Source organism: Motacilla alba, chromosome 2, assembly GCF_015832195.1.
Source record: "Motacilla alba alba isolate MOTALB_02 chromosome 2, Motacilla_alba_V1.0_pri, whole genome shotgun sequence".
In the NCBI taxonomy this organism is placed as follows: Eukaryota; Metazoa; Chordata; class Aves; order Passeriformes; family Motacillidae; genus Motacilla; species Motacilla alba.
Genome location: NC_052017.1, coordinates 123,567,905 through 123,639,993, shown reverse-complemented (window position 1 = coordinate 123,639,993; position 72,089 = coordinate 123,567,905). Strand labels below are relative to the sequence as shown.

General features: G+C 40.4%; 2 protein-coding genes and 1 long non-coding RNA gene across 4 annotated transcripts; 2 read left to right on the top strand and 1 right to left on the bottom strand.

Moving 5' to 3' along the window:
- Nucleotides 1-11,592: 11,592 nt before the first annotated feature.
- Nucleotides 11,593-38,332, bottom strand: LOC119698023. Its single transcript, XR_005256036.1, has 3 exons — nucleotides 38,207-38,332; nucleotides 38,028-38,106; nucleotides 11,593-11,744 (listed from the first exon to the last, which is right to left on the bottom strand). It is a non-coding gene; the product is annotated as an uncharacterized LOC119698023 (long non-coding RNA).
- Nucleotides 16,889-21,138, top strand: LOC119698021 (fatty acid-binding protein, adipocyte). 2 transcript variants are annotated; one of them, XM_038129471.1, is made up of 4 exons: nucleotides 16,889-17,026; nucleotides 19,145-19,317; nucleotides 19,537-19,638; nucleotides 20,905-21,138. In XM_038129471.1, the coding sequence occupies exons 1-4, from the start codon at nucleotides 17,005-17,007 to the stop codon at nucleotides 20,953-20,955; spliced, it is 348 nt and encodes a 115-aa protein (XP_037985399.1). In that variant the 5' UTR covers nucleotides 16,889-17,004; the 3' UTR covers nucleotides 20,956-21,138. The 2 variants fall into 2 exon arrangements, with proteins under 2 accessions (XP_037985399.1, XP_037985398.1); XM_038129470.1 differs by lacking the exon at nucleotides 16,889-17,026 and adding an exon at nucleotides 17,753-17,907.
- LOC119698022 (myelin P2 protein-like) lies at nucleotides 26,529-30,616 on the top strand. The gene is made up of 4 exons (XM_038129472.1): nucleotides 26,529-26,693; nucleotides 28,240-28,412; nucleotides 28,676-28,777; nucleotides 30,364-30,616. The coding sequence occupies exons 1-4, from the start codon at nucleotides 26,621-26,623 to the stop codon at nucleotides 30,412-30,414; spliced, it is 399 nt and encodes a 132-aa protein (XP_037985400.1). The 5' UTR covers nucleotides 26,529-26,620; the 3' UTR covers nucleotides 30,415-30,616.
- Nucleotides 38,333-72,089: the final 33,757 nt, after the last annotated feature.

Below are 72,089 nucleotides of genomic sequence, written 5' to 3'. Positions count from 1 at the left end.
ATTGTTCACTAGAAAATTCTGGGTTTTATGTGTCACATGGATAGGGTGTGACAAAGTACAAATGAGTCTTCTTTGGATCATGATACTGAAACAGTTGTTTCTTTTTATCCTTCACCATATTCAGAAAGGTCATTGATCATCTTTTGGGAATATGAGATCAACCTCTTGCAAAAAATTATTGTAATATATGAAAGAACTTACTAAGACATGTTTTTATGTATATTCTTTTACGTAGATTTTTATATGTACATAACACATATGTATACATATATAAGTATAGAATATATGCGAGTGTATATATGATAGTCTTTTAAAAAACTCATATTGACAACACTTAGAAATAAGAAAAAGAGGGATAGAAGAGAGAGGATGAAATAGTTTACTATCTTCTTGGCAAGAATAAGGTGGCAATAACTATGAAGACAGAAAATATCCATAGAATATCTTGTGGGCAAAGAAAGAATAATAGACTCAGCAAAGGGTGGAAATGCAACCACAGGGAGTAACCAGTTTTGGCAGGTTTACATGGGCTGTGTACTCTGCTTCACTTTCAAGAGCATGTCAGCTCTCTGCTATTACACCCACTTACTAATAACCCATATGTCAGTCTTCTGACACAAGCAGTTTTGGTAAAAATATTCTGTGTTTATCACAGAAATAGTGTTAACAGGAAAGCCAAGTTTTAATACCTTAAGGATCATTTTTATTTTCCATAAGAAAAAATAGGAAATGTTTTTGATGGGAAACATCAAAACCTCAATCAAAAGGATGAAATTTTGCATGTAGAAGGCAAGAAATCAATGTTTTAATGAAAATCCTTTTAAATACCATGAACACTTTAAAAAGAGCCAACATTTGAAGGACACAGAAGATAAGAGCAGAGACACTTGTTCTTCATTTGTTAGAAATAAGTAAATTACTTAGGGAGGGGGGTGGGGGAGTGTTGAGTTTAGTTGTTTTAATCTCTTTTGCAATGTTCCTGTTTGCAAGCTAATATAGAGACATTTACAACTAATCTCAGATATCTTTTCTACCCTGAGATGCATCTGTTCAATAATAATTTTCCAAATCTGTCTGGTTCTGGGAAGTGTTCCCTGAACACTGAGCTGCCCCAGTTTAAGAACGCAACTGCTTTTCATTCTTGAAAATTTTGTCTCTCCTAGAGGTGTAACAGCATATCTCTAGGGGATTGCAAGCAAGATTTTCCTGTGATGGTCTTTCATTCAGACTTGTCTTTGTAAGGCATGAAGTTTGAAGGATTATTTTGTCTCCGTTTTTATGAAGTGTAAAATCAGTGATATTTGCAGGAGAAAAATATTTGCAAAATTATTCTCTGTAAAACATCTTTATCCAGCTCTGACCAAGCCAGAGAGATGGGAGATAGGGTTCAAAACATGCTAGCAATGCTTAGGAGAAAATCTCATCAAACAACAGATATAATGGCACTTGCCATTGCAGGAATTATACATTATATATTTTATTTTTGCTCATCTCCCACTTTTGAGAAACTTGTGCCGGAAACAAATAAAAGGCAGATGTGATAGACCAGGCCCTGGAGTAGGTTCTTAACAGCTTTCCACAAAGCACACAGAGCTATAAATGTTGCAAATATTTTTCATGAGATTGATCCGTTGGAGTTGTTTCAGCTTGTTCAATCTAATTATCTCTGGGAAATACTGGATTTTTCCTTCAGGCTTGTGGTTCATCTTCAGTTGGCTTGGGAGAGATTTTGATTTGCAGGTACATGGTCAGGTAGATGCAGCTGTTTGCACAATGTGGTGCTGACTGGCAGGGTCATGTCTGCAGGTGTGAACAGCCTCCAGTGTAAAGCAGAGCTGTCACAGCCTCCTTCTCAGGGAACACTCACACATCTGTGTCTACAGCATACAGTGAGAGTGATGGCTGTGGCTGTTTTCTGCTTTGGACCACCCAGGCACGTCAGATGCTTGTTCAGGATGAAGTCTCCTGTTTCTTTTGACATCAGGCAACCTGGCACTAACTTAGCTGGTATCAAACCCCAGAATTAGCAGGATGCTGCATTTTGCTCTTTCCCAACAATTTATGCGTTCTACAGCTGCTTTCCTTTATTTCTGAGCTCAAAATCTCTGGGGTACTCTGGCTTCTCTGACTCAAGATCACAGAATAAGCTGAGTTAGAAGGGACCCACAAGGATCATTGAGTCCAGCTCCTGGCCCTGCACAGGAGACCTCAAGAGTCCCATGTGCCCAAGAGCGTTATACAAATGCATCTTGAACTCCGTCAGGCTTGGTGCTCTGACCACTTCCCTATTCCAATGCCCAATCACCCTCTGGGTGAAAAACTTTATCCTGATATGCAACCTAAACCTCTGACATATCTTCAGGCCCCTGGGTCCTGTCACTGGTCACCAGAGAGAAGAGATCTGTGTCTGTCCCTTCTCTTCCCCTCACGATGAAGTTACAGACTGCAGTGAGCTCTCTCCTCTCGGTCTCCTCCAGCTGAACAGCCCAAGTGACCTCAGCCCCTCTTCGTACACCATCCTTGTGACCCTCCTCTGAATACTCTCTAATAGTTTAATGTCTGTCTTAGATTGTGCTGCCCCAAACTGCCCACAGCACTTGAGGTGAGGCCACCCCAGTGCAGAGCAGAGTGGGACAATCCCCTCCCTTGCCTGGCTGGAGATGCTGTGCCTGATGCCCCCAGGACATGGTTGCCCCACCTGGACTTTGTGATCCTTTCTCATTTCAGTATGAAATGGGATGGGTTGCTTGTAAGCTGCAGGTGAATACTGTACAGCAACAAAATGTTCACAGATTCATTTTTTTTTATGTAAGCAGCATCTCAGATAACAAGATTCAACCATTGGAATATTGCATGACCTTCATTCTTCAGTTGTCTCTGGACTCTGGAAGAGTACTGCTAGCGAAATGAGTCAATCTCCCTCCCTCCTTAGTTTGTTTTCAGGCCTGATCCTCATTGGATGTTTAAGTCTTCTATTTCAGCTTGTCTGGTCATGAGCAACTTTGGCAGTAATTGGAGCTGATGGGCAGAATCAGCTCTAAGTGTTATTATGCTCGTGGTTTTCTTTATGAAGTCAGTACATGTGCCAAAAACATGTACTATTATTTGTGTTCAATTCCCCATTTAGTGATCAGTTTTTAGCACTATTTTATCTCACTATTTTATTTCACAACGTCAGGGTCAGGGTCACATTCAACACATGTATAGAGTACCCTACAAAGCACTTCTAAGACAGCTATAAAGACAGCAGTGGACTGCAGTGTTGGAAAATGTCTTTTCTACTAAGCAAATAAGACTCACTGACTTAAATAAATGATAAATCCTATCCTCGGCAGGACATTAAATATTTCAGATGCTAAGAGCACTTCAAGATCACATGCTGTGGAATATTTGCATTTCCCATTAGTGCCACTTCTCTATTTACAAGACATTCAATTCCACAGGATTTTGCTATTTTTTTTCTGGCAGAGATTACACAATTTGATTTTTTTCTTTATTTTTATTTTATTTTTTGAGTGGTTTTATCCTCAAGGAAACCAATCAGACTAACCTAACGCAGCATGACAATCAGTGCTGAATGGCATATGATCACCATCAAAACAAAAAATGCCTTTAAAGCAACACAGTCTTCTTCACACTGGGTAAGGAGTTTAAACAAGCCACACCACATGACTGTACAATTGAAGTAAAAATGAAACATTTCCACTGAATTGCCCATATTTCCAGAAAACTGAGAAAAGACATGAAGCTTATCAGCAAGAACATTTGTAAAACCCAAATGCTTTTGGAAAAAATACTGAAATGGAAATAGGTATTCCATACAGAGGAGCAGACATGACCAAGGATTTTAATAAAACCATAAGGGGTATGTTTTCTGCATTCTATTCACAGAAATTAAGGTATTCCACTGGCCAGACTTCTGTATTTCCTCCGTCATTCAACTTCACACAGTAGTTACTGCAAGTGGAATAGATAATTTGAATTTGATTTAAAGATATCTTCTGGAGCAGTTACTTAGGACAAAGGTGTCATCTGGATATTAGAATTTCAAAGACAAAGAGAAGACATTTAAGGTCAAGGAAAGGATTTATAGCTTTATACACAGAAGATTAAATGCTGGCCAATGTTAAAGTATGATTGGATAATTACACTTAGTGGTCATGAGGATTCTGATTCAATAGAAAAACACTAATTGCTAGGGACAGGGACAACCATAATTTGATAATCCTCAAGTTGCGTTAATGTAAATGGATGAAAACCTTGAGTGCATCCAACTCTTATCATGGTTGTCATCATGTAGGATGTACCTCATCTTAGGATTTGAAATGAGGTTACAGAGCTTCACACAGGAGCATTCTTGCCTATTTTTACAATATATTAACACAATTGACAAATTATTCTTCTAGCATAGGCAATGACCTAAAAATGAGAGCATTTGTACTCTGTAAGGCACCATCGGACCTCTGCTCCATATAAAGAAGAACCCAAGTTGACTTGCTTATTTTATAGATATCCATCTTCTAGACATCCACATTTATCCAGGACACTCTCATCCAGGATATCAGCCAAATCACAGTCATTGTAAAATATGAAATTATTAAGCAACATTTTAGCAACATTTAGGGTTAAATCCTCTATTTGACATAGGTTAGGGCCACAAGAACATAGTCCAAGTACAGATTATTCTCTGTATTCTCTGTGGCCACAGAACAGCTGGTGAATTGCCTGTACTGCACCTCAGCAAATGACAACCTTATGACTGAATTAATACTATCTGCCTTTAATTATAACAGCTGAAGCTGAAGACCCAAGCCAACAACTCCTTCAGGTTTGCAGGTACATGCTACTACTCTGATACTGGGACGTGCAGACTTACAGTGACATTTATTTCAGTGTTTTGAGAAACGGATTACTTAAAAAGTCCAAGTATTCTTGGAGTTTAATCTGATCATGAGACTTTTATACATGCTGGTTTATTGCAGCAATTTCACAGCACAGAGCTTCCAGTAAGAATGTCAGACACAAGGCAGTAGCTCATCTTTTCCAGATGCCAGAAGCTAAACATTGCTTTGAAATAAATCCCTGGATAATCCCCCAAAATCATTGCATGATAAAATGTAAGGATTAAGAACTTTCTTCCTTGTGCTGTTGAAATAGTTTTTCAAGGAAGGGAAAAAGGTGTGGGTGATTAGCTCAGTCCCTATAGGGAAGCACCTTCCACCATGTACTTGTTTCATTCTTTGGTGAGGCAAACAAATATGTGACATTTCTTTTGCTCGCATACCCCAGAACACTAACCTGATTTTCAGCTTTTTTTCTGAGAAAGGAAATTGCTGCTTCCTCACCTATACTAAAAGAATTCTATAGAGTCAGGAAAAGGAATAAAGTTATTTGATTTTAAAGGAAATATTGTATCAAATTAGTAAAAGGATTAATCCTATCATTCTTTTAAGAAAAAAAAAAACAACAAAACAAACAAACAAAAACCAAAACCACAACAAAAAACAAAACACATTCAGGAGCCTTGCCTTGCCTCCACCTTCATATATTCACCCAATTAGGTTCCTCATTTGATAGGCATGTGAAGGGGAAAAAAAATCACCAGTACTTGAAAGATAGATGTGAATATCTAGGCCTGAGGAGAGGCAGCAAAGACAAAGGATCCAAAATGCAAGGGCTTGAATTTGGAGACTAGAAAGCATAAGCAACTTTTAAAAACATAAGCAACTTTATAGCATGAAAAGTTACTAATATACACAGAGACGAATAAATAATGCAGTGATTCTCTTCTGCTTTGCCTTTTCACTAACTTGATTGAGAACCAATTAAGTCAGTTTTCATCAATCTTGTTAATGTAGCTCTCTGGAGTCAGTGACTTTCCATTCATCTTGATGGCATTAACAAGCCCTAATTGAGGAGAGAGAGAGGCACTCTCCTCTCTGAGCACTCTGGTTCCTGGCAGCACTCTGGCCCTCTTGTTCACACCGTAAAGCAGGTCACACATTGTTGGAATACTGGCATCTGTTGGATCACAGACAGACACATCTCAAGATCAACAACTGCTCTTATTTTTTTTCAAAAGAAAAAGGTTTGTCTGCCAGCTTTGTGTAATCAAGGAAAGAAAAGGAGAAGAGAGATTATGTTGTGTACTTTCTGCTCTCCAAAGAGGCTCATTAGTAATCTAGCGTGACAGCAGGAAGCTGAAACTAGGTTTTGAAGTGTGAGGGACATGCTTTCTGCACGAGTTGTGTGAAGTGTTAATTTTCTCCTGGTTGCCCAAACACAGACCACCCTCTTGCCTAAAAACAGATTGAAAATTTGGCCATCCAGTAACAGAGATTTGAGTCATTGTGACTTTGAATAGTACTAATCTAAACAATCCAGAGAGATTTATTTCAGAAATAATGTTTTCTACCAATGTGCAACACAACTTTTCTTGTTCAAATGTGTTCCTTTGAACAATACCATCAAATTTGAAGGTAAAAGAAAAGGTGAGGCAGGAGGTAGATCAGCTTGCCTCTGAAATGCACTATTTGAGATTGAAGTATTCTGGTTGCACTTGACACTTTCCCAGAATGAATAGGAAAGTTGCCATTTCAGTGTGAAGACTAAATTACATAGTTGGTAACAGCTCTTGGTGGTTGTTGCACAAGAGCACTCAATAAGGTGCTTCCACGGGTTATTTCAGTCATTCAGGCAATATTCAATTTTGAATTCAGCTGGCTGACATCACTGCAGACTCAAGTAACTAAAAGTCATTGCTTCTTCTTACATGTTAAGCAAACTTTTAACCTGGAATTACCCTGGTGTGTTTGTTTGCAGACCTGAACTCCTTTTATCTGCAATATGACAGTAAATGACCCTTTTAGAATTAAACTGTTCTTTTAGTACACAATTTTAATAATCTTGCATGTATCTTCATAATAGAAATATGGTACAAGTAGAATTATAGCATCACAGAATCTTTAAGGCTGGAAAAGGTATGTAAGATCATCAAGACCAAGTGTTAACTAGGCATCACCATGTTCCCCACTAAACCATATCCCCAAGTGCCACATCCTCTTTTTTTCTTGAACACACTAGTAGAAACTCATCAGGATGCTGTTAATTATTTAACTTAAAAAATTCTGCTAAAGTAAAGTATTGATATATTTAGCACACTGGTTTTTGTTATATACACCAGGAATTGAGGGAATCTTACCCATTTCAACTTAAGTAAATGTGAATCCAAAGGCCACCTCTTCTGACTTATTCAGGTTGATTATGAATGAAGGAATTTTACTCTAGATTCCACACTTGCCCAATTGTGAATGAAAGATACAGGTCCCCTCTGGATAAGACTTTTCTTACAGCCTCATCCCAATAACTTTGAAACAGGAGGGTCAGCTGTGTCCTGGGGGGCATCAGGCACAGCATGGCTAGCTGGTCAAGGGAGGGGATTGTCCCACTCTGCTCTGCACTAGAGTGGCCTCGCCTCAAGTGCTCTGGACAGTTTTGGGCACCAGAATATAAAAAACTCATTATGGTATTAGAGACCATCCAAAGGAGAGCAAAAAGATGGTGAAGGGTCTGGAGGGGAAGCCAAATGAGGAGTGGTCACTTGGTCTGTTCAGGCTGGAGGAGACTGCAGGGAGACCTCATTGCAGTCTACAAGTTCCTTGTGAGGGAGAGAGGAAGGGCAGACCCTGATCTCTTCTCTCTGGTGACGAGTGACAGGACCTGAGGGAATGTCCTGAAGTTGTGTCAGGGGAGGTTTAGATTGGCTATTAGAAAAAGGTTCTTCACCATGAGTTGTATGGCACTGGAAAAGGCTCCCCAGGGAAGTGGTCACAGCACCAAGCCTGGCAGAGTTCAAGAAGTGTTCAGGAGTATCTGTGCACGGCCAGGAGCTGGTACCTTGTGGCACCTTCCAACTCAGGATATTCTGTGAGTCTGTGATTCTGTGAATATCACTTCCAAGTGCCAGTGTGGATATTGGGTTCAGTGTCCTCTGCTTTGATCCCAGAACTGGCTACCAAATGGAAAGAGGTTTTTTAAAACAGTTACCATAATTAGGTTCTGTACCAGCAAATGTTCAGGAAACATATGGGTAATTTGCTGTACCAGTTGATAAAGCAGTCTCCGATATTTTCTGCTTCACAGAGCAGAAGATCTTGTGCAGCTAGATAATATCATATTAGGCACATAGTGTTTCTGTGGTGCCAGCCAACTTCAGTTGTTTGGTTATAGACAGCTATACTCACCCAAGAGTGAGCCAGTATATTGACCTGGGCTAGTTTGGATCTAGTTGTAGCTAAGCACTTCTAAGCATATGACAGATGTGTACCACCACTTACCCTATGGAATCAGAGAGGTGGTAGGAGTTTTCTTAGTTGTGTCAGTATGGTTGCAAGACAGTAGCTTCAGTACTGTCCCAAATTGCACACCTTCTAACTAGCAGCAGGTAGTGTAAGTCTAATCATTATCCTGCTAGACACTTGCTGGAACTGGCAAATTAACCTCTCTGGCTTGACTCTCCAACATTGTGTTTTGTGGCCAAGTTCTTTTATTGCTAATGGGACCAAATGCTTAACTCTGTGCTGTCTGAGAAGTAGTTGCAAGGCAAGACAAGAATGACATAATGCTGTTTCCGCCTCAGAAAATATATGTTTTGGGGTAAGATAGTAAAAATCTACAGGGAGTGAGGTAGTAAAAAATATCTCTCATCCTTTCTAAAGACAAAAAGAGTTCAGCTTAGGTAGATATCATGGTAATCAAGGAACAAAACCATGTAACCTGCTAGGTTTGCAGCTAAAACTTCTGTCTTAGACTGAACTTGGATTGGTGGGCTGAGACCAGTGGTATGAAGTTCAACAAGGCAAAGTGCCAGGTACTGCACATTAGTTACAACCACTCCATGGAGTATTACAGGCTGCAGGGAAAATGGCAGGAAAGCAATCCAGTGGAAAAGGACCTTGGGGTGCTGGTCAGCAGCATCTGAACATGAGCCAGCAGTGCCCAGGGAGCCAAGGAGGCCAATGGCCTGCACCAGCAATAGTGTGCCCAGTCAGGGCAGTGACTGTTCCCATGCATTGGGCACTGGTGGGGTCACACCTCAAGCCCTGTGTTCAGTTTTGGGACCCTCCCAGCAAGGACATCGAGATGCTGGAGCATGTCCAGAGAAGGGCAGGGGAGCTGGGGAAGGGGCTGGAAGATAAGTCCTCTGAGGAGCAGCTTAGAGGGCTGGGGATGTTTAGCCTGGAGAAAAGGAGGCTCAGGGGAGACTTTATCACTCTCTACAAGTACCTGAAAGGAAGTTGTAGCAAGGTGGGAGTCAGTCTCTACTCCCAGGCAACCAGTGACAGGACAAATGGACCTAGCTTCAATCTGCACCAGAAGAGTTTCAGCTTGGACATCAGGAAAATTTTCTTTACAGAAAGGCTTGATAAACATTGGAATGGACTGCCCAGGGAGGTGGTGGAGTCAACATCCTTGGAAAAATATTCAAGAAACAACTGGATATGGCATTTAGTGTTTTGCTCTAAATGGAGATCAGTCAAAGGCTGGACTCAAAGAACTTAGAGGTCTTTTCCAACCTAAATGATTCTGTGATCTGTGATTCTATGAGCTGTTATATAGGTAGAGTAAGAGCTATATAACCATTATAAGTAACAAAAACAGCTGAAAAAAAACCTTCCCTGTCTTCCACTCTCTGAGTATCAGGAGATGTAGCTTCAGTAGCCACTTCAGGCCAAGGGAATTCAAGCCAGTATACCCCACCCCCCACTAACATACTCAGCTTTCTTGGGCAGGGCTCTTCTTCATGGAAGACTTGGGGACTGTGCCAATGACTGGACACAGTCATACCTTTAATTGGGGTGAGCAGTTTGAAGGAGCAATAAGCCGGGCACTAAATTAAAAATTACAAAAGAGATTTTCAGATATTTCAATCAATTTCAGCAAGTTAGTATTGGTTTACCAGAAGCTACATTAACAAAGATAATGCAGAAAATACTGTTAGAACAGAGATATGTACAACCTAAAGCCATATCAGACCATAAAAGCAAATATGTTCAGCTTAAATAATTTATCAGCAAGACTAAAATGTTATCAGAGAATGAGGAACCTGCAGGGGCTGAGGAAGGAACAGTATCTGTTAAAAAAAGCATACATTTAGCCTCATGGCATGCATCTCCAACAGAGACATACAATTTGTCGTGCATAACATCTGTGATGGAATCCTCCAGAGGGGAAAATGAGGGCAGAGAGCATTTTAAAGTAATTTTTGGGCTTCAGGGTAGCAGATTTAGAGACTCTGTGTACCAAAAATAAGGCTTGGATATAGTTAGGCATTTGGGCAAAACAGCTGTAGGGACATTCTTTGCCCACATCTGCTGATGATGGTGTTGGGAGGGATGCAGCACATACGGTAGCAAACTCCTCTCTGTGCAAACTGCTCTGTGCTTCTAGTCCCTCCACAGCATCTTAAATAAGGATCTGCATCACTACTTTACATTACAGAATGCATTTCACAGGCACTCCCTTATTGGAGATGTGATGTGAGTTTTCACATGTCAAATATAAACAACATTGACTAGTTCCTGGCAGGAGAGCTGTCCAGAGCAGGAAGGGCAGGAATGATGGATTGCTTTAGAAAACCTTAGCATTTTTTTCCTCAGAGATCCTTTTGATTCCTAATCTATTATATCTGGTACAAGATGAGATGAAATGAGATTGGCAGTGTCAATGAAATCCAGCACTGAGGCTGCAGTGAAGGCAGCTGAAAGGGGCCACTGGCCCAGGCAAGGTCAGTGGCTGAGCAGGAGCTGCTGGCTCCTTCTCCCTCCCTCAGCTGGCAGCGCCCGGGGGCAGCAGTCAGCTGCAGAGCGTTAGAGATCTGCTGTAGAGAGCCAGAGAGCTGCCAGCCTTCACACCCACCAGCTCTCACCACGCTGTAGGGAGAGGGCTGTTCTCCAGAAGGCTTCAACTCTGAAGGGCAAATTTGGATTTTTAAACTTTCCTTTACATAGAGCACTAGGTCTTTGGATGTGATCTTAATGCATCTGTAATAACAGCTTTCTGGCAAACCCAAGGACGAGTTCCCTGGAAGTATCAGAGCAAGCTGTCAGATTAAAAGCATAGGAAGCCAGAAACTGCAGCATGCAGAAAGAAGACATGCCTAAACAGGGCTGCCAAACCCATGCATATTTTACTCAGAGTGCAGGTTCAGCAGAGCTTAAATGTTTTGTACAGGGTATTTTTATTCTTTTTGAAATATTGCTCTTACAGTTAGCTCTTTCTTTGCTGGGTTAGAAAGAAGTGAAATTGTGGGAGTGCTTTTGCTTCACAAGAGGGCAGCTGTTAAGAGAAGGACACCCACTAATAGGAATACCTTAAATTTACAACATAGTACATGTTACCAATATGCACTACTCTCTCATCCCTATTTGAAGATTTTTTTTGTTAAGTTTGATAAAAATATTTAACAAGAAACAAACAAAACAAACAAAACAAACAAAACAAACAAAACAAACAAAACAAACAAAACAAACAAAACAAACAAAACAGTGGAAGGTTTCTAAATGCAGATCTGTGTGGAAATAAAACAGGTGATATTGCATGAGCTGCAGTAACAAGGCTGAGCTGGGATGGATTCCTCTTGGGCAGTCCCAAAGTAGATGTAACTAAAGGTGTTATTCTTTGTTCAGATGGAGGCTTCAAGAGAGGGTTTCAGCTGGATGATCTGGGATAATTCAGAAGAGCATCTGGGGAAGGACAACAAATGGATTTTCAGAATAGTATTAGCAAGTCTAGTCTTCTAGCAAGTCTTCAAATTGCTGGACGAAACCCAAAAGTGCTTTGGGAAACATACTACTTTCTTTATTTGCAACTCTGCTGTGATACCTAGATTTAGAGTGAAGTTTAGGGATAAAAAAGTAAGAAAAGAAAAGCACATTTTTATTTGTGGGGTGGGGGGAAGAACAACAAGGATTTATGTGCTCTGAGGTCTCCATGGACAAGACAAAGCAGGATTCAGGAAAAGGCCAACTTTCATCACATGCCCTGAAGAGGAGAAGCCCTGATGTTAGATGCAAGACTTGTACATTACATACAAAAAAGTTGGACAGATTTGAATATCAGAACAACCTTAGGCAACCTTAAACTTGTTCTCTAGATCAGGGGAACCTGTAGGTAGTTAGAAACAGGAAGCATCTGCAATACCTACATTATAGCCAGCAAATTAACATCTTCTCTCATACAAACATTCATAAGTCATGAAGCTCAATTTACCACTAATCCCACTATGGCATTTGCTGGATGCAGGATATATGAGGTGGACCTCTGACATTTTGAATATTCTTATACAGAAATGTCCACATTATCTTCTGGAAGCCCATCACCTGCATGTCTGTAGAAGTTAGTGTACATGCATTTCTTCTCTTTTCAATGAAATAAAACAAACACACCCAATATGCAAATACTCATCCTTTTTTACTTTTCTGATATTCTGATATCAGAATATATCTGGTATTCCTTTTAACTCACAACCTGCAGTTCATAAAATTCACACTTCCAACTGCCTTGCTCCAGGAATGAGTGACATACATGTTAAAAGAGAGTATGAGAATTCCAAGTTTTCCTTAGGAATAGCAATCATCACCTGTATGATCTACAGATGTTTGGGAGCATATATTATTGCCATGCCATCTGCTGAGAAAAGCCAAAATCTCAGCTGTCTCTCAGGAGAAGGCAAGGGCCCAGAGGTTTGCTGTACCCTCCAGATAGATCTGCATTTTTTCTTCATCTTTAAAAAGAAGCATCTTTAAAGCAAGTTCAGGAAACATAATTATGCGTATTTTATTTGCAAGTTAATGGAGTCAACCACCGGGTTTTGTTTGGGGATTGATCTTACTATGCCCCTGAGTTATGAGATTTCATTTCTGTTCTTAAAAGCTTTACCACAGACTTAGCTTACTGTTTCAGAAACACTTTTCAAATGTTTTTCATTTTCATGGTCCTGCTTTCAGATATTGGAAACCTATTTAAGGGTGTGGAGACTCACTGGTTGGCTTAAAAAGTTCAGGAGGAAATAGAAGAACCCAGAATCATGAAAAGTAAAAAAGCAGGTCCTGGGGCACAGAAGCCTGAGGTCTCCAAATGTCACAGCCCAGCAGTGTGACTGGGTAGAATGGTGCCAATACCCACTTAAGGAAACAGCACATCTGTTGTTGCTGGCAAATCTGACTCCTTTAACAAAGTGATGATTTGCAATAGTACCCTCAGTTCTGAGTGAAGTCTGAAGCCACAATCACAGGTGGGAGAGGATCAGCTTGGTCCCGGGCACTGAGCACTGGAAAAAGGACCTGCTTTTTCTCCTGCTCGCCTCCTTCCTCAAGAGAGATAGAAAAATACCACTGAAAACCAATTGGCCTCTTGAATTTTCAAGTGAACTGAAGCCAGTATTTTGTAAAGTCAGTGTGTCACATTATGAGTACTGAAGCTTTAGTTGTACCTTTTCCTGACTAAGCAGAAGTCCAAGGCAATTCACCTGTTTCAAATGTTAATCAGAAATGAAAATAGCAGCTTTGTGAGCAGAGATAGCATTCCTTTACCTATTCTTGTCTGCTCCAGAATTAGATCACCTTTCTTATAGCTACCCTGGGGCCTTAGAACAAATTCCCATTAGGATACCTAGCCAGACAAGCATTAAGAAAGGTTTCTGCTTTGCCTAAGTTGCAGTACTACCAGGAAGTGTGATGTGGTCCCCCCTTCCTAACATAAGGCCTGTTATAGTCCATCTTCTTAGTAGTTGTTCTTGTGCCTGAACAAGAAGCTTGCATCAAAGCCACAGTTCCTTCCCTGCACAAGGAAAAATCTCCATTGTGATAGCTTTGCCAAGAATACGTATTTCTTCTTACTATGAATATTGCCACGTGTGCCAGTTATAAGCCCATACAGAGGCCAGGTTCCTTTTAAAGTGTTCCAGGGAAGTCATTGTCAATGTCATCAGCCGTGGGATCGAGCATGGCTGTCTTTTCATGCTGGTTTTTATCCTAAGAGCAGCAGAACTGTGGAGACAAGTCTGTAAGCACAATACACTGCTGCTCACTGGTAGTCACCAGTTTGACAGCCAGAGCACTCAAAGGAGTTTTACTCTGTTGCCCTCCTGGGGCAAAGAGAAACTCAAGAAAGAAGCCTCCTTTAAAGCAGTCATAACTGTTAACTTATGTTTTCACATTCGAGAGTAAGATGTGGTTTTACTTTGACAATTCCATCCTTACATGAAGTACCAGGGAAGGTCTAGCACAATGCTCAATTGAAAGGTCTCCTAAGTGGCAGATCTTCACTGCAAGAATAAACATCCTCTTTCTCACATACTCTAGTGGAAGAGCGTCATTGCTCCTACAAGCCCGAAAGAGCCAAAGGGAGGTTACTATTGTGCTTATTTTTGTAAAAAGCAGTTTATCTCAAGTAGATCTCCACCTTTGGTCTGAGTCACAGAGTAAGATTTAACCCATCACTGCTCCCTCTTCCCTTCTGCTGATCTCCCCTGCACAGCTGCTGCTTTGCTGTTACACTTCATAGAACCACGGAATTCTGTGATCACTTCAGCACATCCTGCATCAGGAACTATCCTCAAATGTCACAGCACCCCAAGACCACATTGCAGACAGTGTGTCATTGTTATTTGCAGACTTGAGTTGCATCAGCTCATATCAGGATTAAGAGATTAATTTTCTTTGTCAGCATTTCCTGTACTGGACCCTCACCAGCTTCCTTTTCTTGGTTTACCTCTTACCTGCTGTGGTTTCTTCAAAATTTCTGCTTATTTTGAAGGAGGTTTCTATACTTTTGAGGATGCCCTTGTTTTTGGTGGTATGAGATCACATCAGTGTAAATAACCATGGGGCTGTTTAGCCAGATTGCCCAGCTCTTGCTGTCAAGACTCTTCTGCAAGTGACATGAATCACTTGCTTAAACTTCCAGACTCAGAAGCCTCACTGATTTCTTCATGACCATTAAAAACTCGGGTCTTTATCAGCAGACTGCATACATTTGCCCCAGAGAGCAGGCACGATTTTTCTTAGATGACATCAGTGGCATAAGTTTATCTCTTGTTACTGGAAGTCTCTCCTGAGGGAAAGAGTACCATTGGTAGGATGCTTTCCAAGAGAGAGCCATAAGTGTGCTCCCAGACAGCTGCTTGTTGAAGTAAACATGCAAGTCAACCCACAAAGCTGGCTTTCCCCTTGCATTTTTGAGTCATCACATTCACAAGGTATCTAGAAATAGCTCAGATTCACTTTAAATAAGTGCAAGTAATTGTCTGCCTGGGGAGGGTGCACTTGTCTGCTCCAAATTGATTTGCGTGGAAAGGTGCTTCTACTCTCTCCCAAAACTCTTCCAATATCACAAACACTGCAGACAGCTGTTAACACCAAAGGCCAATTGCCTCTCCCAGACTGTAGTTTGGAATATAAAGGCCCTATTTCTCCTCCAAACAGAGGAATGCTGGTTGTAGTAAGCTGCACACAGAATAGTTTCCAAAAGGCAAGGAAAACATGAACAGGAGCTGATTTCAGCTGCATCACAGCCTTTCTACCTGGGCCACCACAACAATCCCCAGCTGGTAGTTTCAGTTCTCATTATTCAAATGCTGGATTTGAGTTTTCATGTTCCTACCATCTGCTCACACACAATACATAGTTTCTCAAGCCAATAATTTGAAGTAAAAATACCTCAAGATAATGACACAAACTTGAGAGACCTCAGAATTTCCTTTTAAAGAACACTTGAGCATGTGACATTCTGCAAAAAACAGCCAGGGAAGGCACCAGCTGCTTCATAATTAGAATATAGTTTTATTTATTTTGAGATTAGGCCAAAGGCAGTGAATGTGCAAAAAAATTTTAAAAGAATAGGCCAAATCTAAAATTAGATATTCTGGTCCCCACAGACTGACATCTTAAAGGGACATTGGGATAACTAATTATACATGTGCAAACATGCTCAGCTCTCAGAGCAATCCAGGCTAGGGATGCACTGCCGAGGGAGAAGCCTTGCAGAAAAGGCCCTCAGGGTCCTGGTGGGCAGTGAGCTGACACCTGGCAGCAAAAAGGTTAAACGCATCCTGCCCTGTATGCCAGAAGTACAGCCAGTAGGTTGATGGACGTGATTATGCCCCTCAGCAGTCATTTGGGCGTATCCAGAGTCATGCATCCAATTTCGAGGTGAGTTCAGCAGAGGCCCCACAGGATCCTCAGGGGTCTGGAACACTTGCCCTCTGAGAAAACTGAAAACTGTGAGACTGAAGTGGCTTATCCTGGCTAAGCTTTGGGAGCGCCTACAAACAGTCCTCAACACCTGTGGGAAAGTGACCAAGGAGTTGGAACCAGGCGGTGAATGGTGGGGAGATGAGAAATTGTGAATAAAAGCTGAAGGTAGAGAGGTTCAGAAAGAAGACAAGGAGACCATTTCCCCCTTGGGACAGCTGGGCAGGGGTGTGTGTTTCCCGGGAAACTGTGCTGGCTCCATCCTGGGAGTTTTCTGATCCACAAAAGGGCACAGCTCTAAGCAGCCTGCTGTGGGCTCAGAGGTGACCCTGCCTGAGTGGAAGGATGCACTGGAGACCTCCTCACTTCCCTTCACTTACAAATACCCCTATGATCTTGAAATCCTATATAAATAACTCTTCTATAGCACTGTTATTTACAAAGACAACAAGTAGAAAAATATGTGCTCCAAAATATCGATGCCTAGCAACCAGCAGAGCAATTCCTGGAAATCCACTTAAAGAGAATTTCAGGGGCTGGACTACGCACTTGTTAGCTGCTTTTTGCCATTGGAATAGCACATTACAGATAAAGGAAGGTCTAAGAACTTGCTTGACTACTTTCTGATCGTTATTCTGTGAACTGAAGTATGACAGGGCTTAGAGGATCAGTCAAGATGGACCATTATGTCAGGCCGGTGCACAACTTGCCTCAAACAAATTAATGCCTGAACAACACAAGCAGAAAAGAAATGAAGTGTCCATGGACTTTTGGTAAGTTGATACTAGAGCCTAGCTTTATGCCTTAACTACTCAAAATGCTAGTCATTAGGGTATAGTTTGTCTGAAAGCATGGGAGTAAAAGGGAGAGAAATCCTCTGTTTTGTTGTTTTTCTTCTCACAGAACTCCATATCCCGTCTCCATTACATAAAAGCATATTACAGACATATCGTTAAATTGATTCAGGTGGTGCAAGGACAAGCAGATCCCAATCAAGGAAGCAATTTTATTGCCTTAACCTTCTATAACCCAGCGTTCTCTCTCTGTGCTCCAAATCCACTTCTTCCTGTAGTTCTGCATTTCTCTAGAGGAAATTTCTGATTGCAGGGTTGCTGAAAGCAAGTTAAATGATCCAAATGATCCTTTTGGATCTGAAAGTCCAGGAACTGAGCTGTGTGCATTTGATGTAGTGGACTGAAATGAAAGAGTAGGGGCGAGAACATTAATTCTTGTAGGTTGAGCTTGAGCTTCCCTTTTTATTCCGAGAGGTAATTTGATTTAATTATTTGCCTTTAAGGTAGAGTGTTCTTGAGCAACAAAAATAATTAAATAAAGACAAGTCAGTGATCTTTGTGCTACTAAGGGCATATGAATAATAGCCCTATGACCCACTGGCAGAGGAGGGGTAGGGGAAGAAGAATAACACTGGTCACTGGGACTCACTCTTCATTGGTCATCCCAGAGCATCATGTGGCCATGGCTCCTTTTTAAAGATAAGTGCTCTTCTCCTGGAGCTCATTATATTCTCCAGTCCTGCATTTCTGTCTGAACCTGTGGAAGGCATCTTTCTAGCCTGACAAGATGTGCGACCATTTTGTGGGCACCTGGAAGCTCCTTTCTAGTGAAAACTTTGAGGACTATATGAAAGAACTGGGTGAGAATTCTTATTTCAACTTCTTGTATCTGGAACAGGGAAGGAATGCCAATTTTGAACTTTACTCTCTACTTGCTTTTTCTGGCTGTGCTGTTTATCAAGGGGGGTTTAATCCACTATTTTGATCAGATAGTCTTAAACTGGACAATTCGTCTGTTTCAATAAATGGTGTTAAAATCCTAAAAAGCAGAAAAACTTTGGTTGATGGGAATAATTTCAGGTAAGTCAAGTCTATGCATACCTTATTAGTAGTTTTATAAGTGGAAGGAAAACACATCACTGGATTATTTTGTGTGAATTAGCTTTTATCTTTGGACACACAAATCAGTGTGATGCTAGAAAGCAGCAAGTTTCCTTATGTCTAAGAGCACACCCAAACAACTTTAAAATGCTGCTGGATTAGGACACCAGTTAATTGCTATGGCTATTATATTGAGTGAAACTCTGTAGCTGCCTCCAGTGAATATTAACAAAGACAATTCCATGGATTCATGCAGATACTTGCAAGATTTGATATCTAACACTTTTCTCTAAAGGTGTAGACTTCTAGCTTAGAATTAAAATTGGGATTTAAAAGGTTTCAACATTCTGTTAGTGTGGAGGAAGCAGGGGGTAACTTGCACTGATTCAGTTAGTACGTGCTAAAAAGCTGGGGGGTTATTTGCAGTTTAGGGGTAAATACTTACTGTGACTTATCCTGACAGCTTTCAATGAGTGAGACTTGCACTCTTAATCTTTACTCCAGATTTTACTCAGGACATAACAATTGCCAGCTATTTCTTAATCATTTCCTTATATTCAACCTCCCTACTTGTAAATATAAAAAGCTTGCTTTTTTTCCTCATTTGTTTGTTTTGTTCTTTTGCGGCTCAGAAGCTGTCATATATTTTCCTGCTTATTTACATTTAGATGCAATTAGCATACAAATTAGTGTACAAGCTACAAAAGTTATTCTGAACAAATCTATGTGCAAATATCTGGCATTCGTATAGTCTCAGTCTTCAAAATATTACTTTTACTACTTTGACAATGACAGAGAATTTCCTTAAAACAACCAACCAAGCTTGGTCTATAGCAGAACCAAATACGATTTTACAAAAGAATCTCTGTAACACAGAATTATTAACACTCAGAAAGCAATAGCAGAAAAATCACTGAGGTTTTTTTTTTTTCCAACATATGAGACAAAAAGATCGAGAAAAGATAAAAAATTCATACTGCACTATCTTATTTACAGGTGTGGGGTTTGCTACCAGGAAGATGGCTGGTGTGGCCAAGCCTAATGTAACTATCAGCATCAATGGTGATGTGATAACCATCAAAACAGAAAGTACCTTCAAAAATACAGAGGTCTCCTTCAAGCTGGGTGAAGAGTTTGATGAGACCACAGCAGATGACAGAAAAACAAAGGTGAGTCCTGAAATGGCATTTTGCAAATACATCTCTCAAAAGGAATGTGGGAGCAGCAGGGCAGAGCTGTGATTTTGATATCCAGTGCAGAAATGCTGCCTCCACAGGTAAGACTGTTGAGGGTGCTTTGTGCTTAGTGTTGTTTGGACCTGGAGAGTCTTCTCCTGAGACCAGAGCACCCTGATGAAACAGCCACACTTTGTTTTTTTACTTCGGTAGAATGTCATAACCCTAGAGAATGGTGTGCTGAACCAGGTGCAGAAGTGGGATGGAAAAGAGACTATCATAAAGAGAAAAGTGGTGGATGGGAACCTGGTGGTGGTAAGTTAATTTTTGTTACTTAATTGCTGAATTCAGTATGCAAAATTCATGTTTAGCTGATGTATGACTTTGGATTCAAACACAGGGAGGGCTCTGTGCACTTGGTGAGAAGTCTCTCTGCTTGAGTCTAGAGCGTAGGTTAAAACTGAGAAACTGTTAAACTTATGGACTGGTACGAAGGTGCCTGTTCTCCATAGCAAGACACAGGTGGGAAAGTGTAGGAAGAAAAACCCAACATCCCTATGAGGGAAACTTACATATTTCAGAACCTGTAAGTCCTGGACAGTATAGAGGAAGCACTAGCAAAGCCCACATCAAATAAGTCCACTCTAGTCTGATGCAGAGTACTCCTGATCATCTTCAGCAGAAGCTTAGAGCCTTCTGTGGGAATCCTGCTATGCATCACCAACAACTGTGTTGATAATATGATGTTAGAGCAAGGAAACATGTGTCCAACCATATGTTGGTTGGTTTTGTCTAGTCAGAGACTATTGTGCTTGACTTGGTGCCAGTAAGGCCCACATACAGTCTGGGGCTTCCCAGATCTGCTCTACAGCTTTAGAAAACACACTTTGAAGAATCTGGGACAGGACTAAATCTATGTTCATGAAAGGCAGCTGAGATTCCTACATGCTGCAAAACAGTACACATACACAAAATTCCTGAAGAGTTCTGCCCTCCCCTAAGGAAAAATAATATGTCCATAAATTCAATATTTAAATTCCTTTGGATAGAGACCAGAGGAGAAGAAATAGAAGTCGTTTTTAATTACAACTTCATTAAGAAAGAGTGAACAAAACAGAGTTTGATCTAACTGAAAAATATATGAGGCTAGAGCCTAACATGCAGAGGCTGACACTAGCAGCTGCAAGTCTGAAAGCTCTGTGTGTGCATGTGTTGTGCTCACGTGTGTAAAGACAACCACAGCTGCAAAAGGTGAAGGAAAAAAAGGTTAATGCCCAGCTCCAGGGTCCAGTCAGCCTCCACAGATGTCCTAGGAGTCCTCTTTAGAGATTTTTAAGATTAGAAATTTCACAGGGGTCTGTAGAGAAGTTCTTGAAAATTCTTGCACTCCTGTGCTTGTTTTCAGTCTTCTGTTGCTGAAACTCTCAAAACTGAGTTCTACTCTTTTAGCAATTGCCTTTAGAGGCAGAGAAATGCAAATTTTTCTTGAACTGGTTCCCAATAGATAAGTAACTCTCTACCTTCTGACTAACAAACATTTAGTAAGAGTTAAAAGCTTATTGAATTATCTTTTCTTTCCAGGAATGCACCATGAATAACGTTTCCTGCAAAAGAACTTATGAAAAAGCATGAAGAAGCCACCTTCACACAGGACTAATGCTTAAAGCTGGAGTAAAACAACTTAACCAAAGGAGAAAAGCCCCACAAATCTGTTTTAAAGAGAACTGTACTTTTTTTCAGATATATCCCAAAGCAGTTACACGCATTTAGTCTAATTTGTCGTGCCTATTCAATAAAATGTTCTGCTTTCTACAATGTGTGCTTATGCTGGAGTTTGTCAGGGAGGGGCTTGGGGGCCATGCAGTGTGGGAAGGGCTGCTGGGCAGGAAAGCACCACGTGAGAGCCACTGCCACTCTCAGCCATGTCACCCATCTCCCTGAGGAAAGAGCATTGCAGCCAGTCCAGGGAGTGGCACTTGTGTCACGGTGACAGATGGACACCTGAACACGCATCTGGGGCATGCTGTGTGTGGGCTACCCCCTGCAAGGAGTCTGTGCCAGGGGAATGGGCTGCTCTTCTCATCTTCCAGCAGAGGTGGTTGTTCTTGGGACAGGAAGATCTGTGGGTGCTCAGTTTTGGCTTCCAAACATGAGCAGGGTACCAGGCACCTCCTCTGTGCACAAATGCAGACAATTTTAAACCTGGAGACCATTTGAAGCAGCTTGATCTTATCCTTTTTTCACCTCAAGTGTGAAATTATAGCAGTTAGAGCTTTCACCTGTGATTATTTTGTCAATGTGCCTGTCTTGACCATCTCATTTTGACCTAGATAGGCCAAAAGCCTGGATTTAATAATCATAGCTTTAAAAATACTAGGTTGACTAAAAGTCTGTACAAGTTTGTTGGTGGTACTACCTCCTTTATTACATACATTCATTTTCTACTAGCTCATTAGGCTTGATCAGTCTTGGGAACATGAGCCTTTCCAGATGTAAAGCCCTTTGGAACGCCATGTTTTTCAACTCTGCTTATTGTTGAACTGCCATATTCTACTGCCCATAGGCCTGGTCTCCTGTTTCAAAACTTTGCATCTACAGAAGCCATGATTTCTACACCTGGGAGGGCTTAAATTGAGGAAAAAATAAATTGAGATTTCTGGAGAAAACCTGGACAATAAGTATAAAAATGTGTGTCTTAACCACTAAATAGGGAAATGAGTGATTGAGATCTCTGATCTAGAGTGATCTGGAGGGATTAAGATCTCTGAACCAAATTCCACATATTCCTGACATTCCCGAAGTCAGCTGTCAGAGTGATGGTGCTGAGTCTCTTACTGATAGCAGCAGAGACCTCTCATACTCTTGAACTTTCCACTGAATTATTCAGGTTGTTTCCAAGTTTTTGCTCTATTTATACAACAGGATGGGGAAATGGAAGGACTTTTACATTGTACATGAGCTGAGGAGTCATTTAAAAGTGATGCCAAAGACTATCAGTAAATTCTGCAGAAAATGTTTAAATAACCACAAACAAACAACTCCTGTGTTTTAACCTTGGCTTCATTGCTTGTGAAATCTCACCAGTTTAGAGAACAGCATTGCATATGGGATGGAAGGATGCTTCAGAGAACTCCATATATATACTACTAAATCTACTTAGCACTTAATAAAACCAAAATTATTTATGAGAGTTAGGATAAAACTACATTTTAGTGGCAGAAAATCTGTGTGAGACTGATGGTTGTAAGAAGCAGAAACATTGGCTTAAACAAACTACACATAGACATTACATATCTGCCCATAGTATTCTATCATCCACGGATTTGGAAATACTCTGTCAGAGGTAAAAGTTCCAAAATTTCAATATTCATATAGCATATTTTATTTTCCAGAAATCTTACATTCTGAAAGCAGCCAGCAGTTACAATTGTAAGGTCCACAGCCTAATATTTCAGCAAAGAGTAATCTCTTCTAAAAGCATAATTATTTATTTTGGTACCTGGTGAATGATTTTGAACTTTGTGAATTAATCAAGACACTTAAAACTTCTGTTTTTGAAAATTTCAAGAAAGTGACATACTGTCTATAAACCTGAAGAGGGACAGCACCATAAGGAAGTACCAGTGATGCTTTTCTTAGAATATGAAATTAGTCTCTGAAGGAGGACAAAATTTATTGTCTGAAAACAGCAGCAGTCTAGTGACTGTTTGAATAAATGGAAGTGATTCCTCTCTGTCAAGAAAAGGTGTGTGCTCTCAGACCCAGATGGAGGTGGGAGCACACATTTCTAAGGGCTAAAGTCAGATCAGTGTCTTGTCCTTACCTGCAGAGCAGCACAGGTCTCCCTCTCTCTTCTGTCATGCTGAACTAGTGTCCAAAAGTCAGTAACCACCCCAGACATTCCTTTCTGCCAAAGAAGGATCCTGCTAAACTCATACAAACCCATGGGCAGCACACTTATTGCAGCAGGCACCTTGAATGTTGCAAGGAGGAGATCTCTGCCCCTCACCACATTCACTCACTACTCCTTTTCTTGGACAACAAAAGGGAAAGGCAACTCACACCCACAGATTTTTGGCAAATCAGCAGAAAGATGAGGAAAGGCTTTTTCTGATCATTGATCTATCAGTTGTTTTTCTCTTTTTCTTTTAACTATTTATTTCCACTGGAAAGAGCTTGAAGGACTTTTGTGTCCTGGCCAGTCACACCCTGTGTGTGCAGTGCAGTCTGGACTCGTTCCCCCAGCCCAGCTGTCCCAGTCTGCTTTTGTAGGATGTTCCAGCTAAGGGACAAGAAGCTATTTGCACCCTCCAATGTAGCTATAGGGAAAAGGGAGGCTGCTGGCCCCATGTTCAGCATTGATCCTTCAGCTTCATAGAGTCAATGCTAAAACATCCTTGGTGTCCTCATAGCAAGTACCTCTTTGACCTCTGTTCTCCCCTTCTATTTCTGTCTTCTTCATTGCTCCCCTGGGAATCTATTTAGACTTTTTGGGCCTTGAATTTGCCTAGATCATATTTCCTTTAAATAAATTCACATAAGTTTACTTTCTGTATTTATTTAAATGGTATATTTATCTCCAATTAATCTCTGAATTCTTAGTTCTCTATTTCTATCAAGTTTTACCTTTATCTCTTGTGCTTCTTCACAATCTCCAATTTCAATGTTTTAAATGCTGTTTTACATGAACCATAAGCAAAACAAGGGAATCAAGGCTCTCCCTTATCATATGTACTCACAATCCTTGATGCTTTTTTCTGCTTTAAACTCCAAGAAAAGACTGGTCTCCACAATTATTTCTACTGAGATATAATCCCCTGCTCTTGTTCTTTCTAAACTGTAAGTCCTTTAAATGAAAGTATTGTTTTTTCTTAGTGACAAAGAGATAGATGGTAGCAATGTCAACATTGTTTGAGACTGCTTAAGACTGGGGTTTTGTCTAAATAAATAATTCTCTGTTACTTTTGTTCTTAAGGTTACTGGTACTGCAGTGTAACTGTTCTATTCTTACTAATTTGCTCTTCTTGAATTTCTTTGGGCCTAATTTTACAACATCCCAATCATCTTTTATTTCCCAAAGGCACCAGCCTTGTCTTGTTAAAGTGTCTTTATGTGGATAAGACAATTAAATGAAAGAACAAAGAATGCCTGAGGAGCAACGGTAGCATATTTTCATATTATTTCTTGAGCAATAATGGACAGTTTCATTTAGAAGTAGTTTTCTCATTTTCAGAGATGGGATAAAAGACCTAGCTATTCTTTATACAAAATGTGATATTATTCATCTCTGCTTCAGAAGAGTTTTGTGTGGACAGCACCTTCAAAGACTGACATTTACTTACTTATTACAGATACAGCACCTGCTTCCTATTATGAAAGAGTTCTCTGCCGTGATTATATTTCTAGTCACCCCAGACTTTTTCTCCCCAAACTGAGCTGTCATTAGACCTGTGCAGCAAGGGAAGCTCTTTTCAGCTTTCCCTACTGATGTTATTATTGAAGGGTTTAAAAACATTTAGCACATGCCACCAAAATACGTAACTGAACGCCTTCTTATTTCCCACAACCACCACATAAACCACAGATTTCAACAATTTCACTCCTCAGACTATTATTTACCTGTTCCAGTGTGTTCCCCTTCTTCCTAATGAAGAAAAGAAAAACCCAAAAAACCAGTTTTAGATGCCGAAAACGCTAATCTTTCAATCTTTCAATTTTGCCTTGAAAAATATTCTGGTGGTCCTGGTGTGCACCAAGCTGAATATGAACCAGGAACATGCGTCGGCAGCAAAGGGTGAGTGGTGTGCTGGGCTGCATTAGGAGAGTTGGAGGTTGAAGGAGATTATCCTTCCCTTCTATTCTGCTCTCAGCAGGCCACAGCTGGAATGCTGGGTCCAGTTCAGGGCTCACCTAGTATAAACAATACATGAACCCAAGGAGGTTGTGGCATTTCTTCATGGGAGCAGGGAAACCTGAGGAAATCTGACAATAGTAGGACACATTTGATTGCAATGCCTTATATGATTGTGCTGGCTTAAATCTTCCCCTTACTTTATGGCAGATCAACTACCCATGTGCAGAAAGAAAAAAGAAAACAGAATATGTCCCCCTGTCAAGTTAACAAAGCTTCTTGCCTCTCACCAAGTGACTTTGAACTAAGAATAAGCACTTTAACAACTCAGCCTCTTTTCGTGCTGTCCACCTGTCAAGCACAAGAGCTGATCTCCACTGATGCACTGATCTTCTGAATATGCCTGGTTGTAAAAGGGAGCCAGCGAGTATTGTCTGCTTCTTCTTCTTGTGATCCTGTCTGGGATATTTGCAGGGAAGAGCTCACAGCTTGGGATCATTTCTCTGATGCAAAGGGAGAAAATAGAACAGTATAACTCAGTTCTGACCTTAAATGATAAAAAACAGACCTTTTCCAGGAAGGATCATGAAAATAAGAAAAACATCCAACAAACCACTTTGTACATCATTTTCTTGACTGTTCCTTCACTCAATCCACATGGCTTTGATTTATCTGACTAGCACAAGGGTGACAATAGTGGTAACACCCTACGGCCTCCTGAGGAAGGGAAGTGGAGGAGAAGGTGCTGATCTCTTCTTCCTGGTATCCAGGCATAGGATGTGTGGGAATGGTTCAAAGCTTAGTCAAGAGATGTTCAGATTTGTCATTAGGAAGCACCTATTTAGTGAGAGACTGGTCATACACTGAAACGGCTTCCTAGAGAGGTGGTCAAAGCCCTAGGCCTGTCAGTGTTTAAGAAGCATTTGGACAATAGCTTAACAACATGCTGTAACTTTTGGTCAGCCGTGGGCTGGTCAGGCAGTAGGATGACATGATTGTTATAAATTTCTGTTCTATATAGTGACAGTAGGACAATAGCATTGGGAGGACAGTGGGAGCTGGGTTTTGTAGGGAAGCAGTGCTCCTGTACTTGTCTCTGTGTTGCTGACACCCCACTGCAGTGTGCCCTGACCACTCTGCAGGTGCAGTGGTACCGTCCCATCCCCATCCCCAGGCGCCCCTTGTGTCCTGGTGTGCTCAGTGAAGGATGCCAAGGCAGCATCACCCAGAGCCTTGCTGCTGGCACGGCTGCCTTGGACAAGGTGCACATTGTCTCACCCGGGCACTGCCTCCCCTATTGGCCAGCCCCCACTGCCACAGGCACCCAACCTCTTTAAAGGGAGACCACTAAATCTCACTTGGGCACACAATCTCTCTGACTGCCACCAAGAGCTGTTGTGGCCACTGCCTCTCTCTGCAGGACCAGCTCCTCACAAAGCCTGAACGATGTGCAACCGATTTGTGGGAACCTGGAAACTCATCTCCAGCGAAAATTTTGATGACTATATGAAAGAATTGGGTGAGAAATGTTCTGGGTTTGTTTGTTTGTTTTTTGTCTGTTTGGTTTTCTTTTTTTGTTAGTAAGTTTCATTTGGGAAGGCTCTGCTCACGGATGGTGCCTTTTTCTTGCCAAAAAAAAAAAAAAGCCCTTGATTAGTCTTCTAACATAATTTAATTTCTTTTATTTAGCATCTAAATTGGAAAAGGTAGGTGATGAATTACTATTATAAATTTACTTCCGTCTAACTGATATGAATTGATCTAATATGTTTTTCTGTCACGAAAGTAATCCATGGGGATACAGATTTTTTTTGTTTCCTCTTGATTGCACTACTAAACTTGTGACTTATGATAATTCACAATATATAATGGAGCTGATGTCTCATGACACTGTAGTTTCAGACATCTAAATACTGTGAATGAATCTATCTGTTACTGAAGAATGCCAGGAACGTAACAAATTAGGCATTGTTCTTCATTTTAATGCTGGCTTCATTCCTCTATGCCAAGTGCACAGACAGTCAGATACTGCATTGCTTTTGCTCTATAAATGATTCACTGATTCCCTTTATTTGAAATGTTAGACTGAACAACAAAAGAATTGCAGTTAATTAATTAGCCAGGGTGAATGTGGGAGGAAAGTCCAGCTGCAGATATTTTCTGAACATCTGAACAGAATTGTTTAGTATGGAATAATTACTGCAAATAGTTTTATACTTTGCAGATAACTTTATACCCTTTTTTACAGACATTTTCATCTGAGCATGGCATAGCATTAACAAAGGCACTAACTGCAGCTATCCCTTTTCTGCTCTTACGAAGCAGTGATACATCAACAGTGGCTTCATTCCTACTTGCCCCAAGCCTTACAGCCTGTAGACAATGAACTGGACTGGAAAGGACTAGGCAATACAAAAGGCTTTTGGCTTGGGATTTTCCTGGAAGCTCTTTGCAGCTCTCAGCCCTTGACTTTTTCATATTTCATATTTGTACTTTTCACTGAGGTTTAGATGCAAGGATCCTTAAAGGATGTTAATACCTTAGGAATTACCCACTCTTCAGTATGTTTTAATGAACAAGCACCAGCATATTGGCAATTCAGTGTCCAGTTTCTTCCTTGCAGCTATTAACAAAGGTACAAATTCTCAGATTTGTCAAGGATTTTTTTAAAGGATTTTTACAAATTTTTATGAGAATTTTTATAAGATTCTTCCTCGGACTTATTCTACTTATTCTATCTATATTAAATTAATTCAGATTTGTAACCAACCATGTTTCTTCTTAGCTAAATGTGCACAGCTCTATAATTGTGTATATCTTCTTGCTGAAGGTGCACTCTTATCAACTGGGGCTGCCTCAGCCCCTGAATGCTGAGGTTTCCATTCCTACGTCCGACTCAGTAGTGTTTCATCTAAAGAATGAGTGTTTCATCTAAATCAGGCATTGAAGTATTCAAGAAGAAACTCTTCTTTATTCTTCCACTGAAGAATCATGAGAGGATACTGAGTTTCTTGCTTCTAGAATGTAATGAATTTGTCTTGTTTTGTTTTGTTTCTGATTTCCAGGAGTGGGCTTAGCTGCGCGAAAACTAGGTGGCCTGGCAAGGCCTGATGTGATCATCAGTATGAAAGGGGACATAGTGACCATCAGAACTGAAAGCACCTTCAAAAATACAACCATCTCCTTCAAACTGGGCCAGCAGTTTGACGAAACAACAGCAGATGACCGGAAAGTCAAGGTAAAGGGGCTGATGATCTCTGAATGGTCTGAACATCTCGTAGAAGAACACCAGGGGAAATTTTACCTACTCCCTTAGTGCACCTTGAGTTTTCCAAACTCTTGAAATAAAGCATTGAAAGAAGACACAGTGTAGTGCTGAATATAATGTTAGTGAGCATGCTGTTATCCCCAAGTGCATATCTTGCTGAACATAAGGTGAATTGCTGCTCTAAACTGCAAAGCTCAGCCTGCAGTCTGAAACTCTTCTCTTGGAATTTGCAGAGTGTTGTAACCTTGGAGAAAGGGTCATTGGTGCAAGTGCAGAAATGGAATGGCAAAGAGACCACGATAAAAAGAAGACTTGTTGATGGGAAGATGGTGGTGGTAAGTTCACGTTCCTTGTACACTGCTAAAGGTCAGAAGGACACAGCCTTCAGTAAGTTTCTGTCTAAACAGACTATCAGTTTCAGCTTACTCTTTGAATAATGAAACAAATTAAAAGAGAGAAAAATGGAACCAATCTTAGAAAACAGCTGGAAAGAAATAAATGTTGTTGCATACAGCAACTTGTCTTTAAAGTGACTATATTGGCAGAGCTGCCATAAGTTGACAGCATACTTACTACTCTCAACATTATTTTTCTTAAAAGGAATAAGGTTTAAAAAAAACTGAAACCTGTGAAATGGAAACAAAAGTTTATCAGCAGGGTACTGCTGTCCCTGAAACAGCTCATTGCTTTTCACTATTTTGGCCAAGCCAGAGAGATAAAATATTTTAGAGACCCTTGCTGTAAGGGTCACTATTAAAATTAAGATTTCACTTTGTTCATTTAAATTTTTAAATATTGGAGTCACACTAATTTTGGCAACTTGTTTGAAGTCAGCAGCATTACACTTTTAAATGTTGTCTTGTTCTGACTGTATTTTGTTATAAGTTCTCATACCTAGAATCATAGAATGGTTTGGGTTGAAAGGAACATTAGCGATCATCCAGTTCCAGCTCACTGTCACCAACAAGGACACCTTCTACTAGACCAGGTTACCCAAAGCTCCATCCAGTCTGATCTTGAACGTTTCCAGGGATGGAGCATCCACAACTTCTCTGGGTAACCTGTTCCAATGCCTCACTACCCTCATGGCAAAGAATTTCTTCCTTATATCCAATCCAAACCTCCCCTCTCTCAGTTTAAGGACATTCCCCCTTGTCCTGCCATTACACAGCCCTGTAAAAAGTCCATCTCCAGCTCTCTTGAAACCTCCCGTTATGTAGGAAGGTTGATTTGTTTTTGCATCTCCGCATGGCTGCATTTCTGTGCAAGATAATCTAATTAATAAACCCTCTTCATAAAGCAGAGAGGTAAAATGCCTCTTCTGTCAGCATCCTGCTCTCTGCCCCTTGGCTCATAGAGAGTTGTGGAGGACTCCTTCTCTTTTGCAGACCAAGGAAGTGTTTTTTTAACATCCTGTTGCCTTTGTCGCATGCATCCTGTGACTGTGAGTCAACAGCAGCCAGTGAAGGCTGAGGGTGAGAGGGGTGAGAGGGTCAAGAGAAATATTTTGTGACTCAGAGGAGCAAAGATTTTTAGGCCTGAAGCCTGACCTTTGAAATACCCAGGCTACCTCTGCTTCTACACAAAAAACCCTTACTACTTTGAAAATTTGAAAGCGTTGGTGGGGCATGATATAAAAACTAGGTGAGGCTAACATTTCTGACAAGCCAGCAATAATACCAAGGAAAGTAAATTTGTCTGTGGAAGCTGAGCCTAGTATTGCAACCTTTTTGTCATTAAATGCCACTTAATGAAGTTAAAGCTGTTAAAATAGAAACAGCTCTATTTGCAATATAAAAATAGCTTTGCTGTTTGCTCTAAATACATGACATCTGTATTTTCATTGACTTCAGAGGTTACTGCAGCAGACACAACTGCTGTCAGCAAAAGGTTTATATTAATATTTTCCTTTATGCCTTAGGAATGTGCCATGAAAGGGGTTGTCTGCACTAGAGTTTATGAAAGAGTTTGAAGAAGTTCCCTTTCTGCACCGGACCAGAACTGGCTCTGAAACCTCGGCTTAGTTCAGTGACCAAAGCCTCATACACTGTGCTTCTTTATTTCATTTCCTTTTATTGGGAAAATGACTACACCATAATTTGATTTTTCAGAGCCATAGTGTAACTAATCCAAAATATTGTGGTGATCCAATAAAAGCTTCTGAACACAGAAAATAGAGTGTTTGGTTCCACATGAATTATTTACATTTACTTCTTGACTGGTGCTATCTTTTCTGTTGATAGTGTCTACACAAAAGGTCAGACCATTTCTGAGTAAAATGGTGAAACACAAGTAATCCGTATCTGAGAGAGGGCTAACACTGCTTCTTTGATATGTGCAAAAAAAAACCCCAAAAACCTCCTGGACTCAATATTCTTTTCCCACAAAAGATTTTATTGCTGAATAGTTCCTATAGGAAAAATTATATTTACCACCAGAATTTTTGACTTTCAGTTTGATATGTCATAGTAGCCTTATAGTCTTAGCTCATCATTGATTCATACTAATCTCAAAAAGCTTATCTTTCTTTTAGTACCAGGATTTATATACTGGCATTTATTTGGAAGAAAACAGATACGGGAGGGAAAAAATAAAAAGAGGAATATGTTCCATATTTGTCTGCCAAAAGAGCAGATAAACCTGGGAAACAAAGTGTGGAGCAGGTGTGAACTAACTCCTGAAGCCTTAAGGCTAGAGGGCCTCATTTTAAAAATGCTCAGCAATCAAGCCTATTTCCAGCACACTATTTAAGTGTATGCTTAATATTAAGCACACAGAGGAGTTGCATTGGGTAAAGTTTGCTGTCAAGCCTAACTGAGTAGCTAGTATTCATTCCTTCCACTGCACTTACTCTGCTTTTATCTAAGGAAAAAAAAACAGAAAAAGCAAACCTAAACTCCTGGAAATCTATTTACTGAAAAAGCACTGTGGCAGGTTATTAATATTTGCCTTCAGTGGCCAGTGGTCAGTATCACTGCCACATTCACGCTGAACACATTTCATCCTGTGTCATTGCCTCCATGCCATCACACAGAGCTCCCGCCTCCTCTGTGGGGTTAAAGCAACTGTGAGAGGCTCATGTGTTTATCTTGGCTCATTTAGAACAGCAGAGCTGTATGAACCTTTGCCTACTGGTTTTGCAGGCAAGAACACAAGTTCTCAAGGTTAAGACAGATCCTGAACGTCAGAATCTAAACTGGTTTAGCCAAGCAGAGAGTGAAGAGATGGATATCACATGCAAATGAAAGATATAAAGGTCACCTTTCTTCTCTACCCACCACTGGAAAAGCCAGAATCTGGGCCAAGCTTTGGACACATTTTTAAGCAGATGCAGTTCTATCAGAGTAGATGCAGTCTAACTGCAGGCATCTGCCAGAAGGCAAACAGGATGAATCCTAGAAAATACGAGCAGTGAGAGAAAGCTATGGGATTTATGGACCGCAATTTTAAGGAAAAATTTATCCTGGTCTCTAACTTTGATGATGGGACAAATGCCCCATCTTTAACCTTACTATTAAAACTCACCCCTCTGAGTGTCAGAGTTTCTGTGACTCCAAGTCCTCAGTGATTGTAACAAGGAATGGAGGCAGAATGATGCCTCATGTATCATCTTTTGCAAACAGAATGTAATCACGTATTTTGGGAGAAGGTATTTTACCAGGCTTCCATAAGAACAGTCATACAGTGTGAACTCTCATTATACATGGTGCCCCAGATTATTCTCCTAGTGTCTTAACAGAGAGCCAGAGAAATTTCTTACAGCTCAGAATCTGCCTGAAATGAATTTGTGAATCTGGATTTTTGCTCTGCAGTTTCTTCATTCTCTTCCCTCGCAGTATAACACAGTCCCAGTGAGGCTGCTGGAGCTGCTCACCCAGCCTGGCTCTTGGAAGCTGGAACTTGTCCAGAGCCTTTTAAGCAGAGTTCACCTCCCACCCCTGAGCCACAGGCAAGGGAGAAGATACTGCTGCAAACAAGCTCTGTATTTCCTTGGCTTTTCCTGATGCAACCTGTAAATTCTTCTTAAGTTAAATGCACAATCTCCTCTCCAATAGAATATTAGTTTTCAGCTTTTTATTTCCTTAGGCAAAGGAAATAAATGTTTACTTTGGTACAAACTATAGTTTTTCCGTATCTGGAAACAGTAACAGAATAAAAACAAAGGACTGCTCACTTGCTCTTTGTTTATTTATTTACTGTCGTCTCCATTTCTGTGACATAACCCGTCTCTCTCTTCCTATTCTAAAGAAAACTTTAGTTGCATTTATTTTTCCAGAGATTTGGAATTAAAATAATGATAGCTTTGGGGTTTTAAGTTCCTAACTAAACACAGATATGCTGTTTAGGAGCCTAGTATTTGGCACTTTCACTCTATACAAAGGTCACATAAAAATGTCATGAGAGCTGGACACTTTCCAAAACAGGATAAGTGCAGCAGCACTGATAGTGTTGAAGGCAAAAACAATAGAGCAGGTGGTACAAATCAGCATAGAAATGGAGCACTTTGGGCGACTGCTGTCTGTAAAGCAGTCCTTGGGGTCTCCAGGAGAACTTAGGGGGAATACGAACTTTTTAGTCTCGAGGTCTTCTTCATGTCTTACTGTAAATTAGTTTTTTCTTCTTTCTTAAACTTTTTATACAGGCCAGATACTTTTGGAATGACCATCTAGGCTGAGGTACAATGTCTGTGTCTTGAAATGTACTTTCACGTTGACAAACAATCCATTTGCTATTTTCCTAGCTTGTGTCTGGACCTAGCCTAGAAATACTGGCAGTCTGATGCTGTGTATAAATAGCATACTTTAAAGCTAGCAGCTTCATCAGGCACCCACCCAGGTAATGAAGTCCTGGCTGAGTTTAAAATACCCCACTCAGATTCCTCTCCCATTGGTCCCTCTTTCTTTAAGTTTGTTAAGGCTCTGTCACACCACTGTTTTGCCTGTGTCTCCTGAGATGGTGGAAATTGCATGCATGGGGTATTCATCCTCCTGTTTCTGCAAGTCTGGCAGCATTCCCTGCCTCTGCCCTCTCTGACATCCGCTGGGGAAGGAGAAGCAAGCTGTCATGGCAAGAGCCCTTCTCAGCCCCTGTGCTCCCATGGAGAGCACTGAAATCAAATGAAAGCTGCATCTGGACTCCATGTACTAAAGCTGTTTCCTTGGACTGAGCAATATTTGGCAATTTGTGATAGAAAACCTCTCCTGGTGATGTATAGCTAAACCCGGAATACCAGACCCTGCATCCCAGTCTTTTCCACATGGAGTGGAGCAGAGAACATAGGCTCTTCTATAGCTTTGAACTTCCCTTGTCCATCTCCTTGAAGTTTATTTTGGGAGCAACTGTATTCCTGAAAAGTGAATTCACACACATCCAGGTGCCCAACGCACAGATCTGCCGTTCTTTTACACAGAAACCTTGACACCTGCTGGGACAGCTTGAATGGACAGTGAGTGTATGGCTGGGCAGCTCTAGAAATAGCAAAGATTTGGGGAGGGGGATTGGGCTGTGTTATTAAAGCAATTGTGCTTCAAAAGCACAAAGTCCTCGCCGCTTACCACATTTTTTCCAAGAAGCAACACGTCATGCTGATAAACACGGTCCTTTTTACAAATTGCTCAAGTGTGCCTTTTAAGACATTGCTACCTTGCCGAATTTTCATTTTGGATTAAAGATGTTCTGTTGCTTTCAGGAATACTAAGGAGTGAAAGGTTAGTGCTGAAGGGATAATCACTCAGAAACAAAAAGGCTGATACCATGAAAAAATTGCCTTCAGAAATCCTGGAATTTAGATGTAATCAAGGTCTTTGTTAGGGAGGCAATTAGAGCATATCCTCACCATTTCAATGAAAAATGTTGTGGTTGGCTATTGGCCATGTGCTGCAGATGAGAAACACAAGAAAATGTTATTTGGACAAAAGGGCACAACATAGGGAATAATACTGTGCCTGAGACACTACAAGTCTATGTTAGACAGCATTCATACAGTATTTTCAAAGGAAAATTAGCTTTTTTTACCTTTCAATAAGCAAATCAATGTTTAAACATACTTTCCTCAGATGTTATGAAAAATTTTAAACCTAAAATTAGAAGAAATGCAGTCATTCAGGGATTAGGAAGGGTGGGGTGAATGCATTGCAGCTGGATTTGTTTCCAGTTTCTCAGTGAAGAATTAATAAAAATATTTTAAAAGTATTTTTATATTTGCTATAATGTGATCACCAATATTAATCATACTATTTGTGAGAAGATGAGGGAGGAAGAAAGGGTTTTCTATTTAATTCAAACTAAACACGCTCCCTGTCACACTCCCTTGAGGATAAGACTTCCTACAAGAGGCACCTGTGTCAGCAACGGGGTCAAAAACACTGCAAGGATCCATCTTGTCTTTCATGCTCATAGACGTGGTGTCACAGCTAAAGCTGCATCAGGAGACACTTACAGTGGAACTGTGGGACGTGCCTGCTTCAAGTGTGACAGAACTTAGGGTTACTTTAGAAATCTGTAAATATAATTACGGGAAAGGGGAGGTATGTAATGTGTCTAGCTGCTGTACAATACTCATACATGCCAAAAACAGTCTCATTCATCTCAGATCCTAGTACAAATTTCCCAAGCAAAAACATCTTTAAGTTTTACTTGGAAACTCTGCACATTCGATATGGAAAAATCTGCAAGACAGTGAAGGTAGGGCCCTCAGTCTTCTTGTATAATCTCCTAGCAGAGGTTTGCAGCTTTCTGTGGCGTTGTGTATCTTGTACCATATTGCATTCAGAGTTTTACAGCCTACTGAGTCCTACAGATCATTGCAAGGTAAATGCATTGCCATTCCTTTACAATCCTCCTCTCCATATGAACAGTGGGAAAAGAAAAGACTACAAAGCAATTTGAGACTGCAAGACACAACATTCAAGGCCCCTAATTACTCAGTCAGCACAAATGTTTTAATTTCATTTAACAAGAGATAGAGCAGTTAGATTATTAAAGGTTAGGCGCATAAATGTCTGCTTTCCAGATAGGAACTGAGCCCTCTGGCCAGGAGCACAGGAACCAAGATTAAGACTCTCCCTGGTGCTTCCTTTTTCTGGGGATTTTGGTGTAATCAAGAAGCATCATAACAGTTTATCCTGGCTCTGACTCCAGTTGGGCAGAGAGCATGTTGTGAAATACAGGCACAATCACTATGGTCTAAGTTAATGACTTCAGAAAATAGTGTCAAAGAAGAAAATTTTTTTAAAGCATGGGGGCCTATTTGGATAAAACATTTCAAACCTATCTAATTTTCCTCTCACAGGGTGACAAGTCGTGTGGATGGAAGAACAGTAGTAGTCACCTCTGATGACTTCTGAAATGTTATAACAATATGACCAAAGACATCAGTCTACAAAAAGGTCTACAAGAAAATTGGAGAGGGACTTTTTGCAAGGGCATGTAGTGAGAGGACAGGGGGACAGGGCCTTAAAATAAGAGGACAGATTTAGATTGAGCATAAGGAAATTCTTTACTGTGAGGGTGGTGAGACACTGGAACTAGTTGCTCAGAGAAGTTGTGGGTGCCCCATCCCTGGAAATGTTCAAGGCCATGTTGAATGGGGCTTTGGGTAACCTGGTCTAGTGAAAGGTGTCCTTGCCCATGGCAGGGGGGTTGGAACTAGATGATCTGCAGGATCTCTTCAAAACCAAACCATTCTGTGATTCTGTGTCTATAATTATGCTATAAATTTGACCAGACAAAGCTGCTGCTACGGAGAGGGTACAAACTGATGCAAAAAACTTACTTCACCAGCCAATGGTTCAAAGCAGAAGGGTGGATCCCATGGATTTGTGCTGGTCCAGTCCTGTTTAATCTTCTCAGTAATAACAATGTTACTGTTTGTGGAGTGTACAGGCCTGAGAGACAATGCAAGCCTACCAGAGGACAGGTTCAAATTAAAATGATCTCAATAAACCCAGGTAGTAGTTTGAAAAGCCAGAGGGATATTTAAGAGGAAAAAAACACACCAAGTAATTTAAGCAAAAGCACAAATACCAGATGGAAGACAAGCAAGAACTAGAGCAAACACTGTGGTTTTACAGCAGATCACAGACTGAAAGTGAGTGGTGAACGTGGCCTTACCAAAAAACGCAAACCTCCTATCAGGATGCACAGTCCAAGGATAGCCAGCAAGCTGCAGTCATCCACATGCTCTGCTTGTCACTACTAAAGCTCCTGGGATCATTCTCAGTTCTGGGCAATGCCATCCAAAATGAATGGATCAATGCAGACAATTCAGAGAAAAGCAATGAGGCCCAAAAAACATTCTTTAAATGGAAATGTGAAATTACTAGGGAGAAGGGATTCAGGGAAGTGAGACTGATCAAGGGCACAGAAGGCTTGTATTGACACACCGAATTCCTTGAATAGGTAAAATGTGCAATAAATGTAGATCTATACACACATAGAACTACCTATTCATACACGTGGTTCAGTCACATCCAGGGATACAGGACCAAGCTCCTGTTCTCCACCCCTGAAACTGTCATGGAGTCAAAGCATCAGAGGCTCACTAACCTCTGCAGCATCTGCTGTGCTGCAGTCATTCAGTGCACCTCTCCTCGTCTTCACAAGTACATGTGCTCACAGGGCAACAGATCAGTACATGAAGAAGAAGCAATTTGAATAAGAGCTACAGCAAAAGAGTAGAATTCTCAAAGCACAAACAACACTCCTGACTTTATTCTACTACCTACGTTTTCTATCTGATTTGGCATAAAAAATAGGAGATTGAAGTTACTTGTAAATGAAACATATTGGCACCAAGTTACTCCTTTGTCCAAGGTATACAAGCAGCTGGAAATTAAATAGTTAGAGAGGAAAGAAAAACCTTATATCTCTCATTGTTTCAGAGTTGATGAAGTGCTTGCAAAGTAGAAGACACTGTATTTCCTGAAAAAAAACTGTACTTGTCACCCTGACACAATTATGGATCAGATTGTGATTAAATCAGTTGGTGAGAGTGTGGTTCCCATAAGACCAAGGTTGTGGATTCAATCCCTATATTGGCCGTTCACTCAAGAGTTGAACTTGGTGATCGCTGTGGGTCCCTTCCAGTTCAGAATATTCTGTGATCGCAGAAGTGTCATCTTCCCACTTTTTTTCTAGGATCAGGAAAGAATTTCTATATTGTTCTTTTACACAAGTTTCAGATTAATCATAGGGGTCTGTGGAAACAATTGAAGAATGTACTTTTTGGACTTAATTTTAATTGTACTCCACACAGAGTTCTTCCCTGAAACCCATAAGCTCTGAATTCTCAGAATCTGCCTATATGGTACCTATGAGCACTTTTGGGGTAGGAGATGTACATTGGACTAAAGATGTTCTCAAGCTCCACGTCAATAACAGCTCTTCCATCTGGAAAGTCCCCTCACAGTTCCCAGTTGTCAACACAGGAGCATCAATATGATTTATGTTTTTGATGTAAGGCTGTGGTCTCAGAATTAATATCTTAAAAAATAGTTAAAGTGATAAGGGAAAAGGCCAAGGTTATTTCTTGCTGCTCAGATAGTCGGTTACCTCTACTGTTGTCAGCTACTGCTGGATACCTACTAGACATCTCTTGGAGGCAGAGTTCATCGAGACAGACTGATGAGGGACCATCCCCAGCCTCTGGCAGAATACAGAATTCCTGAAAAATATGCAGCATGGAAGATAGCAATTAGCCCAGTCAAAATCACCTCTCTGAAAAAGGCCCTGCAATGTCGAGGCTGGGCTGAGTGGAGTGATACCCCCTGATCATGATGTGCACTGCTCCAGGTAGTGGTCACAGCCAGTTTGCTTCCTCCATGTGAGATCCTGCCCTGGGCACCTGCAGCACCTCACCTCTTAGGGACAAAGGTCTGGGATGTGCCCCCACTCAGGCTGCAAGTGCAGTTTCTGCTGCCTGACTACATCTATTCCTATTGAGGAAGACTAGAGAGGGAGGGATTTGGCAGGGTTCCCCCAGCAGCTTGCAGTATCCTGCTCTGGTGGAAACACCATCTTTGAATCTATTTGGCCGCAAAAAAACAAACCACCAAACAAAGCAAATCCTCATCACAGCATTTAGATGAGTGACCATAAACACAAGGGGATTAAAGCACATCTTTTCTCCTTTTTGCTTATAGCTCAAGCTTGTTCCTCCTGGCAACCCACACTGCTCACAGCACACTGTGCCCACATCTGTTTTTACCAGACACACCAGCCGTTCCCCACCTCTTCTTCTGACTCCATATTTTCCATATCTGCTTATATGACTGGTTTAACTTAAGGTGCCATTATGCACCTTCATTCTGGTCAGCGGGGAGGGAAACAGAACAGAACCTGTCCATGTTTTTCTGAGCGCTGGATGTTTCAGTCTGTGCTGTCCATGCATATAGGTGCATGTGTAGCATGTGAGTGGCCATGTGCACTTTTTGGCCAGTCTTGCTGCTGACTGTATCTGAGGCAAAGATCTGCATCAGCCTCACCTTTGTGGGGCCCCTGAATTCAGTAAATCCAGACAGATATCCCTGTTCTGCCTCCCGTGACTCAGCCACATCTTCCTGTACGTTGCCATCCCTCAGTGAAGCCCTGATTTCACTGTGAGTTTTAACATGTATACTACTTGATCTGGATCTAAGTGAATTGCTGAATTTAACACTCCTCTCCTCTTGAATCCTGGCCTCTGATGTCTTTAATGCAGTGTAGACATTTTCCCCTAACCCACCATGGATATCAATATTTGAAATACATCCCTACTACAGTTCTTGGAAAATGGCAAGCACCTTCAGGTTATACTTTAGCTGACCTAATTTAAATATCTTCTTTTGGAGATGAATAACAGCTTAGAAATGTGCTTTTTTTTTCACTGCCTGATAAAGAATTTATGTTATTGTCTGATACTTGATGTAACAGCTCGCTGAGCTGAAGGTGTGGTAGCTCTCACCACTATTTTGGCTGACAGGTCTGTGGATGAGTTCTCTTTGGTGTCAGAACCTCAAGGATTATACAGCTGGAGAGTGGTGGTGTGCTGGTGATGCAATGAAAACCCTCACACATCTCTGACTGTGTGCCAGTGACACACCACAATGTCCATTTGGGTAATTCAATCCATGTTCTCTAAACAGGATCAATTCTGTGAACGTGACTGAAGATCATCTGCTGAGATGGGCAAAGAAGATGACCTGTTTCCTTCCACTCAGCTGTGAAAGCATGGTCCTGATCGTGCACAGGCATACGTGGTTAAACGTGGTGCTGGGATTTTGCCTCTGCATGCCTGCACTGTGTTGCTTGCTGCTGCCTCGCTTCCTGCTCTTTCAATGGCTTTGACAGCCTGTCCTGCTACTTGGGTTAAGTGGTTGGGCAGTACTGATGGCTGCTTTACAGCTGATTTCCTATCCTAACTCAAAAGTAGCCTAATTTTGTTTTTAATTGCAGTGTTGGGAAAACGTGTGGGAATACAGACAATGAGAAAGTCCTTCTTGACTAAACGAAATATGCTGTTGTATTGTCATAGCCTGGTTTGGGCTCCCAGGAGATTCTCATGAACCTGACAAACAGATCAAACAAATGACAAAATACTGGAAGCAAAACCAACTTTAAATCTTTGTTCCTCATTTGTTTCTAAAAATATTGCCGTTTTTCTATTCACAAAGTAACAACAAAAAATAGAAACAAGATTCTCAAGTTTCATTTCAGACCTTTCATCAGGAAATTACTCAGGACTCTCCAGAGCAGTCTTTGCAATGAGTTTCTCCTCTCTTAGTAAGTCTGTGGAGAGAACTTTCAGCAGATGGGGAAAGGGTGAAACATGGAAATTATGTTAGAGTTCAACAACAGCATGATGTTTATGTCCCAGAGAAAAGGGGAACATCACCCCAGGGACTTGAGTTGAGCATCTACATTGTGATCACATGATGGAACATTGAGATCCAAAGCCAGGCAATGGAAATGTGACCAGCGTCACTCCCAGGTGTGGTGCGAGGATGTACCACAGCCAAGAGGAAGGGAAGTCCTTTTTTCAATAGCAGAAAATTCTCCAAGCACCATCTGGATTTGAATAGAAGTACTCGTTAAAGGAAATAACTTGTAAATGATGACACTACCCTTTGCAATTCACATGGCTTTCCACACACATCCTTCTCATAACACACAAACAAACACACACGGAGTTGATGTACTCCTACTGTTTGCAAACGCAGTCTCTCAAACTGTGCCAAAGAGAGGACATGGCCAAAAGACAGAAAACCTGAAGTATCTTCTTTAGAGTCTAAATGTGTGATAGAGAGCATAAACCTGCTTTCTTTAGTTAACCCAAGTCATCCATTCTTTTTCCTTAGTTAACTCAAGCAATCCATTCATTTTCCTTACTTAGCCTAAGAAATCCATGAGCTTAAAATGCAGTAATTACTGTGATTGACTGCTGAGCAATGACTGATGGGGAAGAGGTAACCCTGATGGCTTAGCAAGGCTATATCACTACACATCTTTAGTCTTTCGTTCTGAGGCTTTTCTATGACATCTGCCTGCAGTTTGGTCGTACAGAAACCCCAAGAACTCTCAAAAATTTGAGCTCAGTAAGAGTTTGTGGAAAAGTAAAAAAACTCAACAATATATATTGTTCATTCTTATACCCTACAATATTAATTGAAAATAACACTGGGTTTTCTTCTTCTTGTGTATTTGATATCCATCCATAGACTGTAAAACAGTTCTTCATCCTTTTGGGAACTTCATCTACAATTTCTATAGAAAATATTATTTTTTCTATCAAAATGTGTGATTTCTTTTCTCTAAATATATTTTCTCTCTTGGATGTGACTAGCCCCTACACTAATAAGACAAAAAGTACAGGATGACAATTTAAACAAACATTCCTGAAAAGGATGCATTATCTGATGGAGTTCTCTTGCTGCTAGCAATATGAAAGCAGAACAATTTGTTATCAGATCTTCTGGCTAAATGTGAAGGACATTTGTAATCCAACTGCAACAATATGAAACCAGGACTAGCACCCTTTGTGGTAAACTCCACTGACAGAGAGGACGGTTTCTGTCCCAAGGAATTGATGGTATAAGGAACCAGAGTATCACACATCTCTAAGAAGGCAGATTTAGTCCTGTGTGGCAGCTGAGTAGCAATGGAGAAAAAGCTGCTCCTGTTGGAATCACTGGTTGTAACTAAGAGAGATTCTGAAGTCAACACAAGCAATTTCCATGGGCTGGAGAATGTTCTCAAAGGTGAGGCTGCACACCTGTCCTTGCAAAACTGATTCCTTTAATCTTTTCAGAACTCATTTCTGTTGGGCTTTGTCCAACAATGGGGTTCACTCCCTTGCTGGCACAGCCAGACTACAACGTCTAAGTGGGTGAATATCCAAAAATGTAACAAGCAGCCATGGGTAGCTGCTAATCACAGCATCTGGGAAGTGATGCTCATTTTGGAAAAAAGCAGACTAGATTTGGCAGACAACATGTCCTCTCCCCCACCATCAGCACAACATTTGCTGTTCTGTCATCTTCTTGAGCAGATCTGATCCAGCTTTGTATATCCACAGCAAGGCAAACTGTTTTTTACTGTGTTTTTTATGTTCACAACCAGACTCACCGAGGACAAACGAGTCATATTCATAGAGGTGGAAACTAGAACATGACAACTGGATCACCACAAGGGAATGGTAGCTGTGGCAGACAGGTGAAAAGGATGGAGTGTCAAGATGCAGAGGGAAAATTGTTTTGTAAGTAATTTTGTAGAGAACCCATAAGCACAGCGCCTTGCACTGACTTGTTTCTTGTTTGAGCACACAGAAAACTCACTGCTTTTCTTTTCTACTTCAGTCAGCATGATGACACTCCCAGGTCACATGAAAAAGCTGACATTGATTTCAAAGTGAAGAAAGAAAACTCTTTCAATGAAAAGAAAATAGTATTTTCTATTTTTCCACTATTAATCCAAACAAAAGGACAGGCTCTGGAGTCTGGCTCTGTAGATATTGGGCCAAAAAGCACCTCAGACAACACTGATCTTCAGCATGGTAATTGAGTGTACACAGTCACCTGTGGCAAACAATGGCAGGAAATCCAGCCCTCAGGCAACGGAAGGCTCCAGCATATAAAATCCAACACATGTATTATTTATTTCTACATTAGGCATGAAACCCAAGATGGATGAATGGTTGAAGAGTTACTCCATGCAATGTTTGTAGGCAGGAAATAAAAGCTATTTATAAATGCTTAATAAGAATACTTTCTTTTGTCCAACAATAAAGTTTCTGTATAAAAGCTGGTGAAATACACCGTGCTATTTTTGTCCTCTGAATGTTCTCCAATCAGAAAAAGAAAAATAATAACAAAAAATTATGGCCACATTTTTAGAAAGTAGTACTGTTTAGATTGAGAATGCTCAGAGGAAAAAATCATTAATCAGTCATTTAAAAATACTCTTAGTGAACAGGAAAAGGTAGAAAAGAATTCTTCCAAAGACCCCACTTATGTTCAGCACTGGTTTTACACTTTCCAACATGCCTACTTTAGAATTTCATGCCAGTCCCCCCTCTGTCCAGGTAATGTACCCCAATCCCTTTTCCTCACTTGCGCACTGCCTTATTGGCTGCAGGTCATTCCTTGTCTCAGATTTCCCTCTCACAGAGAATGAAGGTGACAAGTTTGGGCATCTTGTGCTAAGGATTTCAGGGATTTCAGAGATTTCACTTGGATAGGACTTTGTGTTTTATGTAGTATCTTTTTGTGAATTTTCCCAAAGAGCTCTAGAAATGTGATCCAACAGCTGGGATGGCTTCCTGTGTAAACAGATTTGCCTGCGTTTTTGTGCAGGCTTTTTTGAGAGTGTGGAATTTTTTATGGGGTAGCTTACACACATAAATACATAATGAAGCCCTGTGGACATTGGAGAGAATAGAGTGAATAAGATGATTTCCTATTACCTAATTTTCCTGGAAGAAAGTAGCTTTGAATTAAAATGGAGAGGCCACAAACTCCAGATTAGGGTACCTTGAAGATAAAGTTCAGTGAAAGAGTGAAAGAAACCTACACTACTTGTAACTGAAAAGGTAAAAATGCTTTGATGACAATAAAAGCCACAGTTGTAAAAGTCCATTTCCCGGGTCATGTCCAGCCTCTCACCCATCAGCACCCCACAATCCTTCTCAGCCAGGCTGCTCTTGATCTGTTCATCCACAGCCTGTGTTGACACCAGGGGTTGCCCTGACCCAGGTGCAGCACCTTGCACTTGGCCTTGTTAAATTACTACAATATTATCTATAGACACCATCAAAATGTATTTAGGAGGTCATGAAGGTAAAAATCTGTGACAAATGTTTGATATCACTTGTAAAAAATGAAGACAATGTGTATGACACATCCAGTTGGTGGACATGGAGTTGCTATTATTAAAAGCAGGCTACACTACTGGTAACTTGACAGAATCCCAGCATAGCTCCACCTTACCCAAAATGTTTTCATCCTCTGCACAAGAAAGTGCATAGACAGTCTTCATTCATGCCCCACATTTTTTTTAAAGCTTCATTTCCTAGTTTGCTTTTGATGATTTTCTGAAGTTATCATCTTACTGTTTTGCTGTGTCTATTGGAAATTTTATAAACTATTTTAAAAGACTTCTGAGACAACCTGTTGTTGGAGGAAACTGGAATATTGTTCTCCAGACGGATGTTTTAACACAGCCAGCTGCCTTTTATGTAGTACAGAGGCAGGGGAGTTTAACAGCAGACCTGATGCCACCTTATGGGAAGGAAGATTTCTAGAAGTGCAGATCTAGCACATGTTGCATGCCATTGCACAGAAATCCCAACTCTCAGAAAGGTTTAACTAGCCCTCATTATTCCATTTTCATCAGCCCCAAACATATGGAACCCTAAAAAAATGTCCAAACCCACAGTACTTCACAGCCCTTTCATTAGACCCAGTCCTAACATTGCCAGCAACCACATTTCCAAGCTTTCTCTGCTAATAGATTAGTGGTTATTTCATTGTTGTTTTTCACTGGTTGTTTTGGAGTTTTTTTTAATGAAACTGAGCCTCTGAGATATTAATACTACTCTGGGGGAGGCAGTTTTAAGAACAGAGGAGCAAAGTAAAAAGCATGGTTAAAAAAAGCTAAAAAAAAAGATGTGAAAAGAAAGTTGATTGACTCCATAAACACAAAAGCTAGACAAACTCTACTTTTACATACATATAAATAGAGTGTTATGTGACAGCACTGATGGACTGTATGAGTCCCATTGTACTGAAAGCTCTGTTATAAAAGGAAGTCTGACATTTAATATTTTGTCTATTATTTCTTGCCAAGTATTTCCCAGTCTTCTGAATCCACAGTGTGTATTGAAAGATCAGCTATGCCTACCAGTATGACAAGTCTAGGAATTCTGCTTTCTTTGTTTCTCCATTTCTGTTTACTGTGTGTGCTTGTGCATTTTGAAACACTATTCATTGAGAATGTATTTGAAAGGTCCACCAACATGTGACAGAGATTCACTAAGTCTCACTGAAACACAGCAGGTTGGAAAAGAAAATAAAAGAATTAGATTTAATCATAAAAACCAATGATAGCTTTTGGATGTAGAACATTAAAAAAGCCATGAACAAGGTCAGCCCATGTATTTTCTGAGCCTACCACAGAGTATGGAGTTGGCTTGTTGCCAAACTCCTGGGGCAATGAGAGTGAACACCTCTGAGGTAGTTTGCCATGAAAAGACAAGAATTTGCAAAGCTGGATGTCCAACAGACATGCCTGTATCACTGTTCCTTTTAAGACCTGTCTGGGATAAAGACCTCCTCAGGAGAGACCCGAGTGAGAAATTACACAGACACCTTGACCCTAAAATCAGTCATTGGAGGCTACATTAACCTTGTAGGACTTTGGTCTGTATTGCAAGGCAGCTCCAGCCTTTACAGACATTTTGTGTGTAATTCTCTTTCCCCAGGTGTCCAGGGAGATGGCATTTGCAGCAAGCAAGGCTGTCTGCAGGGCCCTCCGGGTGTGTGGTGTCACTGCTCCTTCGCTGTATGGAAGCCACTGACACCTCCCTTCACCTCCACTACTGCTACCACCCCTTCAAGGGCTTGGGTCTGTGCACAGCAATGTCACAAAGCATGTTAAAAACCTCAATGCGCTTCATGCGCTAATGCAAATCAGCATGTTCAATGTGCTGTCTTAATAAATCCATTATTTTATAGCTGCTTCTCTAGAAAAGCTTTCAGCTGGTTTGCACTGTCCAGTTTAAAGTATACTGGAAAGATAGGTATCAGGTGAAATCAGAAAAAAAAAATTGTCTGAAAATAAATCCCAGATTATAAAATTCATTTCCTATCCAGCAGTGAACGATGTCCCAGATGATCAGAAAAAGCAGCTGCATGTATAAAGTCTTGGGTTTTTTACTTGTACAAGAGAGGAAAATAGTAAATCGGTGATTACAGAGTCATGTACTTTTCTTGGTATTTTAAATATGTATTAAATAATCATGTGAGTGCTTCAGTGCCCAGGATTAAGGTTTCTGTTAAAAAGTCACATGCACTCTAAGACAGGGACTCTCTTCATTGTACTTAATCTTTTATTTTAAAGCTGTTTTGGGGAAGATGCAGTGAACCTAATATGGCTCACAAAGTTTTTGAAGCAAATAAACTGCATTACAGCATATTTCTATGGAATTTGTGTTGGTGGCTGATTAGAGAAACTTATATTTATTAGGAATTAGTGCTCTTGAACAATAATGACATGACTTATTACCACACAGAGAACTCTACAGGGTACTAAGAAAAAGGAAATATTTCCACATTCAGAGCAAGTTTATAGTTCAGCATCCCACAGTTACTACCTACAGTCACACAGGTAGACACCTCAAGACCTGACATGACCCATCAAAACATCAAAAACATCAACATGACATCAAAAACATTCGCTTTTCAGCCTCCACTCTGAAGACATCTGGAACCTGAAACAATATTTGTTACCTTGAGATATACTGAAATATGGTTTATTTCCACCCTGCCAGTTGCAACAGGGGCAAACAAAAAACCTGTTATGCAAAACAGGGAGTGTGAGGGGAAAGGAAGGAGTAGGATTTTGTTTATATATTCTTGAAAGTGTCAAAGTACATGAGTAGCCTATAAAGCCGTGCTAATGCATAGCTTTATTTTCTTCCTCCGTATCTTATTAGGTTAAATGATTTTCAAGGGCAAGAGGGCACTCTTGCTTGAGAGAACTTGCTTCTAAAAGTAAATGTGTAGTAGATGAGCATGAAGAAATGTGTAAGTTGACAAATAATTAAAAGAAAAATGAAAAAGCCAGATTTTAGTGCTATGCTCCTCATGCATCTGTGGTCCTCAATGACAACTCTGAGGAATGTTTTTCAGCTAAAACAACACCTTCTGAGTCATCACTAGCACTGACTGCATGGCACTGCTATTCTTAGTTATCTGTGTGACAGCCTGACCTAATCAGTGCAGAGTGGGACAGATTTCCCCATATATATTTGCTCTAACCATAAGTCATCCTTGGCCTATTATTGGGATGCATATGCCTGATGAGACACCTAATCCCTGTTACCACCCCTGGACAGGCATAGCAGATCATGCAAAAGCTGGCACTGCAGTAAGTCATATGGGAAATAGAAAATGGCCCTCAGTTCACCCTCCTTCTGAGAGCTGATGATGAGAACAAGTCGTCTGTGCTGGATTCCATCTGGCAGGCCAGAAGTGCAAAGCCTGCAGCTTACTTTCTGTGCCTTGAGTCATCCAGACTTTATTAGGAGAGGACTCTATTGGTTATCCAGAGAGTGTTTCCAAAGGTTAAAAAGAATGGTAAGCAGGAAGTGGTCTGGGGCAGAGATTTTTGAGCTGTAAGAACACACTGTCATCTGCTATTAGAAGTACCCGCACAGGTAGGGAGCTACGGGCACAACACAGCCTCTGAGGCTGAATTTGGGATGGGTCCTCTAGAGCCAGGTCTCACCAGACAGACTTTGAAAAGCTGATTTCTTGGTCTGCCTGTGTCAAGACATGAGACTTTGCTCAGAGAAAACAGTAAGAAATATCCCCAGAATTGGGATATCAAAATGACAATGGAAGAAAAGTGGTTAGAACACCTTTCCTGCAAAAGACACTGGCCTGAGGCCAAACAGTAACTTTCAAGAGGAATATTTTCACTCTCTCTCAGACATCACCTCGTCTAAAATGCAACATATTTGACTTATGCAGTACCAAGAAGTCTAGAATTCATGGACACAATCATCCTTTCAGTACAATTCCTCTTCAGAGTTGAAGTTTCCAGACAAAAAAAACAAACAGTGACAACATGGGAAAAGTGAAATACCTGCTTTCTTTACCACAGTTGCCAACTCATTGGTAGGCAGGACACCTCCTTTTACAATTAGAGAGCCCTGAATCATCCCTTTGGTCTTCATTCACAGGTCACAGTCACCTTTTCTCTATTCCCTAGGAAACTATGCTGCTGCATGCTCATATGATCCTAAAAATGTCAGCCATGGAAGCTGTGATTTCCCAGGGACAATGAAACATCATCAAAGTCAGCAGACAGTGCACACTGGCTAAATGCCAGCATCTAAATCTGTCTTCATGAGAGGCCTGTCAATCTGCTCCCCCATCCTCAAGTGAAATGACTGTGCATATAGGTAGGAGATATCCAGTAATATATCATATCTACAATGCTGGCTATTAAATGCCCTTTTTTTTTTTTTCCAAACTGGGTTAATAAATCTTCATGGACAGAAACTGATCTGTTTGTGGTACACTTTTATGGTCTTCCATAAAGATGAGTCAGAGGAAGTAAAAACAACCCTCCAAATGTGATCCTCGTGGCAGGTACTTGTACAGGTTCATGCCACTTTTGAGTAACAAAAGTAGCAAAGCAAGAATTACTGCAATCACTAAAGATTGCAGTATCTTTGTTAGGAAACTCCCATAATTTCAGGAGTTTTATTAAGATATTTCAGTTTGTAAAAGGTACCTCTCATCTCCCATCTGGAGTGTTGTGGAACAATTTCACATTGCAGAGAGTAGGGAGGCCCTCTAAATCCCTGCATCTTCTCCACAAGTCACCTGGAAGCACTTCACACAGGGATACCCCACACTGCACCTTCACCTGGCCCAGACACAGGCCTGTGACAGTGCTCACCTGAGCTGCCAGAATGTCCCTGGGAGCAGCACCAGCCCATGCTCCCTGTGCCCAGCCCAGTGTTCCAGAGACCACAGCCAGCCCAGGCCTCTGCCCCATGGTGTGGCAAGTCCCTGTGCCAGCACAAACCAGGGCACACACAGCTGATTGTTACAGTGCCTCCCAGGGATGCTGGGGAAAGGCAAGGAAGCCTGAAGCAAGGAAACCAGGATACCACTTTCCTTTTCCAGGCTATGTTTGCACAGGGTGGAGTCCAGGGAGCAGCTCTCCCGGAAAGCAAAGGAAGCCAGTGAGCCCACCACCCACTCTCTTAGGACCATTCTCTGGGCTGGACCTTAAAGTTGAACATCTTTATAGGAACCCTCAGTAAGTGGGTCCAGGACTGGAAGCCATTTCCTGAGCAGTTTGTCAGCCTGTTCCAGCAGCCTCCCTCCTTTCACAGGGATTTGGACCTGCTGAAGCGAGCCTGGCACCTTGCCCCAGGCAAGCTGCTGTCAGAGCCAAGCATGGGCTTTCTGTCCCGAGCCACACCACTAGTGTTCCACTCTTTAGGTAAATGTTCTCCCTTGTACCCCTATGTGGTTAATTAGCAGCTGTTCAGGTACTGTAAAAAGGCAAGAAAGTTCAATAAACACAACTTATAAATAGATAACACCAAACAGCCAGGTTGGAAGCCTATTGAAGCCACTGGGATGACTTCTGCTGTCCTCAGTGGGCTTTGGAACAGGGCCAAAGACTGCTCAGCATTAGATAAAAGGATGTTTATGTCAGGACTATAATACTTAATCTGTGTAGTAGCCAGATTAATTGCACAATTAAATTTTCATTAATTATCCCAAACTGTCTTCCCTGATGGCTCGGTTTAAATATGATGTCTTGCAATCTTAAGCTCTGAAACAGTGAAGCGTGTGCCTAACATTGAAAATGCAATTAGTACCCTGGAATCTGTGCCCTTTTTCCTATTTTAGAGAACAGGAAGGGTTTGTAGTGCTCTTGCCACTATGAACAATGATTTTCACTGATACAGTAATAATTACAACATGCACACTCAGGGTAGATGCCTATTTCTGGTGACCGTGTACTCCTTTTGGTCTTACTGCTTGAAAGATAACAGGACTAAATATATTGAATTTGAGGACAAGCATGGGTGCAGGGGAAGGAAGGAGGAAGAGAAGATTAAATGAGCAAATATTTAAAGCAGTGTCTGCTGTTTCGTCAACAGTCATTAAAAAGGTTAGAAAGCTCCTATTGAGAACATTTTTGTTCTTTGATATAAAATTTGTCTGTCTATAAGGGTATCTCTGTGGTTACTGACTGATGGTACTACACAGAGAACAGAGCTTCAGGGACTGGGTGAAAGTGGGAAGCTCTCTAACTAACAAATGAGGGAACCAATTTTCTGGGCTACTGATACCCACTAGGCTAAGAATGTAGTCCGTGGTGTAATAGTCTTTGGGCAGCTTCCAAACAATGCTGTGTTGTGGGAAGGAAGCTATAATGCAGTTGTGTCCCTGTCTTATATGGACTTCTAGGTCAAACAAAGGCTGGAGTGATTTGGAATTCACTTGCTGTGCCACTGCTTACTGCAGCTAGTTTGTGAAGGAAGCTATTGTGGATGAAAGAGAGAACAAAAAGCATTTGATCCTTGCAGTCCTTATGAGACAGCTATGAATTTATGGCAATTTTTTTCTTTCCAGGCAGCAAAGGAACAGATTACTATCTTATTATAGATCAGCATTTTTACAAATGCTGAACAGCAAATGCTCCCTGGCACCGCTTACTAGGGATGTGAAAAGGAATTATGCAAATTACTTAGAAATTGCCTGGCAGCACTTTTGAGATAAAGATGCATTGAAACAAATCTGTATCTAAGCATTGCTTACCTAGAGATAACAAGGGAATTGCTGTACTGGATCAGACTGAAAGTGCTTTTAAGACCTGATCTCTAGCAGTGGCTATCTAAAGGTGATGAGAAGAGCAAACAGGAGTAAGCAGGGCATGTACCAAGTGATCCTTCCCCCTCATACATCCCCCCAGATTTCAGATACCCTCAAATGAGGCCCTGCTGGAGCTCACATGAACATTCCTACATTGAAGAATCTGGTTGCTACTGTCCACAAATTAATTTATACACTTGACCTCCCCACCATTCTGGGACCTCAGTTACCACCACACAAAAATTTGAGTCACTACATGAAAATCATAGTCATTTGCTTCTTTTTTGCTGCTTGCCCATTGGCTTCCTGAAGTCCTCAAATTCTGCAAAAGCTGAAGGGAGGAAAACAGCCATTTATCTTCCCTAGATGACTTTGTAAGTCTGTTTCACATCTGGCCTTGATTATTTTTTCACAAGTTAAAGATGGACTTTAGCTTGAAGGATCAAATGATTAGTCAATCTTTCTATATCTCATTTTTTCCAGTTATAGAAAGGGGTTCCTAATGTTCAGTGCATTTCTAAAATTTTATTGCCCCCTCCACCCCAATGTCCAGGAAAACTCAACTATCAGAATAGTTTGAGCTCATCCCGATATTTTACTAAACTTCCTGATATTGCAAAGTTAATGGAGACTACAGGATCCTCAATTGTACTGAACACAGCAGTGTTGTAGAGAAAATGCTCCTGTTAACTCAGTTTTCATGCAAGAAACTTGATAGATATGTTAGGGGAAATAAATGCCTGAGTGAAAAAAGAGCTCATGTTTTGCTGTTCACTAAAATAGTGGAAAAAGCTGCACAGACATCACTCATTTACTTTTTTCAGCTTATGTATCTGCAAAATAGAAAGCACAAATGGTCAGAAACAAAACACCTGTGTTTGACATGTGTTAGACATGAACATACCAGCCATATGCAACAAAGGATTGAAAATGACCTCTGATGAGGTTAGTGAGCTAACCACTGGGAATGTGATCCTGTCTTCTTGAATTAGAGGCAAAATTCCCAGTTAAATTCCCAGGACAATTTATGAATCTTAATGGGTAAGCTGTCTTTAAAAGAGGGGTGTGGTTGTAGCTTTTTGAACGTCATCTTTCAAATTCCCTGTAGACTTCTGCAAAACTATTTTGATTTCTGAAATTCCACTTCCACACAAGAACCTACACCAATATGCTACCAGACTGCCTAGCCAGGCTGACTGAAAATTCTGCCTGTCCAGAGCCAGATGTGAAACAAAATAATTTGCTTTTTAATGTAAGGAGCACAAGTCTCTGAAAAAAATAAATTAAAAGGTATCTTGCTCTCACCTTTCAATGAACTTTTAATATGACTTGTTTCCTACATTTCTTTAAACTCACAAAAATACAGTAAGTGGCCCTGCCCCTGTACTTCAGTGAAATTTTAGCTGGCTGCAGTTATTAGAAAATGACATGATTACCTATTCAAGGCTGAAGCATGTCCAACAGCACAGGAAATCCCTGCCCAAAGCAGAAGGAACGTACTTGACTTGTGCCAGAAGACAGGACCATCAAACTTGCTTATGTTTACCTCTGCTCAAAAAACAGTTCAGATCACAGCATGTCTGAAGGCAGCCATTGCAGGACCTCTGCCTCATTTCAAACTCCCTTCTAAAATCTGAAATTATTTCTACCTAATTTATTTTTTCCTCAAATTGATATTTAGGCAAATCATTCTAAATGTTTTGTTTAGCCATTCAAAATGGGTCTGTATGTCCATGCTCTGCAAATAAAAAATTCTTGTGAGCTATTCTTTTGTAGAAGTCTCATTCAGATACTTGACAAAAAACAGCAGTCCAAGACCTGGGTCTTTATTCTTGACTGCAAGAAGAATAAAGTAGGTGTGTGTAGAATGTTGCAAGAAGTGTAACACTGTCGTGCACACTCTTTCTGTTTGCTCCCAGCAGCGTTACTGCACTCCCAGGAATGTGGAATTTGCCAGGAATGGGAGGATCCTGCAGGACTATGGCTGGCTGTGGCTGGATGAGGGAAGCATTACCAAGGTGTACATCCCGTGTTCCCTGACATGCTGAGGTTGCTCCCCAGCAGCATCCCACAGGGCACTGCAGGCCTGCTGCTCCTGGAGCATGCACAGGAGGTAAAGCTGATGGCAGTTCTGCTTTGAAGTTCCCTCCTGGCCACAGCATTTGAGGATTTAACCCTTAAGGAGGTCAGGGTTATAGTCATCGGGCTGAGAATCCTCGATTGCTTCCAAGGATTCTATTAAATATGCCACACAATAAAAGTGCAGGCATGAGAGACCATTTGGGTTTGGCACCATGCATGGGACTAGAGTCTAATTAGGCCTTTATTGCCAACAACATCTGGTTATAACACTGCCTGCATTTCACAATGGCTCTTTTGCAAGCTCTCTCTGGGTTAACTAACACAGGGATGCCAACACCACAAAATAGAGCTTGATGCAGAAAAATTCATGACAGCAGCACTGACCAAAATCTGAATTTACACACAAGCATTCAAAAACCAGAGAGCTGTGATTCGATTATGCCCACTAATGTTAACAGGCCATGAAATCTAATAACGGAAGGAACTTTTGGGTCAGGTTGAAGGCACCACTACTGCAGCCAAAGAGAGTACTCTCCCCAAACTCGTGGTCAGATGAACTAATTAATTTCTGAACTTTCACAGGGAATAACAACATTTGGACCTTAGGTCACTTGGCATTGCCTGGGTTTTGAGAGGAGATGGCTTAAAATCATTCAAAAGATTTAAAAGTGAGACAGGAGAACAAATAATCTCACAATACTCTCACAGGGTTAAGTAGGCATGAACAAACTGGGAACTTTCTTTCAAGGCAAATATTTCCTGCACAGCTGATCACCTCAGATAATTTTTGTTTTCTCGGTATAATGAAAATTAATTTACGGCTTTCAGTCACATATAGCAAAATATTCTTAAAGGCTCTGTGTCGTTCCAAATAATTTAACTCTACAGAAAGCAGCAGATATGGTAGTGCATGCTTGACAGTCAGATTCTGCTGGGTACAGATTTATATTCAGCCCTGAGGCTTTTGGCTTCTTACTGATAACTGGAAGACTGGTAGTATTTGCCAAATATAATTTGAATTTAAGTGGTTGCTACTGAAACTGAGTAAGAATATGGACGTAAAGTCAGATCAAGATAAAGTTTCATGACCCATCAAAAAGAAACAGATGCCTGTTTTCACTTACTTGTTTCTGAAATATTATTTAATGAATGGCAAAAGAATAAAGACAGTTTTAAAGCTGGTATGATAGGAAAAGAGTCAAATTAAGAACTCTTTCTGAAGTGTGTCACCTGTGATTTTGTGGTGGTGCCGCCATTTCTATTGCTTTCCATATGGCACCTACTAGAGGAGTATTTAATATCTATTATTCTCCATTGTATTTTAACAAGATCTAAAATGTTAATTTAATATTTATTTATTTTAACTGTGTTAACCTTTTAATAACAACTTTTGCTTCATGTGACAAGATGGTTGTGATTTCTTGATGGAAGCAGTTAAAAGTTGTTTTTGAGATCCTGCCAATCAACGTAACCACACTGAACTTACTCTCACCCCAAGTATTTATTAGAGTCTTGAGATCATCTACAGCAACTCAAACTTCATAAATACTGCAAATAAGAACTAAATATTTGTTAGGGGCATGCATTTATTTGGAAACATTTTCATTCTGGTTATGTTTTCTTAGTTTTTGTAAAATTACATATCTTGAATAGTCTTACTGTACACAGACTGGACTCTGAATTTATTTTTTTTTAATGCATGCCACAAACTGTTTTGATCAACTTTACTTCTGAAACACAAAAACCAAGGGGGGGTGAGGCCATATAGTTAGTGTGTTTCAAAAAAATGTCAAACATTTCTATTAGGTCTTTTTTTTTTTTTTTTTTTGTAATTCATATATTAAAGCAGCACAGACTTACACAAATATTGTGACTGCCCCCCGGAGACCAACTTATTCCTGGATTCTTTTAATCTATTGTATTCTTAATCTTCAAGCAGCATAAAGATCATGAGGAATGTGCTTTACTTTCATGTGCTTATAATTTCTTCCATGTGAATACAAACATTGTAGTTACATGGGTATTTCACAGTGCAAAACACTCTTTGTAGACTAATAAATAAGGCAGAAGTCTGACAATGGAAAATATGGCTTAGTTGAACCTATATATTATAAACTGATCTATTGCACAACAATTGGCCCATTTGCAAGCTTTACCTGTGCTTTCTAAACAGTGAAGGCTATCCTAAATACTTAGAGAGATTGGAGAGTTAAAAGTAAAAAGCATTAACTTTTCATTTATAATAATCTGCCTCATTTTGCAATAAAAATCCAATGCAACAAAACAAAAGAATACTTTTTGTCCTTTGGACTTGAGCTCTCTGATTTTTTAAACAATATTTCATGAAAGACTATTTCTAACTGCACTGGAATCCTTGCCAGTCAGAAATGGGCACCTGAATCACTTTGGGTATCAAAGTTCAGGAGCTTTTAATTTCTGCTGTAAGATAAGAGGTGACCAGCTTCTGCTGTATGTGATGTATTTTTTCATAAATGCCACCCAAGGGATAAATTTATATATTCAATAGATAGAGAAATCTGTGCTTGTTTCGGGAAAGGAAAGGTTAATGTCTGCACTGTTGTAGGAGTAGAAACTGGATCTTAGCAAGAGTCTTTGTTTCAAAGGAAGTCCCATCCCACCGTTTGGAAACTGAGTATAAGAATGACTCTTCTTGTCTAAATTGACAAAGGCCAAAGTCCTGTCTTAAGTGCAAATGATAAATTTTAGCTATTCCCTTATTTTCATTGGGATTTTGTTTTGGTTTGGCTTTTTTAGGGGGGAGGGGGGTTGGAGTTTTTAACTTATTTGCTGAATTCATCAGTCATTTTCTTGGCTTTAAAACTAGCCAGAATCATACCTTTAAAGGTCTTGAGGAATTTAATTTAAATCAGAAAGCTTAATTTTTATTGTATTGATATTTTAATATATTCTTAATTTTTATTGTATTGCTATTTTAATATATTATTTTTTGTTCTGCTTTACAGTGTTCCTCTTCAGCATTTCCACAAATGGGTTTAACTACTACGAAGTTATTGAGCTCTTGTTGCCGAGTTCCTTCCTCAATCAGTATTGTTGCTGAGTTGACTGCCACTGAGAAAATTTACACCATGGTTACACCAAATAGTTAACTACAAGAAGCCAAAATTTCTGTTTAGAAATCCTTTTAGGAGTTTAGCTACATAATTAATCCAGTCTAATATCATTGACCTCCGTTTTATAAAGCCTTAGGAAGACTGCTTCAGAATTTGTAGACAAGGGAGCCAAAATTTCCTTATACGCAACATATATTTTGCACAGACTGAGTAAAAGCTTATCTTTGAAGTATCTTTAAAAGCATCAAAAAGCAGATGTGAGCTGTGGGGCAGACAACCCAGACCAGGGTGAGTACACAGTATCTGGATGAGCAGGCTCCTTGAATTTATCTCTAACTAGTTATAAATCCATCTTCTAATTGGTGACATCTGCCTCTGCTACACCATGGCAGCAGCCAAACCAAGCGATGCAAGAGGCAAATATGAGGAGTATAGGGGAAAGGAAATCAGAGATTGTATCTGTTGATTTTTGTCTAAATATGGAAATTCTTATACAATAGACCATCAAATGTAATTTCCTATGTCTTAGAGGACAAGCTGTACATTTTTTAAAATAGTTCAAAAGGCTTCGAAACTTGAGCTCAGGGTGTGGAAGTGGGAGGAGGGGGCCAGAGGAGCTGTAGAGAAAAAAAGATGGAGTACAGGATATCCCCCTGACAAGCCTTTGTAAAAAAATCCCTCAGTTTGAGATTTCTGTGCAGTAGTACCAGACAGTCTGCTCACTTGACAGGTCTGGGCCCACTGTAGATTGATGACAGGGACGTCTTTGTGCAAGGACAACTGAGAGATCCCTTGCCAGCTTCCACATACAAGAGAACACATACCAGAGCTGAAGCATCTTCCTAGTGCCATTCTGCATCATGTGCTGCAAAAAGGAGGAGCCAGTAATATCACAATAATGCTCTACCCTTTATTGTACTTTTTCTTCACTGCTTGAAATTCCAGATGTTCCTCAGTCTGCCCCATCACAACCTTGCCCCTGCCTCACAGAACAGTGAATTCAGATTCTCACTGAGGGCCACGGCCCTGCCCCGCCCCCCCCCCCCCCTTTTTTTTTTTTACCAGGAGTGAATAAATATAGCTAGTCCTGCTTCACTTCTTACTTCTTTTTGATATGTCATTTCCAAACACTTTTATCAAATTAATTCAGAAAGTTGCCGGGCTCTGCCTCATGATTGCAAAACCTTGAAGAAACCACTGGGCAGTTTAAGGTCTTTGCTAGGTCAAAGAAGAAACAAAGATTTCCAAAGAACTAGGACAACCTTTCTCCCAGTACTTGAAGAGTTGTGCTTCTTTCTTGTCTGGTAATACTTGCTGAGTATGTGGTAATAGACTTGTACAGGCATTCTTGCCTAATGTCAGTGGGACATTACAGTACTGAGAAAATCAATGCAACTTTACAGCTATTAAGCAAAGTGTTGACAGTAGCAAGCATATGGATTCCTTCAGAAAACAGTCTTGGGACATTTGACTGTGTCACATGCATCCAAGTGCTCAGCTTTGGAAATGTGTTTGTATCAAACAGCTTTTTGGGGTAAAAACTGAGATGCCTGAATGAGGCACAAACTGAGAGGTAGAGACTTTTTATGCAGTCACAGTCCTTCCCAGATTAGTGAACAAAGCTGACAGCTTGAATGACCCACAGGAATCATGTTCTGTTTCCTTCCAAAGCTCAGGCTCATACAGCCTCACCCATCAGTAAGAGAGCTGAAACAAACAACAGAAAATCATATTTATAGGTGGAACACAATGATTTTGGTTGAACTGAAGAAGGAATTCTGAGCCAGAAATGTCACCTAATTTTTTCACCTGTATCAGCCAGTTTAATAAACAGCAAAGGTTTCCCTGAAAATTCTGCTTCCTTATGCCTCACAGTATGGTAGCTATGGAAACATTCTCACCATTCAGAGACTTGTTCTTGAGAAATAAGAATTTTGGACAGGGGACCAGTAGGCAGCACAAATATTTCCTATTCATTATGGTAGATGAAGCTGCCTGTTTTGATTTTAAATTTTAGACAATTTTTTTCAAAGCATTTTAGAAGGGCAGAAAGCTGGGAAATAGAAGATGATCGAGTATTATTCTATTATTTTAACTTAGGTATTATTTAACTTTTAATAAGCTGATTTTCTTTATTTATGTTAAGGCAGGATTGTGGAAATACTGATGTAGATAGATAAAACACAAGTTCAAATGTCTTTTCCTATGACCAGTTGCCCTCAGGAACAAGAACTTACCTGGATTTGAACAGAGCATTTCTCTGCCCTCAGCAGCCTTGTATTGATTTGCAAAAGGTGCAAATCCAACACTTCATACAGGGGAAAAGGAAATAAAAGGTGAGATTTCCCTACTGACAGCTTTGTGTTGATTTGCAAACAGTGCGAATCCAACACTTCATAGAGAGGAAAAGGAAATAAAGGGTGAGATTTCCCTACTGGCAGCCTTGTGCACGTTAGTATAACTTCAAAGTTAAAGCACAAGCACTCTGAAGGTGGCTGGGAAGCTTTCTCAGGCAGGAGGAAGTTCTGAGTAACACTGATTCACAGTGAGATTAGTACACTTGAATTTGACAGCAATGGTGCAGCATACCTGCAAGTAAGGAGGAAAGGACATCAAAGCAGGAACACTGGAATGTGGAGGAGGGTCAATTTATGCATAAGGATTTCCACCACAGACACCCCTGGAGTTTTTTTGGAGTGGCTTCCTAGCACTCAGCAGTCTAAAGGAAAGAACTGAGCAAGTGCCTGATGCAGGACACTTTATGCACTAGATAATCTCGAGCCAGAATGACAGTGGTGCCACCAGTTATTCTGGTAATGGCCTCCTCTGTTTCTTCCAGGCAGATTGAAACCACTTTCACTCCTGGCTTACAGTGATATTGTAGACAAGTAGGAATATTTTAAACAATTAGGAATAGTAATGAGCACTTAGCCTATCTCCTCCTGTAAAATCTTCCATGTTATGTTCTTAAAAATCTCTGAGATGAAGGTGTCCACACGTCTAAATTCCCATCTCAGTGAGAATAGCAGGATCATGCAATTTTATAGCTAGAAGACAAAATATTTTTCATGAGAAATGATATGGCACGAACATTTTAGAGCTATAATCTCATCCTGAAATGTGGAACAAGAGAAGCTAATTGTTGGAAACAGCTCAGTTATACTGGATGGATGATAGGCCTTGGAAAAAAAGGTCAGCAAGAAAAGCAATGAAGCAAAAAGATGAAGCAATTTTACTTGAAAGCAAGTGCAATCCTCAAAAAGAAAACTTTCTTATCACAATGCTGCCTTTTAAACTCATTTGTTAATAAAATTTTTGAGCTGTTCATTGGCAACACTCAATATCTACAGATGAACAACTCATGGATGCAGTGCAAGACAATTGCATTTGGACATTGAATAACTCCTGCAGGTAGGTAAAATATTATTGTAAGACTTTCTGCAGACAGGATGTTGGACTATATTGAATTCTTGCTCACTAGAGAAAATAACTGGCCAGCTTGGGAAATATATATACATGGGTTTCAAGAAAATAATAGAACCAATAGTCACATTCCCCAAAAAGGAATAAAAGAAGGAGAGGAGAAAACTCATGGGTAGAAGTTAAGAAGCAAACCAGGACATGAGGCAGGGAGTGGAAGAACCACTGAGTAGCTGAGGTGAGCTCAAAGGAGAGTTGCCTGTGGGACTTTTTTATCTTGGTAATGATAATGAGAGCTGACTGTGACAGACCTGAAGCACTGATTCACAGGTGTCACCTTTGAAAAGTAAGAGCCATGGTCAGCAGGAAAGTTGCAGAAGATCCAGCTTGATGTGCCCTGCCCAGCGGGAAGCATGAAGCCAGTTTCTTCTAGCTGAGAGCAAAAGCCAAAAGCACTTGAAAAAATCCTTTACTGGTGAAAATGTCAAGGTCAAGCTCTTACTGAAATTTTCTTTGAACTTCTGTGCAAGAAAAAAATTCTGGATGTTAAATATAGAAGACAAATTATTTCTTTTGAGGCATTGTACAAGATCAAGAACAAACCTAAAAAACAGTATGTCTGTCATTACCTAGGAAATTAACAGTTCCGTATTTTAATTTATTATGAAGACAAAGAATGATATATCCTGGCCACCATGGTGTATTATGTGATTTCCCTCCAAACAGTTTCATCTGTCTTGTTTGTGACCAGCAGCAGTAATGCCTTCAGCAAGGTGTTGTCAAAGGCCCCAAAACTATTCCATTCAGCTGACACTTCTACCAGCAAACTGGATATTTCCTTCTCAGTGATACCTTGGTGTAAGCCTTCTCACATGCCCTACAAACATGAAATTTAAATCACCTCTCCTTAATGAACAGATTAGATGGCAACAAGTAAGACATGCTTGGAAAGATCTAATATGTACTAATAAGAGAGGAAGTCATCAGGAAACAAATAGTTCCTCAAGCTAATGAATTTTTCCCAACAAAAATGTGTCTATTATATTCACTATTCTTTCATAGGATCATTTTTAGAACATTTATTCTAAGCAGTTCAGCAATATTTAGAAAAACATGTAATGTATTTGTTCATTTTTCTCCCAGGCTTTCGCTTAACAATGGGCGGCATGAAGGTTTTCCTGAGTTTAACATTTGCTTTCCAGATCTGCACGATTCTGATGGCTTGGAAATGTGACATAATCTTAATGATTTCCCCTTATTCTCCATTAGGCCATTCCACTGCTCAGGGGTATTGTGCTGCCTTGATAATCACCTTGAGAAGACTTTAGTGAAAGCCTGGTGGGTGTGGTGGTATGAAACGTGGAAAGACGCAATGCTCCTCAAAATGAGAACATACCAAGGATTAAATACTCCTATCTTGCAGCAAGAGAATGCTAAGAATCTTGGTAGGTGTCCTGGCATACGGACCAGGACTGCGTGGACATGCCTGGGAAATACCTCAGGAACAGATCACTTTTTGCTTCCTGAACACCAATGTGAATATATGAAACAAGAGAGCTCTTAAAAAAAAAAAAAAAGAAAGAAAGAAAGAAAGCAAGCCTGGCCATCCTTTATCAGACAGGCAAAGAGATGTACATTCACAACAAAAAATGAAACATGAAAAAATACACCAACAAAAACCACCCAAAACAAAGCAAAAAAAAAACCCACAGAAATATATATATGTTGAAAAAATAATATATCTCATACCCTTTATCCCTTTATCAGTTTCATTTCAGGGTCATCAAAGCCTGGTTACTTAGGAGTAGCATGATTTAGTTACCCTTTTTTGGGATATGTGTCTCCTGTGAAAGGATTGTCCAAGACTGAGCTGTCTGCTTCAAGCTCTTGGTTTCTGCTTGGTTGCACTTTGATTTGATTCTCAGATTGGACTTAGACTATTTTTCATCAGTGAGGCATTCTGACAGGCCATTTAAGTACCACTGCTCAGTACCCCATACAGGGGTCACATCCTATTAGAGCTCAGTTTACCTCTGTTCTTTTCCCAGTGAAATTGTTTTGCCCCAACTTGTTAGTCTTGGTGGAAATTGTCTAGGTATAATCTAGTCATTTGAGCATTCAGTATACCAGACAGAGAAAACCAAAAATCAATAGGGGACCGCTGACCTCATTTGTAAATTCTTTCTTAGGGTTGCTGGGATCCTTGTCCACTGCCCACAGGGGAATCCTCAGTGGCTGTGCTGGACTCTTCTGTGTCTGTATTTAAATTAAATAGATGTTCACCTTGAACATAATTTTGATCCACCCTCCTGCCTCACAGATGCAGCATAAAGCTGCTTATTAAAGACCTGTTAGAACATCCAGTCTTTGCTGATGAAACAAAACACAAAAGGTCATCTGATATTTGCTTTAAAAAGGCCAAGGGTCACAAGAGATAGGATAAAATACAATCATCAACTTATAGCAAGATTCACATGCCCAGCCTACTATTTCCAAGTGCATTGCAAAAGTCTAGCATTTTCATAATCAAGTCACAGATGACTAAAATCTATTACAAAGGTTAATGCCTCTGACAACTCTTGTTGGTAGTGGATCTTAATTCATAATAGTTTCTCTGATGTTACAGTAATAATATATGATTGTAAATTAAAACCTATTACCATTGAAAACCTATTACCATTTCATATTTCTTACCAACTATAGCAATGCTAAACCCTTTTTATTAACAAATACAGAAACTATTATGATTCCATCCTTTTTTCTGCAATAACACCTTGCCATACCGTAACAGAATTTTGCAAAGTAGCAAAGTTTCACAGTTATTATTATGTTTTGGTTGGGACCTCCCCCTTGATGTCAGCCTTTCAGAGGTGCATCCATCCACCCTTTGGCTCATGATGAGGTACTCAGTGAAGAAATTTGTCTTTGGTGCAAGCTTGTGAGGATTTGCCAGCTAATGGGTCAAGGCAAAAGCAGGAGGAACATAACATAGCTGGTTATTTTACATAAGCAAAAATAACTTCTGAGTTATATCTTGTTTGTTGTCTTATAAGAGAGAAAATTTTGCCTGGTCAGTATTTGGGCAACAATCTCTGTACTCCACAGGGAATACCCTAGGAGATAGTAGTTGCTGTGATTACAGACTTCATGTGACAGGCAAAATTTAAGCAAATTAACTCCTTTAATATTTCCACCACAAACTGAGGCTATTTACTTGTATGATATCTTGATAAGGAGATCATACCATTCATAACTGTATCTCCACAGAACTTAATTTTTTGTTTTACAGCTGATGGCTCACTGGCTCCAAATTATTGCATAAGTGTGGCTACAGGCAGGGCATACCTGGAGCAGCTTCACGTACTCCAAGAAGCAGCAGAAGTGCTGAGAGAGATGATTGCCTTCTGCTTTCCCACCAGGAGTGGTGGGGCACTGCCCCAGCCTGCCTGAGGCCCATTAACCACACGGCCAGAGTCAAAGCTCAGCACTGCTCCCAGCAAAACCAGAGTGACAAATTAGGTTTGTGGGCATGGTAAAGAATGTTTTAGACTGTTTCTCCCATAAGATTACAACAGCCCATAGTCTTTAAACTAGTCCATTTGAACAGACATGGAGCTCCTAGGGCGTGTCTCTGCCAATTGATGAAAGGATCAGCACGTGGTGGGGCCCAGCTTTCTGTTGAAGTCAAAGAAATTGGTCACTGAAGAAGAACCTCTAGAGGTAAAAGATAAAAATTCAAAAGGAAAAAAAAAATCCAAATTGATATTACACAACACAAGCAGTAAAATAGCTTTTATGTTTAAGAAAGGCTGTTATTATAATATCCTCATTTTCTAGGCTCTATTCTGTTACTTCAGAGTCCTTTGTCCTTATAAATTAAAAGCATGCTTAGCTATAGAAGAGGATCAAAGAGGCAGGTCTGACCTGTTAACAGGCAGAAGGAGCAGGCTGCCACCTTTTGCTCTTTATTTGCTTCAGTGCCATACTCAAGGGCTCTGTTCAGATGAAGTTGTCAAAGTAGTTCTCCATGCAGGATGCCCAAAAGGAAATGTCTTTCTGAAGGGGTTATAGCTCTTTGAAATCAAGCAAGGCAACTAATAACATTATAGTAAATGTGCACTATTGATTTCGTTTCCTGAGACAAACACAACTTTTTGCTTTTTTTTTAATAAAAAGGAACATGGCCCATCTCCTTCAGAAACAATTCTACATTCCCTTGTAAGTCTTTTTTTTTAAACTAGTGGAGTGGAGTCTTGCCAAAAGGGAGACAGTCCATACTCCTCCCTCCCCAAATGTTCCCTCAGGAACGCTTTGTACTTTCCCTTAACTGTTCACTACGTCCATTGGAGTCCAGCTGCAAAAAACGGCTCAACTTTACATCTGGATTTCCAATCAGTCACAAATTCATGGCTGTTTTCCCAGACAGAGAGCAATTAAATGAAACCTGTGAAACCCATTACCAAAACCTCTGGAAACATCAGTTCACCCAAACAAAACTATTCTCAGTGTTTCTCAGCCTAAGCTTTCAGGATTTAAATGAGATTTCATAAACAGCTATGGAGAAATCACTCCCAAGGTTATCTGCTGATTCTTTCCCTCTCCCATCTTGTTCACTAGTATTATGTTCCATTTTTCAAACTTTGCTTAGCATGCATTTTACTTGCACTATAATGCAGAAATATGTGCTAGTGGATTTGTCCAGATCTGCAGGAAAAGCCACATTCAAGTGACATTCTTCTGAGTATATTGAAGAGAAAAGAAGAAACTTTTTCTTCTCTAAAAATAGAAGGTGGCATCTGCATAATGCCATGTTCCAGTTCTGTCCCTAAAAGCATCTCTGGGGAGTCACTGTTAAGGTTTTGAAATCCTAAGTAATCTCAGGAACACTGTTGATCAACCAGCTGCAAAACAAAATGGTTCACCAAATGTTTCCAAGACAAGACTTTCTCCTTGTCTTTATACTCTGAGACCTGGGCTGACAGTATCTTTTTTTGTTTTGTTTTGTTTTACATCAGGGCTGTCCACCTTGTAAGCCTACAGCTACAACTGGTGTGCAGATAAAGGGGCATAAGACAGAGTTGCATCTCCTTGAGCACCATCAGTTTCCACAAGAGTCAAACACACCTTTTGCAAGTTCTGCTCAAAGAATACTTTTTACAGGGCTTGCAATAGCAGTTTTCCTAAAGTCCTTATTTTCTCAAGCCGAAAAGCAGCTAATTTCTGATCTAACTTGTGCAACATATGTTATCTATCACTCCTGCTGTAACTTTGCCTCTGTCTTCAATGTGGATGACAGACCAAAGGGGTCTCAGAGCCCTGACCTGGAGGACCATGACTGCAAGAATTATCAAATCCCAGCTGACCCTGGAACTGTGCAAGATCTGCTGCTTCAGCTGGATCCCTAAAAATCTATGGGGCCTAATTGGATTCATCCAAGAATCCTTGAAGAGCTGGATGATGTCATCAAAAACCTCTCTCAATGATTTTTGTGGTGTCTTGGGAATCCAGAGAGTTCCCAGTTGACTGGAACCTTTCAGGAGGCAGATTTTAAAGAAGGGCAAAAAGGAGGACCCTGAAACCTACAAGCCTCTCATTTGCACTTTGGTGCCTGGTAAAGTCATGAGGAGAGACCTCAGTGCCATCTACAATTTCCTTGTGAGGGGAAAAGGAGGGACACAGATCTCTTCTATCTGGTGACCAGTGACAGTACCCGAGGGAATGGCCTGAAGCTGTATCAGGAAAGGTTTAGGTTGGGTATTAGAAAAAGGTTCTTCACCCAGAGGGTGTTTGGGCGCTGAACAAGCTCCCCAGGGAAGTGGTCACAGCACCAGCCTGGCAGAGTTCAAGATGTGTTTGGACAGTGCTGTCAGGTACATGGTGTGACTCTTGGGGCCATTCTGTGCAGGGCCAGGAGTTGGACTTGATGATCCTTATGAGTCCTTTCCAGCTTGGGATATTCTGTGATTCAACATCAAGCCCATAAGTTCTGCCTTAATTGAAGTGGTGGCACCAGTGAGTTAAGAACTCCATAAAAACTAACCCTCTATTTATAGCACTGCAACCAGCTTCCTGGGAATGTGACCTTGACTAATATTCCCTATACCACTTCCCCACTGATAAAATAGTGATAGTTATGAAAATCCAATATGTCACTAAAGGGCAAAAGAAGAACTACTCAAGTCAAAAGCAAGGTATAGCTACAGAATTATATAGATAACTTGGAGAAAGATATCAGGACTTCCAACTATGTAGCATGGCTTGAATTTTTTCTTTCAGACTAAGAGTTGTAAAAAAGGAGGGCAGATTTAGTGAGATTTGTTGTGATAGCAATCACAAAGGCAGGATTAGAATTGGGATAAATTTGTTCATACTAAAAATTTACCATGAAGTGAAAAATGTGCACCAGTTAAGCACTTGAGTATTATGAAACATCTCCACCTATATTGTTCCTAAGAGCATTTAGGTCCTAAAATGGGTATAATGCTAATTTACTTAGTACAGAGTTGTCAAACCTCAAACCAATCAACTACATCTGGCTTGACAAGCTGGTTAATCTGGACCAGCTGTTCCTGCTCTCTTTCCCAAAGCTCCCACAATGATAGGAAGGAACTGTTCTATAGTGCCAAACCAACTGGTCTGTCCAAACCTGCCAGCCTTGGCCACCAGCCTTCCACTATGAGGACCCACTGTCCTTCCCATTGTAGCGTGACATCTGAGAATTGACTACATTCATTGCTCAGAAAATGACAGCTTTCTCCTAGACCTTTTCCTAGGGTTTCCCAGAGGTGGCCAAAAAGTCAGACAAACCAAGAAATGTTCACATGTTTTTAGAGCTATATTGCATAAATTCAAATCCTCAGGACATTGCAACAAGAGGAGGAGATGAGGTGAAAGACTGTGTGCCTGTGCAGCTACCTGTATGAAGATCAGGTGCTAGAGACCTAGTCCATAATCTATTTTATTAATGTGGTTTGCATTGCATTTATTTTTTAATTAAAAGCAGCATACCCATTAGTAGTAATGACAACTTCAGCACTCAGTCTAGAAATGGTACAAATTATACCATTAACATATGCAAACCAATACCAGAAAGTTTGCAGGTCTCTGAACGCAGAGAGGAGACAAAGGAGCTTAAGCATATAAAAATAGGGTGGATGTAACCACCTCTTAAAGCATGTTCTAGCCATTCAAGCAGCTTTAAAAAAAGACATTCGTATTAACATTTATTTTGTTTAAATAGTATTTGTTCGCATCAATATAAATTTTCCACTGATGTGGAAGGAATATGCAGAAAATGAGCACTTGCACTTATCTAAGATTGTAAGGCTGTGTGATGACCTGTCCCTATGTCGCTATATATTCCAGGCAGCACTGGAATATATAGCTAGGGTCAGCTTTTGTAGCCATCCAGTTCCTTCTCAGCTTTCCTATTGGTTCACAAAGCATCTTTCATGCCCCTCTAGAAGACTGCATTCTGTACATGGGTGACATTGTGACTGAAGCTCTCTGTTCACAATCCAGCCTGTCATCACCTCTCTTGCTACCTCACATGGTCAGAGGTCTAAGCCATTGCAGCACATCTAGTAAAATCAGTAAAAGGCTGAACAAAAGAAAGAGGTGTTCAATAACTCTGTTATTAGTCTGAACAGCTGCTTGGGGTTCTGAAGAAATGTGATTTCTAAGAGGATTGAATTTTCACATACATATTCATTTATGTAAGTCATACTAACTAGGCATGACCCTGTCCTGTGAGACAGAAGGAGAGAATGAAAAGAATGATGAGTCAGTGAGGAGGTATTATGTTTTTTCTAAAAGGGTTCCATTCAGAGTTCTGGACTATTATGCCTTTTGAAGTGCTGAGATCCCCAGATGCACATTCTTCCTTCATAGATTACATTTCCCTTGGAGCAATGAGTGTACAGCAGCTGTCTTCTCTCCATCAGCATATACTGTACCAGACTTGCTAGATGGAGAATTTTGCTCTCTGATGCAGGATACCCTTTCACGGATCAACCTTGCTGACGTGGATACTCCCATTCAGGGCAGTAAAGGGCACAGAACTGAGGATTACAGCTTTGCTCACACTACTGTAAGAGTAGTTGGTTTCAATCCCTTGTGGTCTCATGAGTAAAAATTATGGCTACTTCTCCCTTGCCTATTTATCCTATAATCCACCAAGCAGATGCGCTAAGCAATTCAGAGAAAACTGCTTTGCAAAATACAAAAAACTGTGTCATGCTACAATCCTCCTTGAGGAGTACAGCATTTGTGCAGTCTCCAACACTTAAATTTCAAAGGTCTTTAGTATTTCCAGAACATTCAATTGTCACATTAGGTGACAATTAATGCACATGTTCGGAACAAGGACATTCCCATCTCAATTTTCCCCATCTTCCCATGTTCATATTTTATGATCCCTGTAAATGCCAGGCAAAACCACCTGCCTATCATTCTCAGGATATCCTGGGGAATGTTCCCCCAAAGGGAGACAGTTGCATCCTTTGTGAAAATGTGAAAACAGCGGCAGAGGGAGTAGGTGTCAGAAGAGCTTTCTCAGCCAAAGCGTTTCCCAAGGCTCCTGCTGAGGCAGGGAGGTTCTGCACCACTTCCAGCACAGCCAGTATCACACCACACTGTGCTGACTCAGGGCTGGGGCTCTTCCCCAGCGGCCTCTCACCTGGCTGATGCAATCACACTGTGCTTTCAAATCACTTCAGCCACCTGCCTTTCACCTTGGAGATGCATGCAGCATAGAGCGTGCACTATGACTGCCTTGGGTAATTTTATTTCAGATTGTGAAATGTTGGCTATTGTGCAATGGTAAATCCACTTTAGGCCTCATTATCTCACTTCTTAAAGAAGTGAAAGCGTGTCTGCAAGTGTATCTGAATCACACTTCCAAAATGAAGACTGTTTTGAATGATGCTAACATATATCCCTGGAAAACCACACCCTCCCCTCCTGAAGTATATTGTCTGCTGACCTGTTTTTAAATGTGGTTATAGTCTCATTTCATAAGCCTAGCAATCTCCCTTTATACCAAGCATATTTTAAGGAGGCTTTGAAAGCAGTAACTTCATCATAACATTGTCATCATAAATATGGTCACAATCAAAGGTGAAGTCTTTAGTTACCATGTTTTCAAAAGCTGAAGTAACAAATATCAAGACAAATATCAACAAATCAAGAAAGAAATAGACTAAGTAGAAAAAAAAAAAGTGGCATACTAACTTTTCAATGTCATCAAAATGCCTTGAGATTTGTCATTCCTTCTTTCTTTTGAGCCCCCTGATCTCTTCTGTTACCTCTTCTATATCTCCCTGCTTGTTTTGGCTGCTTATGGAGAATATGAGTTAGAGAATACAGACAGACCTTGAGGGTTTGGGGTTTTTTAAAACAACGCTGTAAAACATTAAAAGTTGCAATGTTTCACGAGGAAGATGAAAGCAAATTTAACATAACACCTTCCTGGCAAAGAGCTGAAGCATCAAATGCAAAGTGGAGCATCACTCTGGTTTTAACTTCAAGGTTGCATCCTGTTCTGATGTCAAATATTTTCCACTTATGGTACCTGCTGGATTCCTAGTTGCTGTATTCAGCTATTTTGTAGGACAGCTCTTTGGGTCCCCTCCTTCTGAGGGCTTCAGTCTGTGCTTGGCTCTAGACATCTTGCTCTAATATCACTCTTGCAGGACTGTACTTCTTCTAGGAGTCATTTCAGTGTGTCATATACATTCCCATTTAAATTATGGATTTTTCAGAGTTCAAAATTCTTCCTGTTCAGCTTCACCAAAGTAGCAGTAGATGAAAGCAGTGGAATTTTGCCCTAGACATTCATTTTGAGGGCACAAAGATAGAGGGGGTCTGAAGAAAAAAAAAAACAGTGGACACTTCAAGCCAAGATAGAGATTGCTATCTCAATTCTCCTCTACAAGGACCACTGAAATGAATAGGACACCTTTATGAATGAGGTGGCACCACATTCATGGCATTCCTAGGCACCACAGAGCCTCAGTACAAGCTACTGTCCAAACATAGAATCAATCTAGAACAGACTGTAGAAAACCATTATTATTATTTCAAACTTACTATTATTATTATTATTATAAAACTTACTTTCAAACTTACTATTACTAATATTATTTCAAACTTACTATTGTTCAAGCTGCACATAGCTCTCCTTCCACAATTACAGTATCTACAATGCTTACAAAGGATATTCTCTGGATCTTCAGGTCAGAGAGCTGTTCAGATGTTGTACAGTGAGTCCATCCCACAGATAAGTTTAAACCCATGCCAATGGGCAAAAAGGTGGGACAATGGATCTGCCGAGGATAGGAGGAAGCTTACGGATGGGAAATGAAAAAAAGGAGAGGAAAACTTAATCAGAGTGAGAGTGCTCGTCTGGCCCTGGCAGGCATCAGTTCCTTATTCTGGTGAGGGATTTGGCCTTTGGCCCATGTTTGTGGAGCTTTTGTAAGTGCCAGAGTTCAACTAGTCATTCTAAAAATACCCATATAAAGAAATTTTTGGCATCAAGTTCTGATACTAAGTGTCCCTCCAGCAGGAACAGTGTCACCAATGACCTGGTGACCCATGTTTTGAGGGATAGTCACCTGCCCTGGCAGCTCCCCAGCTCACTGTGCCACACTGCCAAAGCCCCATGAGCCTGCCAAGGAGCAGATTTTCAGACTTATAACCACAGAAATCAAGTCCAGTTTTCACTGGCATAGCATAAGATATTCCGCTTCAAAAGAGCTTATGTTCGACTCACTCCATTATTTTAGGTTTTTTGGTCCAGATTTGCTAAAAAAACAGTGTGTGAACATTGTGACGTTATTTTCTCATTCATCCCATAAAACTCAGCCAACACAAAAGAAATACTTGCAACAGTGATTCTTTTGTTTGTTTGTTTGAAAGTCCAAATTCAATGCAATTGAAAACAGAAAGATGAATGTTTTTGAGAAGTAATAATCATTCCCCACATGAAAACAGAAGCATGGAATGGAAATGTGTAAGCAACTACAGGAGTTACTGGTGCTCCAGTTACATTCCAGTAAAAGCTAGGCAGATTTGTTTGTGTGCACACATGTAAAATGAAATTCAAGTGAGTATGCATTTTCCTTTTAGATAAATTTATCACCTTCCAGTAACATGTATTATTACTGAAGAAAAACTGATTATGGAAGAAATAAATATACTTTGCTGGCATATTTCTCTCTAATCCACAGTGAGCACACTACCTACATATCCCATTTTCCTCTTTCAAAAAAATCAACATTCTTGAGAAAAAACCCCAGTGTTACCTTATCCACAAGAACATGCATGCAGCATGCATGAGATGTTTATTGACGTTCCTGCTGAAAGACACACATTTCTCCAAGCTGTCAGTTCATGCATCATTTTAACATTCCTTCCAAGTACATGTATAATACATGTGCAAGCTACTCATCAGCAAGGTTGTTTTAGAAAAAAACTATCTTAGATAGCATGCCAATGCCTAGAGCTATGTCTCCGGCTCATTTGGATATGAATGAAAAGGATGAGGAAAAAAGTGTTTGATTAACATTAAACTACTGAAATAAAAAATTGAAAAAAAGACAGCGTCTCTGTTAGAGAAGGTAAAAATCTACTATTTTGTTACCTAAAATTAACATCTGAGTTGCCATCAGCAATCCATTTACTTATATTACATGTAACCAATTTTATTCAAGAAAAAATTGAAGGTTTTTAAAGTTAAAAAATACTTATTATTTATATCATCTAGTTATACCATTGAAGTTTTTCATTTGGAAATGATATCTCAACATAAGACTGAGATAATCGTGTAATGGATGTCTAGCTGTGCTCTGGATGTACAAATCCCTTCATGGTCTGCAGATATCTACCTGGTACAGTTTGTAGAGCCTGTGCTGCTGTTTAGCTGGCCAGTGAATAAGGGTCTGCTTTATGGTGAGATGGAGCACCAGGCTCCACTGGCTGCAATGACTTAAGGCTCATTTCAGCTCCCTAAAACAGGCATCCAGTACCACCACAGGTGCCTTGGGTAACTACCTGGCCTCCAGCTGCCTCCAGCAGTCCACAGAACTTCAGCAATTTCTCTGAAATTTTCCAAAATTTTTATTCATTCATGTCAAAATTGAGTTCCCAAAAAGTAAAATAGTCTACTTGATGTCCTAGGAAAAATTTCATTCAAGAGTATCGAAATGCTCCATACAAAGCAGTAAAAAGTCCCAATTAAACAATCTTTCAAGAACTTTACTGTAAATTTGGAATGCATTTTGAATACATTTCAATGATTCATTTTCACTTGCTGAAAATTGCCAAGTTTTTTCTCAAAACTATTACAAAGTAAATATTTAATTACTGCCTATGATATCATCCATTCCCCTGCCATCATAGGAACACTGTTTTTGTTTTCTACCCTGATATCCAGTATTATAGCAAGGAATGTTTTGGAAACATTGCAAAAGCCCACACAGCTCAGTTTCCAATCACATCCATTTAAACCTGCAATTGATTTTAACAGGCACCAAACAGCTTTCAGCCTGTTCTGTAGTCCTGAGATATGTCTGATCACTCACCCTCACTTTCACCATCAGAGAGTTTACAGGCGGTTGCAGATGGCCAACTACACAGAATCATGCTCCTTATCAAGGCAGAGTTTCTTCTTACATAAGAGTTACCCAAAAGAATAAATTAAAATATTTTTGTTAAAAGATATGGCTGAATAAGCCAGGTGCTAAACTGGAAGACAACAGCAGCTTGGAAAGATATTTCCATGTTTTGGCTGGAGAAGAAATAATAATACAGAATAAATACTTTTGGAAATAAGTTGTGTAATTGCAAGTACTTTGTCTCTTTGTTTTGATTTCTTTAGGAAAAATAAGTTTTGTCAAATAAACATGTAGTTAATTCAGAACACAACTCCAAGAAGTATGCCTGGCCATGCT

Coding starts and splice junctions, on each gene's coding strand:
- LOC119698021 (XM_038129470.1), top strand. CDS start 17,835: ATGTGCGACCATTTTGTGGGCACCTGGAAGCTCCTTTCTAGTGAAAAC. Junction 19,318..19,536: donor CAGATGACAGAAAAACAAAG/GTGAGTCCTGAA, acceptor TTACTTCGGTAG/AATGTCATAACCCTAGAGAA. Junction 19,639..20,904: donor TGGATGGGAACCTGGTGGTG/GTAAGTTAATTT, acceptor TTTTCTTTCCAG/GAATGCACCATGAATAACGT.
- LOC119698022 (XM_038129472.1), top strand. CDS start 26,621: ATGTGCAACCGATTTGTGGGAACCTGGAAACTCATCTCCAGCGAAAAT. Junction 28,413..28,675: donor CAGATGACCGGAAAGTCAAG/GTAAAGGGGCTG, acceptor TGGAATTTGCAG/AGTGTTGTAACCTTGGAGAA. Junction 28,778..30,363: donor TTGATGGGAAGATGGTGGTG/GTAAGTTCACGT, acceptor TTTATGCCTTAG/GAATGTGCCATGAAAGGGGT.